The following is a 71,758-nucleotide window of genomic DNA, read 5'->3' on the forward strand; positions in this document are numbered from 1 at the left end:
GCTGGGAGTCAGAAGAAAACATAAGCCTTCTTGGGCCATGCGGTTTCCAGCTGCCTAACACTGGATTTTATCAGTGTTCCTGCTGGTGATCCTGCCTGCTTCAGAGCTGCCTGAGACTGGATTTCATCAGCGTTCTTGCTGGCGATCTTGCCTGCTTCAGAGGTGGGACAGGACGTACACACACTGATTCCTGCTGGTTTTTGCTGGGTGTCAGAAGGGCGCAGAAGCCATCTTGGGCCATGGTGTTTCCAGCCGCCTGATATTGGATTTCATCAGCGTTCCTGCTGGTGATCCTGCCTGCTACAGAGGTGGGTCCAGACGTACACACACTGATTCCTGTTGGTTATTGCTGAGAGTCAGAAGGGCGCAGAAGCCATCTTGGGCCATGCATTTTCCAGCGACTGAGGCTGGATTTCATTAGCATTCCTGCCGGTGATCCTGCCTGTTACAGAGAGCTCTTGGCTGGCTCCGCCCTCCTGCTGTGCCTTGGATGACCCTGAGGACTTGAAGGGAACTCTATGCTTTGCTTGTCTGTCTTTCCTGAATACTTGAAGCTCTCCTCAGAGGCCTAGGAAGTGCACCCCCCAAAAAAACTGTCAGCTAGAGGCCTCAGAAAAGTGCACCAATCTGCTTTGCTTTGTGGCCACGCACTCTTTCTAACCAATGAATCCCACCACAACACGCAGAAAAAATCACACTACAGTCGTGACAATGGGGAAACCTCACAGGCAAACACCATGCACAGAGAATGAAGACGATAGCTCGGACGACCCCAAAAATTCCAACCATCTGATTAACCTCTCAGATAAGGAGTTTAGAATAGAAATATGGAAGGTGTTTGTAGAACTCAAAGAAAGCATAGATTGATCTGAACAGAACACAAAGACAGAAATCAGAAAACTCCTAACTGAAATAACAGATCTGAAAAACACGGTAGCTCAACTGAAAAACTCAGTGGATAGCCTCTCCAGCAGGCTAACAGCTGCTGAGGACAGAATCAATGTGCTGGAAGATGAGGTGCAAAAAAAAACTAAACACAACAGAAGAAATTGGAAAAGAAACTTAAGACAAATGATCAGGCAATGGAAAAAGTACTCAAGGAATGCGAACAGATGAAAATAGAAATCTTTGATAAACTCAACAGAAACAACATAAGAATCATTGGAGTTCCAGAGGCCCAGGTAGGAGATCCCCAGGAAGAATCAACTGTCAAAGACATCATTAAAGAGATACTCCCAGAGTTAAAGACTACATGCAATCAAATCCTGCATGCCTAAAGAGTACCAGCTAAAAGAGACCCGAAGAAAAACACCCCAACACACATCTTCATTACAATGACAAATCCCACAGATAGAGATAGAATACTGAAAGCAGCAAGATCAAAAAGGAAAATTACATTCAAAGGAGTATCCTTAAGTCTTACAGCAGACATGTCACAAGAAACTCTCAAGGCCAGAAGACAGTGGTGGGATATTGTGACAAGACTGAATGAAATGAATGCCTCACCAAGAATACTGCACCCAACCTGACTCACGTTCAGGTTTGAAGGAAGGATACATAGCTTCATGGATAAACAACAGCTCAGAAACTTCACAGATGAAAAATCAGCCTTAAAGGAAAAACTGAAAGGTCTACTTTAAGACAAGAGAAACCAACAAACACAGCAAACTTATCTACAAAGATGACATTAAATCCTATGACAATCATCTCCCTCAATGTCAATGGACTAAATTCACCAATTAAAAGATACAGAGTGGCAAAATGGGTTAAAACCATGAATCCAACCTTCTGCTGCCTACAAGAAACACACCTGAATAATCAGAACAAACATAGACTTGAAATCAAAGGCTGGAGGAAAATCATCCAAGCAAACAGCACCCTTAAAAAAGCTGGGGTGGCCATATTAATATCTGATGACACCAACTTTAGACTCAGAAAAGTTGTAAGGGACAAAGATGAACACTTTGTACTAATCAAGGGATATGTGCAACAGGAAGAAATCAATGACTTTTAAACATATATTCACCCAATGAGAGACCAGCAAATTATCTAATACAATTATTGACAAATCTCAAAGAAGACATCAATAGTTGCAACTTTCATGGGAGTCCCCCGACCCGCGGGGGTGTGGAGATGAAAGTTGCTAGTTATTAGTGGGTTCACTCGAGCAGAACCGACCTGTAAAGAAGAACTAGAGAGATTAGTAAAAGAAGCCTTCAAGACAACACATGCTGTTCAAAAAGGGGAAGTTTATTGTTGGGGGATCAGCTTTTAAGGGCTGAAACACGTCAGGGGTGTTACAAATTTTACACCAATCACAGTTACAAGCATTCATTAGCATAAATTGGGGCAGGTAGTAGGGAGGGGCAGAGGTAGACCTGAGCACGTTTTACTAAAAGGCATAAGATTCAAATAAAGTTTTTAATAATGTTTGCTAACACAAAGGCAAACTCTATATTTTTCTTTCTGGCTGGATATATTGGGCTGCTCTGAATTACTTTATTTTTGTCTATTTCCTTTGTTCTCAAGGCATGGGCCTTTTGGTCACGTGGGTGGCCAGATTAGGAATTACTGAGGTGTCCTATGTCCCAGGTTTCATCAGCTAGGCTCCCCACAGTTCCCCCTTTACTGTAATAATAAAAGAAGAAGAGCAAAGTGGGTGGAGTCACCTGTCTTAGGTTATTTGGTGGGCTTCCAGTTCTGGACATGGCAACAAGAGACCAAATTAAAAGTTTTTGCGCGCAAAATATTAGGAATGCCATGTTTGCACCCAGACACTGGCACCAAACTATTCCCCGTCATGGGCATCTCCACAGCCAGGAGCAGAGCAAGCAGGGGCGTTTAGCCAGATACTCAAAACTCCTTAAAGCTCAGAGGTATATCCAAGGCTTCAAGTTCTTCGGGGTGCATTTAGGAGAGCCACTGATATTGGACCTATACTGAACATTAGGGCAATCTCAGTAACCGGATTTTTAACAAACTTGTGAGGCGACAGAATGCCTTGGGGCCAAAGGAAAAATTAGCAAAAAGCCAATGAAAGGACCGAATTAGGTAGCAGCTTAGACAGCCAGGATGAGGTAGAGGACCAATTTTTATATCAGGACTCATCATAATCCCTCTGTCTATTTCTATCCTCTAGACTTTCCTCCACAAGTCCAATGCTATCTCTAGCTAAGCCAAGTTTATTTTAAAAAGCAACATTTTATTCTAAGGATGACACAAATTTCCCCCTCCCTCAAAAAAGGTTAATTTTAAACCACGGCAGTTTTTCTGCTGTAATACTGCTAGGGATTGAACAGTTAAGTAGTGTAAACTTTTTTTAAGTTTGTAAACATTTTTAACAACAGTTATGAGGCATTAACAGATTTTAGAGTATGAACCAATGAATAGATTTTTGTGCTTACACCAGTAACACCCAGGCCTTTCAATAAGGCTGGGGTGGAGGCAATGTTTTTATACTGCAGCGGGAGAGAGACAAAGTTATATTTAAGAGGTAATAAGGCAATTTTTGATTTAACAGTTAATTTTGGCATTAAAACAACCAAAACACAGTAGTTCTAGGACTAAAGAAACAAATGTAAAACAATGGGGGAGATAAACCAGTGAAACAGGCAAAAAACGTTGAATTGGGGGCAATTATGAACTGAAAGGAGAAATCAACGACAAGAATTTGATTACAATTTTCAATAGGGGGAATCATATTGGGTACCAAGGGGCAAAGTTCAAGTCCCACCACTAGTTTTAAAGTTAAGCCACGTTCTTGAAGCTTCATACCGCATCGCAGAAGGTTGGTGTCATTGGTGAAGTAAGGCAGGTTAAGGCAGCAATTTAGGCCGGTGAGGTGGGTGAATAGCAGGTACCGAAGGCGTCTGGGCGGAGGCGTTGATTATGACAAGGATGAGCTGAGAAGAGGAGGGGGGTCCGGAGGACAGCATGGGCTGGAAGGGTGGGGAAGCAGGCAGAGTTCTGAAGAGCTTCGGCGCCATAAAAGGGGAAGGGAAGGAACCAGAGGTGTTGTCAACGTCTTGCAAGGGAGAGTCAAGTGTAGCAAACAAATTAATGAAGCCTTGGTGCGAAGGGGGTGGTTGGCGGCAGTGGGCATTAAGGACAGCCAGGCAGAGTACCAAATTTAGCATTGTCAAAGGTGGAGTTAGTCAGAAACAGGTCCGCAGGAATTGCAGCTAGCAGGTGGGGTGGCAGGCTTTTTTGAAGTGAATGAGGACAGGACTGCAGGAAGCTGTAGGAGGTCTATAAGAAAACAACTTGGCAGGAGGTAAAATGATTATTTTTGAATGCCACAGGAATGCCTTCTGACTTTTGCCAGACTTTAGCCTTAAAAAATTTTATAATTAATGATAGCCAATTGTTCAAAAACTTTTAACCTGAACTTAAATGATTTTTTTTAAACTTATTAGTTATATTTTAAAGCTAGATGCTATTTTTTTTTTGCTACAAATTTATATTTATTAGGCCTTAAATTACACATAGCAGGAAAGTTGGGGATTGTAAAGTTCAGAAATTTTTCAGGGAAAAGTTATCCCGGATGGCCATTGAAAAATTTTGGATTTTACCATCCCCCACACTTTCTGCCATGCTGTTAGGACAAAGCTAGCTTAGCACAGGATTTTTTAGCAGGATTTTACAGTTAGTTAGATGACCAGACTAAGCCAGATAAAAAAATTAATTGAAATTTTAAAAATGGATAAGACTTTAAAAATTGTATTATTATGAAATGCAAAAATAACAAATAGACAAAACAAACAACACGAAACACAACATTGTGGCCACTTTCACACATAACACACACACATGAACAGACAAGAGGATTTATTTAAAACTTGCATTAGAAAAATTGACAAGCGCTTTTAAATATTTAGCCGGCATGTTTGTAAAAAAATTCTTTTAATGTAGCTGGAGTGGAACTTTGCTGAAAATAAATTTTAAGGTTTAGCTTTAACACAAAACATTTTTAAAACAATTCTAATTTGAAATTTAAAACATGAAGTAAAATGTTAGCAATTAAAAAAAATTTTGTTAAGTGAAATGGTTAGGGGAGCACTGAAGAAGGAGTTTCCACTGTGAAGTATGATATTATTTGCTGAAAATGAACAGGTTTGTTATAAATTGGTTTCACAGTAGAATAGTAAGACAGCTGTAATAAAGTGTTAAAATTTTTATGATTAAACACGAGAGCATGAACTATGATTATTAAAGGTATAAAAAACTGACTTTAAAAAATAACTGTTTTTACTTTGAAGACTTTAAGTGAATAATTTGTAAAAAATATTAGATACCAAATTAACAAAATGTTTAGACATTATAAAATATAGTTAAAGACATTTGATGCATTTTTACACCTAGAACTTAAGACCAAAATTATATTTGATACTAGTTAATTTGCTTTTATAATATTACTTATAAAATTAAATATATATATATTTATTAATACTAGATTTTTTTACTTTGACACAAATGTACAGATTTGTATAATGTGCTGACCTTTTGAATACACTTAAAAGGATAGTTGTTGTAATGCAAAGGTAAAGAACAATTTCTTTAGCACAAAATTAAAACTAAGGGTATTATGAAGCACACCTGGGTGTTAACTGCAATAAAATTAACTATATTATTTAAAAAGGTTAACCACATTATTTTTAACATTTTTTTTAAATACCTTAAGAATTAAAATAAATTTTCTAATAGAAATATAAAAAGACTCAGATTTTAATACCTGTGTGTACATTTAAATTTTTAAAACACCAAAAGGTTTTATGAATGGGGCGCTCTGGGGAGCTTTGGATCTGGGGCTGCTGCCTCGACATTCTCAGCCGGAGGGGCTGTGGGAGCTCCAGCAGCGAGCTAGAGCTAGCGGGGGGAGGGGTGTCCGCCCTGCTAGCTGATTGCTAAAACGGCAGCTGGCCAGGAAGGCAGGGGGGGAGAGCAAGGTTGTTGCCGAGTCTGCCTCCGGGGAGCTGAGGCGACAGCTCGAAGGGAGGGGTAAACGCTGGTAGAGAGAGAGCACATTTCTTTGAGTTTCCTTTGGAGAGATTGGGAGCCGGCACTGGAGGCCATTATTAAGTTTTCCCGAGCATTTTTCACAATCTGCAAGCTCTTAGGGTTAAGATTTGAGTTAACAATAATGCTTTTGAGCAGATCCAAAAATTTTAACAAGTTTCTTTAACTTTTAACCTTCCTACTTCTTAGTTCCTCTTGTATATAATAATTTTCGCCCCTTTACTCGGGCTGGTCCCCATCTTTACTCTGGGACTGTAATGGGGTGGCGGTTTTTACCTAGGCATTAGACTAACTAAATTACGTTGCTTTAATTTATTTTACCTGACGTAATTCAGCTCCGGACTCGTCGCACTCTGCCACCCGATCAGATTCTGTAACTCGAGCCCCACGTTGGGCGCCACTCTGCAACTTTCATGGGAGTCCCCCGACCCGCGGGGGTGTGGAGATGAAAGTTGCTAGTTATTAGTGGGTTCACTCGAGCAGAACCGACCTGTAAAGAAGAACTAGAGAGATTAGTAAAAGAAGCCTTCAAGACAACACATGCTGTTCAAAAAGGGGAAGTTTATTGTTGGGGGATCAGCTTTTAAGGGCTGAAACACGTCAGGGGTGTTACAAATTTTACACCAATCACAGTTACAAGCATTCATTAGCATAAATTGGGGCAGGTAGTAGGGAGGGGCAGAGGTAGACCTGAGCACGTTTTACTAAAAGGCATAAGATTCAAATAAAGTTTTTAATAATGTTTGCTAACACAAAGGCAAACTCTATATTTTTCTTTCTGGCTGGATATATTGGGCTGCTCTGAATTACTTTATTTTTGTCTATTTCCTTTGTTCTCAAGGCATGGGCCTTTTGGTCACGTGGGTGGCCAGATTAGGAATTACTGAGGTGTCCTATGTCCCAGGTTTCATCAGCTAGGCTCCCCACAAATAGTAACACAATAATTGTGGGAGACCTCAACATGACACTGTCAACACTTGATAGGTCAACCAGACTGAAACACAACAAAAACATGCTAGCCCTGAAAAGAGAAATGGAAGAAAAAGGACTAGTAGACATATATAGGAAAGACATTACACCCCAGAAAACCTGGATACACATTCTTCTCCAATGTACATAGGTCATTCTCCAGGATAGACCACATGCTGACACATAAAACATAACTCCATAAATTCAAGAGGATAGAAATTTTGCAGGCTACCTTTGCTGACCACAAGGCTCTGAAATTAGATGTGAACTACAAAGGGACACAGAAGAAAAACTTTAACAATTGGAAATTAAACAGCCTGCTACTGAAACACCAGTGGGTCCAAGGTGAAATCAAAGTGAAAATCATAATGTTCCTAAAAACAAATGATAATGAACACACAAACTGCCAGAATCTATGGGACACAGCATAAGTGGTCCTAAGAGGAAAATTTATAGCTTTCAAGCACACATCAGGAAGGAAGAAGGGGCATACCTGAATAACTTAATGACGTAGCTCACAAAATTAGAAAATGATCAACAAAAGGAACCAAAATTAGGGAGACAGAAGAAAATAACAAAACTGGAAGGAGAAATAAATAAAGTGGAAACCCAAAAAACAATCCAAAAGATCAACAAAAGCAAAAATTGGTTCTTTGAAAAAATAAACAAGATTGATAGACCATTGGCAAAATTCACAAAGAAAGAGAGAGAAACTTGATAACCCATATTAGAAATGAAAAGGGTGAGATCACAACAGATAATGCAGAGATCCAAAGGGTAATCAGAGACTACTTTGAGAAATATGCTACTAAACATGAGAACCTAGAAGAAATGGATAAATTCCTGGACACTTAAAATCTTCCACGGTTAGGTAAGGAGGATGTAGCATATATAAACACCCCCATCACTATGGAGGAAATTGAAACTGTAATCAAACATCTGCCTAAAGAGAAAAGCCCAGGCCCAGATGAATTTACTAATAAATTCTTTCAAACCTTTCAAGAGGAGCTACTACCAATTCTAGCCAGGCTCTTCCATTAAATTGAAAAAACAGGAACACTCCCAAACAGCTTTTATGAAGCCAACATCACCTTGATAACAAAACCAGACAGAGATGCTGCCAAAAAAAGAAAATTACAGATCAATATCCCTGATGAATGCAGATGCAAAGATCTTCAACAAAATCCTGGCAAATAGGATCCAATGCATCATCAAGATCATACAATATGACCAAGTAGATTTCATCCCAGGAATGCAATGATAGTTTAAAATCCGTAAATCTATCAAGATAATACAAAACATCAACAACAAGAAAAATAAAAATCACATGATCATATCAATAGACACAGAGAAAGCATTTTATAAGGTCCAACACCCTTTCTTGATCAAAACTTTCAGCAAGATGGGAATGAAAGGAACCTTTCTCAATCTAGTTGAAGCCATCTACCACAAATCAATGGCAAATATTATCCTCAATGGAGAAAAACTAAAAGCCTTTCTTCTAAATTCTGGTACAAGACAAGGCTGTCCGCTCTCCCCACTCCTCTTCAACATAGTACTGGAAGTACTTGCTATAGTGATCAGGCAAAAAAAAAAAGATATCAAGGGAATCCAGATAGGAAAGGAAGAAGTCAATCTCTCACTGTTTGCAGATGACATAATACTCTACTTAGAAAACTCTAAAGACTCTACCAAAAAGCTTCTATAAACAACAGATGCATATAATAATGTGGCAGGCTACAAAATTAACAACAGAAATCAATGGCCTTTTTATACGCCAATAGTGATAGGGAAGAGATGGACGTTAAGAAGGCAATCCCCCGCCCCCCAAAAAAAGAAGGCAATCCCATTCACATTAGTGCCTCACAAACTCAAATATCTTGGAGTCAACCTCACCAAAGACGTGAAGGACCTATACAAAGAAAACTATAAAGCCCTGCTCCAAGAAATAAGGGAGGACACATGGAAATGGAAACACATACCCTGCTCATGGATTGGCAGGATTAACATAATTAAAATGGCAATACTCCCCAAAGCATTATACAGATTTAATGCGATCCCTCTAAAGACACCCATGACATTCTTCAAAGAAGTGGATCAAACACTTATGAAGTTCATCTGGAACTATAAATACACTCGAATAGCTAAAGCACTCCTAGGAAAGAGGAATATGTGAGGCATTACTTTCCCCAACTTTAAACTGTACTACAAAACAATAGTTATCAAAACAGCATGGTATTGGAATAAAGACAGACCCTCAGATCAGTGGACTAGGCTTGAGTTCTCAGAGAATGTTCCCCAGACATACAAGCACCTAATTTTGACAAAGGAGCAAGAAATCCTAAGTGGAGCAGGAAAAATCTCTTTAACAAGTGGTGCTGGCAAAACTGGTTAGCCACTTGCAAAAGAGTGAACATAGACCCCCAGTTAACATCATGTATAAAGGTAAAATTCAAATGGATTAAAGACCTTAATATAAGACCTGATACCATAAGGTATATAGAACAACACATAGGTAAAACACTCCATGACATTGAGACAAAAGGCATCTTCAAGGAGGAAACTGCACTTTCCAAACAAGTGGAAGCAGAGATAAACAGATGGGAATACATTAAGCTGAGAAGCTTCTGCACCTCAAAAGGAATAGTGCCCAGGGCCCGGAGAGATAGCACAATGGCGTTTGCCTTGCAAGCAGCCGATCCAGAACCAAAGGTGGTTGGTTCAAATCCCAGTGTCCCATATGGTCCCCTGTGCCTGCCAGAGCTATTTCTGAGCAGACAGCCAGAAGTGACCCCTGAGCACCGCAGGATGTGGCCCAAAAACCAAAAAAGAAAAAAGAAAAGAAAAGAAATAGTGCCCAGGATACAAGAGCCACCCACTGAGTGGGAGAAACTATTCACGCAATACCCACCAGATAGGGGGCTAATCTCCAAAATATACAGGGCACTGACAGAACTTTACAAAAAAAAAAATAACTAATCCCATCAAAAAATGGGGAGAAGAAATGAACAGACACTTTGACAAAGAAGAAATACAAATGGCCAAAAGGCACTTGAAAAAATGTTCCTCATCACTAAGCATCAGGGAGATGCAAATCAAAACAATGATGAGATACCATCTCACACCACAGAGATTGGCACACATCACAAAGAACAAGAACAAAAAGTACTATAGAATCATCTTGATCTTGGGCCTTGGTGTGATTTTAGGTCTTCTATATGTTGTTTAATAATATGAATAAATATGTGTAATAAATTCTTTTTTGATTAGTAAAAAAAATAAAATAAAATAAAATTTGAAAAATGGGGCACAGCAGGTAGGATGCTTGCAGGTCTTGTAGGTGGCCAACCTGGGTTAGATCCCCAGCATCCTATATGGTCCTCAAGTCTGCCAGGAGTGATTTCTGAGTGCAGAGCCAGGAGGAACCCAGAGCACCACTGTGTGTGACCCCAAAACAAACAAACAACAACTTCCATTTGGTGAAAGTTTCACTCTCCTACCCTCTAGTCCAACACATCAGAAGTTCTGTTGAGGGGCTGGAGCAGTGATGCAGCAGTAGGGCATTTGCCTTACACGTGCTAACTTAGGTCAGACCTCGGTTTGATTCTCCGGTATCCCAAAAGGTCCCCCAAGCCAGGGGCAATTTCTGAGCACATAGCCAGGAGTAACCCCTGAGCATCACTGGGTGTGACCAAAACACCAAAAATAAAAAATAAGTTCTGTCGACTCTACTTTCACGACAGAGTCAGACTTTGATCCTGCAGGCCATCTCAGTACTATCCTTCTAAGTTTGGATCCTGCCCTCAGCTAGTTTCCCTGCTGCTGCCCAGCCTTATCTCTCAGTGGAGTACTGAGAATCGCCTTCCCAAAGCTAGCAAATCCCAAAGTAACAGATCTTCTTTGTTTTCTACATAGCCCTGGGACTCCTCCCAAGGCCACACAGAATTCACTTTGGGGAAAAAAATTAAATTACTTTTGTAAATGTTTGAAAATCAGTCCTTGGCCATAAAAGTTGCTATAAATAAGTTTGGGTTCTGTCAGAGCCCAGCTTTGGACAATGGCAGGCTCCCACCTGGCCCATAGGCCTGAATTATGATCCGCAAACACAACTGATCCAAGGGCTCTAGGCAGGCCCAAGAGACCCAGTTCTGAGGTGGCCTCCTCTCAATGGCTGAGTCTTGTGTCTTTCCATGCCTGGATCCAGGTCCAAGCTGACCCCAAAACACAACACCAAGGAGTAACACCTGAGCTGCTAGTTGTGACCCCACCTTCCAAAAAGGATCTGTGAGTTCTAGCCCAGTGCTCGCTCTCCCTTCTCTTTCTTCTCTTTTTTTCTCTCTCCTCTCTCTCTCACCTCTCTCTCCTCACTCTCCTCTTCCTCTTCTCTCTTTCTCTCTTTTTCCTCTCTCCTCTCTCTTTCTTTCCACCAAGTCGTGTTCTGAGGAAAAAGGTTCCTCCACCTATTTGGAACTGGCCCCTTTGCCGTCTAGCCTGCTCTGAGACTCCCTCAGCATGGCAATGCACCCTCACAATGCAAGTAGTGTTCTCCCGTAGGGTGCTGGGTGCTGACCAGAGATCCATGATGTTAAGAAAATGGCCAGTCAGTATCACCATCAATCATGGGCACAACAGCTGAAGGGGTCTCGTCAAGACACACACACAAAAAAAACCCTTGCTGCCTTGGCTTTTCACCGGCCACCACTTTGAGCTCTCTCCTTCTAGTACAGGACTTCTGGCTCCCAGGCCCCAAATAGAGCCTGCTGAGAACGGTCCAACCTTTCACCTTCACTGCAAAAACATCAAGGCTGTGGGGAAGCCCAGAGGGGAGCACCATCACTTGGAAGAAGCCCATCTGGTTGGGCTGACTCAGGTCGGGGCCTCTCCAACCTGGGCTAAGCTGGATTTTTCTGAGAGAATGAAGCCCAGCTGCCCAGGGTGAGAAGTGTGTTCTGAACTCTGCTCTCCTCCCCACCATGATTTGCTATAGGAACCAGTTGCTGTGACACCGTTCAACCCTAACTTTGTCCCACACCAGATGGAACTCAGCTCTTCATTTCTCCCAGGCCACATGGCCCTGAAACCCAGTCAAGCTCTAGTGGTTCTCCCAAGATGACAGTTTCTGTGTCTATCCTCCGGTGTGAACTGACAGGGGTCAAAGCATGTCCCCAATGCGTGCTTGGAGTCTCCCTGATGCCCCCCTCCCTGCACACCTTGTCATGGATCTCTTTAGGGGTCTTTTGTGTGGCGCTGGGAACAGTCAGGAGTGAGAATGACAAGCCCTCTGGAACCTCAAACTCTTCAGACTTGCCTCATTCGATGGATGCTCTCATGTGATCACATCCAGGCACACACACAATTTTATGTGGGCACACATATACGTGTATGTTTGCATGTACAGGTGTGTACACAGTACCTGGGGAGAGCTGATAAAGCCCAAAATGGCACCACTAGCTGACCTGTGGATTGAGGTCTTTGTGTCACTATTTTCCCCTTCCATCAACAGCACCTACCTCCTCTGTCTCTCCTGTCCAGCCCCTTCTCTCCTTCTCTCCTTCTCCTACCACCCCAGGAAGAGCTCTATCTGTCTAAAACACACAATGCATTTGCTACCAGCACAATCCATATGAATAAAGCCTCCACATTATTATCCTAGGATTATTGGAGCAGAAACTTCCAGAAGACCTTGGAGTTTTTGAGAAAGACACTGAGTGATGCTGGTCTCCCCAGTCAGCCAGAAAATGATTACAGGCTGCAGAGATTGTACGATGTATATAGCAACCCAGCTGGGTTTGATCCCCAGCATCACATATAGACCCTGGCACCACCAAGAGGGATCCCTGAGCACAGAGGCAGGAGTCAGTCCGGAGTGCAACTATGGATGATTTCAATTCCCACCAAAACAAGTTAGGGGGCTGAAGCCATAGCACATTTGGGAGGCCATGTTTGCTTTGCATGGGGCCCACCAGGGTTCCATCTTCAGCATCCCACCCAAGCAGCACCAGGAGTAATTTCTGTGCCCAGAGCCAGGAGTAACCCCTGAACACCACCATGTGTGGCCCCAAAACAAAACAAAATGCAGGCCAGTACCCTTAGGCATGTCTTGCATGCCACATGGCCCTGCTGAGCTGGGACAGCGTTAACCTGAACAGTTTCTCATCAGTGTAAAACTATCCCCTTGCCACATGATGTGGCCCAAAGGCCAGGAGTAGCATGTATGGATTCCAGGCAGTAGGACCAGATCAGGCAGCAGCCATCTATGCGCCTCTGCTCTCCATCGCACAGACTTTGGGGGTTGGGGAGTTCCGGTTGCTTGTCGGGCTGCTGGGACAGACACAGTGGCCAGCATGGGTGTCTGCTCTAGACAGGGCCGCTTTGTGCACAGCTGACATGGCTCCAAGCCCGGCTCAGCTGCGAGGGAGGATTTAGGTCAAAAGGAAAGCGAATTGGGGAGAGTGAGGGGATGTGTGCCTGTGGCAGCCTTGATTCTTTCTTGGCACAGGTATAGGGACCAGTTTCTCTCTTCTTAGGGTTCCCCTGTCTCTGCCCTCTGGGGAAGGGGGTCAGAACACCTGTGTGAGGAGACCAGGTCACTACTCTGTACTGAGAGTGGAAGAACTTCTTGGAGAATTTCTGGTCCTGAGGAGATGCCCCAGCCCCTTGCCTCTTCCCAGTCAACTCTAGTCTGCAAAGCCAGACTTCCTGTCCACGTCCAGTGTGCAGTGCATCAGACTGAGGCAGGCAGGCCAGCTGCCCCCAGAACCCAGCCATAGCACTGCACATGATTCCCAGAGTGTCTGGGCTTCCAAAGACCCCACAAGGCTGAGTCCTGATTGCACAGAGTGAAGGTGACGCAGACTGAGGGTCAGGCAGAGTGAGGGCTGAACCTACATCCTAGGAAGTTCACAGGTGCTGCTCAGAAAAGGGAGATGCAGGGGCGGGGGGATGAGAAGCAGTTCCTTTGCAAGCTGTTATCACACTTTCCCTTGAAGCCCCTTTTCCCCAAAGGATCTGCCTCTCAATCTGGATTTTGTTTTGGGGCCACACTGGGAGGAGCTCAGAGGTTACTCTAAGCTCTGAAATGAAAATGATCAGACTTGAATACGAAATCCAAAGTCAACGACAACAGAAATGATACCCAATTTACATCCCCCCTGTACACGGGGGGGGGGGGGGGAACAGTTGCACTAGCATTACAAGGGGGGAGAGAAGGGGGAAGGGGGATGCATGCTGGGAACAGGAGTGGAGGGAGGACAACACTGGTGGTGGGAATGCCCCTCATTCATTATTACTATGTGCCTTAAATATTACTGTGAAAAATTTGTAATTCACTTTGCCCACAATAAAAAAAAATGAAATAAAATAAAAATATTTTGCAAAAAAAAAAAAAACCCCACAATTTTCAAAACACACAAAAAAATTATTGCTGGGATTGAACCCAGGTCTGCTGCGTGCAAGACAAACGACCTCCATGCTATTAGTATTCCTCCATCCCCGTGTGTATTTTTATATCACTCACGTGAACTTCTAAGGGAAGCAACCAAGCTTCAGGGTCCCCTGTGAGAAATCTCCTCTACCTGCACCCTCTGTGACTTTCCTGCTGGCTTCGTCTCCCCCCTTCTGGACACAGATGGTACTGCAGCTGCAGCTTCTAATTTTTAGACTCTAAAGCAAATTCGAAAACGAGTTTGGGAGAAAGACCCAGGAAAGAAAAGACTCCGGAAGGCCGAGGGACTGGCCATGGATCTCACTTCTTCCACGCACTCTTAGATCCAGGCAAGGAGTGGGGAGAGGATGGAAAGAGTTAGCAATTGCTTGTCATGCAGGTTCGATCCCCCAGCATGGCATGTTTCAGTACTCCCAGATGAGACCCAATCACAATAGCAAAAAATTAAAAATCTTTATGCATACAAACCTTCTCTTTATAAGTTAGTTTATGTGGATGAAACCAGAGGATGGAATAAATCAGAGGGATAAAGACAAATAGCAGATTATGTCGCTCCTCTCTGGTGCTGAGAGAACCCAGCAAGGCACTGGACAATGGTGAGAGAAACAAGCCTGAGTCTGCCACTAACTGAGGTTACCTGAGAAGGGAAGGATGAGAAAGGTAAGAAGTGACAGGCCAGTGGTGGATGGGCTTCAGGCATCTTGGTGTTGGTGCCTTACTTTGTACACTTCAAGCATCAATGTGTGCATTAGTAAACTGTTATCTCAACCATTACTTTAAGTTGACAACAATTGGAAGGGGATTTGAGCCAAGCCCAGAGTGCTAAGGACTAATTCCTGGCTTCATGCTCAGGGGTCACTCCTGATGGCGCTCAGGGAATCATACAGGGTGCTGGGGGTCAAAGTATGGCTGGTCTTAGGCAAGGTAAATACCTTAACCGTGTACTATCTCTCTCTAGCTCACCAAATTAAAAACATTTAAATTAAACAATAAGCAAAAATAAGATATCTTTTGTTAAGAGAGAGTGAGAGAGCAGGACACAGCTCATTGGTAAGAATATGGCTTTCGGGGCCGGAGAGATAGCATGAAGGTAAGGCGTTTGCCTTTCATGCAGAAGGTCATCGGTTCGAATCCCGGCGTCCCATATGGTCACCTGTGCTTGCCAGGAGCAATTTCTGAGCATGGAGCCAGGAATAACCCCTGAGCACTGCCGGGTGAGACCCAAACCCCCCCCCCAAAAAAAAAAAAAGAATATGGCTTGCATATTTGAGACCCAAACTTCCATCCCTGGCACTGTAGTAAGTTAATGAGGCCCTTTGTTTCGTTTGGGGCCACACTCAGCAATGTTCAGCTTCTGCCACACTCCCTGCAATAAGGCAGGTGTGTTCCAAGAGAATTAAACTGGCAATTGCCTGCCTAGAAGTGGTTATCAGTCCTTTAACGCCTGGTGCTGAAGCTTTACCTACATGCTTGCAATTCTGAACTTTGCCCCTAGAGGGAATTAAGGAACCATTCCCAACCGGAAGAGGCATCTTGCCATGTGTTGTGATGGTCCTTCCCTACTTCTACCCTGCAAAGCTGCAAGCTTGTCCTGGCCTCCCAGGCTACCCACCAAGGTGACCACACTTGAGGGGCAAAGAGGAAAAGCTCAAAGAATGGACTTTCTCAATTGGCTGCTTTGTACACACTGTGGTACAGTGAGGCACTAATTAGTTTTCCAAGATAACATTATTAAACTTGGTTGAAAAAACTTTTTTTTTGCTTTTTTTGGGTCACACCCGGTGATGCTCAGGAGTTACTCCTGGCTATGCTCGCAGAAATCGCTCCTGGCTTGGGGAGCAAATGGGACGCTGGGAGATCAAACCGCGGTCTGTCCTAGGCTAGAGCGTGCAAAACTTGATTGAAATTTTAACATTTCTCCAGCCTTTTGCAATTATAAACAATGTTGTAACAAACATCTAAGCATCTATGTACAGACCAGCCTCTCTTATTGGGGGTTATTTGGGCCACACCTAGAGGTGCTCAAGGCTTTCTCCAGGTACTGCACTCAGGAATCACTCCTGGAGATGTTTAGGGGATGACACAGTGGTCCTCAAACTACTGACTGTCGGCCACATATTGTATTTGTTCCCGTTTTGTTTCTTCACTTCAAAATAAGATATATGCAGGGGCCAGAGCAGTAGCACAATTGGTAAGGCGTCTGCCTTGTGTGCACTAGCCTAGGACAGAAGGTGGTTTGATCCCCCAGCATCCCATATGGCCCAAGCCAGGAGCAATTTCTGAGTGCATAGCCAGGAGTTACCCCTGAACTTCACAGGATGTGGCCCCAAAACCAAACCAAATAAATAAATAAAATAAGATATATGCAGTTTGCATAGGAATTTGTTCATAGGTTTTGTTTTTACTATAGTTCATCTGGCCCTCCAATGGTCTAAGGGACAGTGAATTGTTTAAAATTTGAGGACCACTGTAATGAAACTCAGGCTGACTGCAGGCAAGACAAGTGCCTTCTATCAGGCAGGGCACTGTCTCCAGTCCCCTGTACCAACTTTTTGAGGTAGAAAATCTCCTTACCCTTCACAGTTGTAGCTCAAAAGATCATCCATGTGGTCTTGTCTAAAAGCAGGGGAGAGAGAAACAGGAAACTTCCCAGTCTTTGTTTAGCCACTCAGGCTCAGAACGAGAGAACGAGAGAGAGAGAGAGAGAGAGAGAGAGAGAGAGAGAGAGAGAGAGAGAGAGAGAGAGAGAGAGAGAGATCCTGAGAGAGAGAGAGATCCTGAGAGACATAGAGCAAACACAAAGAAACTTAGGTGCTGAGCAAACACACCAATCTACTCCATTCATTTGCAAATTCAGGGCCCAGGAAGCATTTTAGAGGGCTAGGTTTAGGCTTTACAAGCTGGTGCTGTAGGTTCCATCCTCAGTACCCTGGTTCCCCGATTATTACCTGGAAAGATTCCAAAGCACTGAGTATCACCGTGTATAATTGAAACACACACACACACACACACACACACACACACACACACACACACACACACACACACACTCCAAAGATCTACAATTGATATTGTAAAGCAATTCCAAATCAACTTAATCTTTGAAAAACCTACAGTCTAGCCAAAGTAATGGTACTGCAAGGATGGCATTTGCCTCATAGGCTGCTGACTTGGGTTTGATTTTAGGTTTCCCATATAGTCCCCCACGCCCTGCCAGGACTAATGTCTAAGTGTAGAGTCAATAGTATGACCTGAGCACTGTTGGGTACGGCCTCAAAACAGAAGCCTACCATTAATATGCTGTTCTGTATGGGTTTCTATAAGTTCTCAACATGCTGCATAATGCACCCCATATTCCTAAGAGATTAACCCTTCCTACATCTGTGCACAAAATTCCTGAGACTGCAAACTAGGGTTGCAGTATGTAGGGACATAGTATATATGCTCTTAGGCTCCACATTTTTCTACTTCCCAACTGCTGAGTAAACTGCACAGATACTTCCCAATCCACTGGCTACTCCGTGGCCAGGAAGAAAACCTCTGACTTACTAGACAAAAACTAGGTCATTTGGGTTCATGCCCTCACAAAAGCCTCCAAAAAGTGATCAAGGCTAAGAAGACATTCAGGAGGACAGAGACAAACTGTGTGACAGGGACTGTTAGCAACTGAAGTTGTGAGAACTGAACTGAAGAGGAAGCAGAACCTCTGAGCACATTGAGGAAAAGCAGCCAGAAAGGGTGTTGGCAAGAAGTAGGAAGAGAAAGTAATAGAAACATAAGAGAAGTGATGACATTATATTGTGCATGTCATTTTATACTAGACTTCATTGAAGCATCTGAATATGTACCAGTTTCCAACCCAGCAAGGAGGTGTTTCCTTTTGCTTTGGGAATCTTAATATGCTGCTTTGGAATATCTGGTTTTGTTTGCAATGTTAATGCAGTTTCAAGGTAAGACTCCTAGGACCAGGGCAGGGTAGAAAAGAGAGGAATAACAGAAAAGAAGCAAATAGCTAACATTATCAACTCTTTTTTTTTAAATTATCTTTAAACACCGTGATTACAAATATGATTGTAGTTGTATGATTACAGTCATGTAAAGAACACCCCCCTTCACCAGTGCAGGATTCCCACCACCAATTTCCCAGATCTCCCTCCTCCCCACCCCACCCACACCTGTACTCAAGACAGGCTTTCTATTTCCCTCATTCATTCACATTTTTATGATAGCTTTCAGTGTAGTTATTTCTCTAACTGCAATCATCACTCTATGTGGTGAGCTTCATGTCATAGGCTACACTTACACGGGTAGATGGGGGGAAATAAGGGTTGGGACTAAGGCAGTAAAAGATTATAAATGAGCTTTTAGGGCAGTATCAAGGTCACAATACAAGATGGATGTTATGCATATATAAACTACATGCATACAATACTATCAATAGGACACCAAGGAGAAAAAATTTCCAGTGACTATCCCAACATAAACCAGTGCGAATGGCCCGCCCTCCTCCCAAAGCACATTCCCATTAGTGTAGGGAGAGAAAGGGGGAAAGCCTGATGACCCCTATAGAGTCCACCTGGACTGGCACCCAGGGAAGGCCTGGAGTCCAGGGGAGAAAGAGGGGGATGGCTGGGGGCTGCCAAGCATCCCAGCAATCTCCAGGCTAGGGAGAAGGCCTCTGACATGGGGACTCCCTAGATCCCATACCTGGCAAGAGCTGGACTTCAGAATAAAAGGGGAAACTGGAAGCCAGATATCTGCCCGCCCTCCTCCCCATGCACTTCCCCCATAGGGTACGGAGGGAGGGGGAAGCCTGAGGACCCCAAGGGTCCACCTGAACCACCACTTCTGGCCATCTGAGCTGGCACCCAGGAAAGGCCTGAAGTCAGGGGGGAAAGACAGGAATGGCTGGGGGCCTGACAAGCCTCCCAGCACTCCCCCACGCTAGGGATAAGGCCTCCGGCATGGGGCCTCCCCAAAACCCATACCTGGCAAGAGCTGGCCTCCAGAATCAAAGAGGAAACCAGAACCAGTTGTCTGCCCGCCCTCCTCCTCATGCAACTCCCCCCTGGAGTAAGGGAGGAGGGGGGAAGCCTGAGGACCCCTAAGTGTCCACATGAACCCACTTCTGGCCATCTGAGCCGGCACCCAGGGAGGGCCTGGAGTCCAGGGTAGAAAAGGGGGGGACTGCTGGGGGCCTGCCAAGTCTCCCAGCACTCCCTAGGCTAGGGAGAAAGCCTCCAGCATGGGGTTTCCCCAAACCTCATGCCTGGCAAGAGTTGCATAAACTCAGTTTTTAGACCTGTTATTTCAGTGTGAAATTTTCTAATTTCAGTTGTCAAATCCTCTTGATGCTTAATTGTGCTCCAGTCAAGTCTATTGATGCTTTTTTTGAGCTCCCTGAACATCTCCCATAATTCTACTCTAAACCTCTTATTTTAGAAGATACCAAGCTGTTTCCTACTTTTTAGATTATCAGAGCAGCCACCTTGATTTCTTTAAACATGGGGGTGTACTGCAAAATTTCTCCATTGGTAAGGCTGTAGATTGCTTCTTACAATGTGAAGAAATGGAATTCAGGGGTTGAAAGATAAGTGTGGCCGCGGAGCATGGGTGTGGGTCCTGGAGAGATTATGGTCCTTGGTGTCTCTAGGCTGGCCTCAGCAGAAAAAAAGGCAGAGAGCATGGCCACCGTCCTTTTTAAGTCTCTGGGTGCCCAATCACATGGCAGGAATCGGCCCCACATTCATTGGGTGGGGACATCTTACCAGGTGTGGGTCCTGGGGAGATTATGGTCCTTAGATTCTCTAGGCTGGCTCAGCAGAAAAAAAGGCCTCTTTTTTTTTTTTTTTTTTTTTTGACCAGGGACATTTCCCCTATTTTTTTTAAATAAATTATAAATACATCTTTCACATTTGTAAAAGTACATCAAAGAACTCCCAGGCTTATTCATTTTTCTTCATTCTTCAGGAATTAGTCAGTCAAAGAAGACCACCATTTCATATCTTAAATCCCAGGGCTCTCATGCATTTCTTGTGGGCCTCAATTAGATGTCCACAGTATTCTCCTTTCTCAATGATACACGCATCTCGAGCCTTCTTAGTCTTGGGGCAGGTGCAGCAAGGCTTCAGCGGCTTCTTTTCCTGTGACTCAGTCTGGCCCGGGCTTGCAGCTGCCAGACACGGCATTTTTTTGGCTCCCGAAGCAAAAGGCGAAGAAGACACCTTGATCCCTCAACGCATGCGGACCGGAATTCTCTCATTATCAACTCTTAAAGAGATTCGCTCATGCTGGCAGGCTCTTCCCTGCTCCCCACATTTCACTCATTTGCCCTTCATATTATCTCTACCATACACCTGAGTCCAGCCTGCTACAGTTACTCCAGCCAATTTAGCATCAACCTTCTTGACTGATGTTGTCTTTGGGACCCTCCTCTTCATCTTTTAAATGTCTTCATCTTCATCTTTTCCAGGCCTTTCTCCCAGTATCTTCATTATTCTTACCTCTGAGGGCCAATACAGATTCTCCCATCCTTTGGGTTTGGCCAAGTGGCCATCTTACACTGTGAAAGTTGGTGAGATGAAATAAAAATTATTCCAGTTCTGAGGTCTAATAATGCTTCTATCAGCCCGTGAAAAACATTTTCATTTCTAAAAAAACATTGTCCCCTAATAAAGAATAAGGTACAAATAAATTATAGCTGTGGTGGTAAGATCAGCCAACTCTTCAATGTCTGAGTTAAAGCAATGTTGAGTGTTACAGATAGCTGAGAGGCAATAGTTGTTGACCATGCAACTGACTGAATGACTGAACTACCAGTTAAATTGCATTTTCAGCACTTGGTGATATTTAATATCTTCTTAACTGACCAAACATAAATATTTCTTTGGACAATTGAAATTAAGCAAATAAAACTCCAGATTCCTCTAAATTTGAATTTCAGATAAGCAAGGAATAATGGTGTTCATGTAAGTTATCCCATACCATTTTAGAGCAGATTTATACTGAAAAGTATTTCTCTAAAATTCTAATTGGGCACTCTGCATTTATCTGGCAAATCTCTTTCAGAGCTTATCTGAGGCAATAGACCATCTTCCACAATGTTTGTGAGAGTCTTACAGGTCGCCCTCACAATGCTGGGACAGAAGAGGCAAGAGTAGGTCACAAATTTGCAAGTAAACCTTGAGCTAAGGTTTACGTTCTGATTCAGAGTGCCAAGCTAAGCCTTATGACAATGACGCAGGTCATGGCAAATACACAGATTTATTTCCATAGTACTGTTATCATGTATAGCAGTGGCTGAATCCTCATCTCCATTGAGTGTATGGAACATCACACAGGACATCATTCTCTTGGATGTACACCTAAGGAGAGTAGCAATGCTGGAAGTTAAAGTGCAACTTGTTCTCTTTGTATACTTAAATCCTACCTCCAGCTAGCAAGAGTGTTCATTGTCATCTTGAAAAAGACAGGAAAGCAAGTATGTTCCCAGCCTTCCTTCTTTTTGTGGGTTGCCCTTTATGTGGCATATAAATTATGGAAGTTGTATCAGTTTCCTGGGGCTGCTCTAAAAGAGTCCCCCAGTCTAAATGGCTTTAAAAAAAAGAAATATATTGTTTCCAAGTTCTTGGAGTTACATCTCTAAGATTAGTAGGGTTCCATCTAAACCTTTGAAGAAAGGACATTTCTCAGACCTATGATGATTAATTTTAGTGTTAACTTGACAGGATCATAAACCATCTTAATGTCTGGTTAAACATTACTTCAGAATATGTATTCCCAGGTGTCTTCAGAAGAGATTATTGGAATTGGTGGACCAGATAGAACTTTCTTAAGTTCTGAAAGAAACATAAATGCATAGAGAGAAAGAACAGGCGTTCTCTGCCTGATCCTTGAACTTGGCCTTATTTTGACCTTGGGCTGGGTTTAGGTCACCAGAATTCCCAGTCATGAGGCCCTTGGATTCTCTTAGAATCACACAACTGACTTCCTTGGGTTTCCAGTTTACACATGGCCATTTTTGAGCCTCTAGCATTTGTGCAAGCCAATTCCTTATAACCAACCTCATGCTTATCTTCAGCTGACTTTGCTTCTGGACAACTCTTTGTTGTTGTTGTTGTTGTTGTTGTTGTTGTTGTTGTTGTTTGAGTCACACTCAGAAGTGCTCAGTGGTTACTCCTGATTTTACACTCAGAAATCGCTCCTGGCAGGCTTGGGGGACCATATGGGATGCCAGGATTCCAACCACTGACCCTCTGCATGCAAGGCAAATGCTGTACCTCCATGCTATCTCTCTGGCCCTGCTTCTGGACAACTCTTGAATGAAAGCATTCATTTTCCTTCTACTCAGTACTGTATCCAAATTTCATCTTCTTGCAAGGGATTAGTCACATTGGATGGACCCATCTTAGTCAACTCACTAATTTAATGACCTCTGTAAAACCTATCTCTCTAACAAGGTCATCTTCTGTAGTGCTATGAAAATCAACATATGCTTCTAGAACTGTAAAGACTCTATCCTAGACTTTGTCCTATGACCTGTGCAAATACCAAGATCTCTAGCTACAGAGGCCTAATTTTATCATCCACAACTGAGCAAAGTTTCCTGGAAGGATAAAAAGACCTTGGGGCATGGGAACGAGCATGTACAGAGCCAGTAGTTGTTCCGATGACAGAATGCTTCAAGGGCAGAGAAACCCTGAATCTCTTAGGCCAAGGGAATTTCCCCAATACTTACTGTGTCTATGCAAAAAAAAAAAAAAAGGAGGGGGCACAAAACCTTGCCACACCAGCACTCCTTTTGTTTTTGTGTTTTTTTTTAACCTTTTCTCTTTTTTACATTCTTTTCTTTTCTTTCTTTTTGTTTTGTTTTGTTTTTGCTGCTGGGTGCTTTTTTTGATAGTGACTATTTTTTTAAACTGTTGGGGGGGATGGGACCAGAGAGGTGGCACTAGAGGTAAGGTGTCTGCCTTGCAAGCGCTAGCCAAGGAAGGACCACGGCTCGATCCCCCAGCGTCCCATATGGTCCCCCCAAGCCAGGGGCAATTTCTGAGCGCTTAGTCAGGAGTAACCCCTGAGCATCAAATGGGTGTAGCCCAAAAAAACAAAGAAAAAAAACTGGGGGGTTTTGTTGTTCTTGTTATGGGGTTTTTTGTTTTTGTTTTGGTCTTCTTCCAGCAGAACCTCGCAACTTGAAACATTTTGTTCTGCCTCATGAATTGAGGGGGAAATTAAAAATGAATGGTACCAGGAAAAAAACAGCCATATGAACCTTGAGTAGAAATAAAAAATGATCAGACTTAAACACCAAACCCAAAGTCAACAACAACAGAATCGATACCCTATCTACAACAAACCATACACAGAGCGAAACAGTTACACTAGCACTCCGGGAGCAAAGAAGGAAGATATGGGACACATGCTGGGAAAGGGGTGGAGGGAGGACAACCCTGGTGAAGGGAATGACCCTGATTCATTGTCACTATGTACCTTCAATATTACTGTGAAAGATTTGTTATTCACTTTTTGGTCACAATAAAATTATTATTTAAAAAAGTATCAACATATGGTTGTGTTTCTTTTTCCTTTGGTGCAAGGAGATACAATTTAGCCCATAGTTGGGTTTAGGGACTCGAATCACCACACAGTTGCCTCGGAAGAGGAAGCCAAAGGATTAGATTTCAAGATACAGACTCCTGGATTTCAGGTGTCCGAATTCTAGTTTTCAAAGCAGTTCCACCGAGTGGCACGTTCTCAATAAAGGCTTAAAGGCACTGCAAGCTGTAACAGAGGAGTCCCAGTAACAGTAGAATGTGGGTAATTATGAGGACAGGGGATTGTGATGGTGCCAGGCTGTAGAACGTAGGGGTCCCAATGTTTGTGCTTCTAAAGATGCCCCTTGGCCTTGGCTGGCAGCACCGTGGTTTTTCTCAATGGCCACGGAGGAGCGAGAGATGATGGGAACCAGGGGTGCTGGGGAGAGCTGCCCCGCCTTCACCAAGATGCTGCCTGAGGACCTCAAGTCGGAAGGGAGGCCAAGGTTGCCTCTGGTAAGAGGTTGTCTTCCTTCACCTTTGCTCTGGGACAAGATGGGAGCTGAGAAGAGGGGTGCCTGGAGGGCTCTGTAGGTCCGCCCTCCTCTGTGGACCGGACAAGCTCCCCTCCACAGCTCTGCTTGGCCCTGTGCTCAGATTCTCTCTTTACAACTGGGGGCTTCTCCCCAGCCCAGCCCCAAAGCACTGGACGGTTTCCAGTGGTAGGGAATAGGGAAGCACAGGGTCGCCATTGAGTGCAGAGGTGTTGTTCTGTCTGTGTTTGACCCTTCACTGCTCTTGGAGATCATGGTCCAGCGCCCTGGAGAGGCCAAAGGGAGCTGTGGGTGCAGTGGGGAGTGATAGGACCCGACAGGGTACATACAGCGGGGTGTTGGGGGAGCCAAGTGCAGCAGGGGTGAGGTAAGGGTGTTGATGGAAGACTGGGGGTGTAGCAGTGGAGTGGGACAGGGCTATGGAGAGGTACCAGGGGTGCGGTAGGATGTGGTAGGGGTGTTGCGGGATGCAAGAGATTGCAGCAAGGGTGCAGCAGAGTGTGGAGGACTGAAGTGTGTGCAGGATGCGGGTGTGAAAGCAGCAGGAGTGCAGTGAGCGAGGCAGGGGTGTAGGAGAAGGCAGTGACTTGGGAGGCGGTGGGTGCCAGTGTCCAGACAGACCCTCCTGCCCTCTGCACCAGGAGGCCGAGTCCTGCGACCACCAGGAGGAGATGGATGCCAGCGAGGACGGGATCTGCCCAGAGCCCCCCAAGGCGCTGCCTCCCAAGGCCGACCCCACCACCAAGGGCCAGGCGGGCGACGGACCGGAGCCAGCCGAGTCACCCCCTTGCACCGCGGGGCTCCCTGAGATGGAGCTGGAAAAGGTGCGCATGGAGTTCGAGCTGACCCGCCTGCGCTATGTGCATGAGGAAAACGAGCGGCAGCGGCAGCACGAGGAGGTGATGGAGCAGCTGCAGCAGCAGGCACCACCCCGCCTGGTAGGGTGCAGGGCCAGGACCCCCATCCCTAGGACAAATGGCCAGGGACTCTGCCCCGCCTGGTAGGGGCGCAGAGCCGGGGACCCCAACCTGCCTGGTAGGACACAGGGCTGAAGGGTGATGGGCAGGGCTGGGGCTGTCAGGACCTTCCAATCCCGCCTGGTAGGTGGTGGACAGGACCTGTCAGTGATGAGAACCCCCCCCCACCCCACTTTCCCAGTGCTCCTCCCTGCTCCTCCCTGCTCCTATCCCTCCTCTCCTTGTGGTATGTGTTTAATGTGAGACTGGATTCATAGTACACACAGCCAACCCTGCTTCATCCTCTTGTACCCCATAAGGGCCCCCAAGCACCTCAAAAGTGACCACTGAGCACAGATCCAGGAGAAACTCTGAGGATTGCAGTGCATGACCCCTTGTGTTTTTGTTTGTTTGTGTTTTTTAACAGAAGTGACCCAGAATCCCCCACTAGGGTCTGGCCTGTGACACATCTTTTAAAAAATGGAGAAAAAAAGAAGCCCAATATAAAATATTCTTGAACTCAGATATAATTCTTTTAATTTGGGGGGTCCACATCCGGCAGCACTCAGGGGTCACTCCTGGCAGGTACAGGGACCATATGGGATGCCGGAATTTGTTTGAATCGACTGCATGCAAGGCAAACACCCTACTGTGTAATTGTAAATTCTTAGTGTCCTCATTCTCATAGTGATGTGGTGAAAAAAAATTACTTTTGGGGGGCCACACCCAGCAGCACTCAGGGGTTAATCCTGGTTCTTGGCAAACTGGGGGGAACATAAGATGCCAGGGATCAAACCCAGATTGGCCATGTGCAAGGCAAGCACCCTACCCACTGTGCTATTGTTTTACCCCTGGCATGTGACTTCTAAAAGCATTCCCAGGTGCTGATGAGGGCCGCCTAGGCCCTGTGACATCCCTCGGCCTTGCTGCCCACTGCCATATCCTTAGGCAAGAGATGAGCCTTTGCCCACTCATGTTGGCTAAGCAGAGCGTGGAAGCTCTGCTTGCCAGCTGAGTGAAAGGAAGTGGACCCTGGAGCCCAACAGATGCTGTATAGAGTGAAGTGATGTTATCTAGACTATCAAAATCACACACCAGCATTTAACTTAGGACCTCTACTGAGGAAACATTGGTGGGGGGGGGCAGTTTGAAGCCCCATTAGCTGTTCCTGGAGAGGCGAGCCAGTCAGGCACTTCCTATGGAGCTGGCACTTTAGGTAAGCTCAGAAACAATGCTGGCTTTGGCCAGTCTTAGGCACTCAGGCAACACACTCCTTGACCCAAAGTCTATTGCTAACATTCCTCACTTTTCCATTTCGTCAGAGTGGAATGCACAACTGATGTTTTCCAGCGCTGAGTCATGCCTGATTCTGAGAAATTGGGCTTCAGTCTTTACTGAGTAATGTCATCATCATTGAGAAGAAGAGGACAAAAGACAACCCTACCAGGCCAGCTCCCTCCAGGCTCCCCAGTTTCCCATTCATCAGCACCTTTAAATTATATTTTACCCAGCTCACATTTCTCTATCTCTTCCAAAAACCAGCCTGACAACACTGCCAAGTGATTTCTCAGAATTAAGATACAGACTGGTCTTTTCTTTTCTTTTTTTTTTTTTAAGAGCATGGTATTGATTTGACATGATTTGTTCTCAATGAACACTGCTGGCTTAACAAGCATCATTCATTTTTTTGCCTGCAAAAATAAATATAAATTATATATTAATGGTTTTGCTAAGTTGAGTCAACTATATTCAACTGGGATTTTCAGAATGCACCCCCTCCCTTTAATAATTGGGAAATATTTGCCTGTCTTTATGATTCTGGCACATTTCTAAGTTCTTGCAGTGGAGTTTCATTTCCAACCATGTGGGGTTTTGTTTCTTGATTTGCTAAGATTGCATTCTCCCAGGGCTTGAACAGGAAGCATTTTAAAGCAGATATTATTAAAATCTTCCCAACTGTATTTTCCTTTTGAAGCTTGCTAAGTCTTTATCCTTGCTGGGTGAGATGGAAGCCCTTGTCATATAATCCTCTCTGCTTAAAATATGAACCATTAAAAATGTTTGAGAAAGATGGGGGCCAGAGCAGTGGCAGAACTGTAGGGCATTTGCCTTGTATGCGGCTGAACCAGGACTGACCTCGGTTCAATCCCCCCAGCATTCCATATGGTCTCCCAAGCCAGGAGTGATTTCTGAGCACACAGCCAAGAGTAACCCCTGAGCGTCACTAGGTGTGGCCCAAAAACCAAAAAAATAAAAATTAAAAATTAGAAAATGGGTTTTTTTTTGGGGGGGGTTTGGGTCACATCCGGCAGCGCTCAGGGTTTACTCCTGGCTCTATGCTCAGAAACCATCCCTGGCAGGCTCAGGGGACCATATGGGATGCCAGGATTTGAACCACCAACCTTCTGCATGCCTTACCTCCTATCTGTCCGGCCCAAAAAAATTAAAAAAAATGTTTGGGAAAGGTGAAAAGCCTTTGAAAATGTGTATCTAATTAAAATATAAGGAGCTGGAGTGGTAATACATAAGGATAAGCCATTTGCCTTGAGCACAGCCAACCTAAGTTTGATTCCCAGCATCCTATATTGTCCCCCAGAGCTCCCAGGAGGGATCACTGAGCACAGAGCCAGGAGTAACCCCTGAGCACTGCCAAAAGCCAAAATCAAACAATAAAAAAAATTTGGGGAAAAGCCAATGTTGAAAACATCAACATTCTAAGTATTTCAGACTGAAAATATGATGGGAAGTCCCTCCCTTGCTATTCAGATGAGAGATAGACATCAGAGGGGTCATCTATGCTTCCTGGTTTTATCTAGCTGACTTCATATTTTATGTGATTATTTTAACAATGGTATGCCCACAACTTTTAGCTTTGTTGACAGTTTACGAAAGTAATTTAACTTTTATGCATTCACTAAAAGTTGTAAAATTGACTCAATTTTTCTTTTACTGGATAGAAGGATACATAGATATTGTCTAAAAATAGAAATCTCTATGTGGAGCCAGAGATATAGTTAGAAGGGTAAAGGCATTTGCTTTGCTAAACACAGCCAGTTATGACCAAAGACAAAAACAAAAAAATACCTTTATTTCTAGCTGATGTGGAATCTCACAGTTCTGTCACATGATTGTTTATAAAACAAGAGGCACAATTTTTCCAAACAACAAACATAGGTGACACTTCTGAACTACAGTTCTAATTAGTTCTATTGGCCTCACTATCTGCTAATGTTTTCTACCCTTCAAGTGTGTTTGTTGTTCTTGGGCCTCTGTCATATAAACTCTGGAAAACTATCTGCAAGCAGAGTCGGGCCAACAGCACATGCTGTCCTTCCAGTACCAAATCTTCTGTAGGTGACAGGGAAGGCCCTGTCACCATCTCTCAATACGTGTCCCCAGGAGACCCCAGATCCTGAGTGGGAAAGACCAAGAACTGAGCCCCTGTGACCAAGAGAGTGGGAAAGTGCCCAGGCATTTCCTCTCTTGTGACAGTCCAAAAAATAAGGCAAACCAGTCAGAGAATAGGCCCCAGTGACTGGATCTGGGATTCTGATGGTCAAAGGAGAAATTTTCCCAGACAAGTCAAAGGGGCAGCCCTTAGCTGTAAAAAGGGGTCTGGAGATATAAGACAGTCTCAAAACGTTTCTCTCCACAGTCCCAGTGACCTGGCCAGGAATCCTGGAATTCTGGTCTCAATCTTCTCCCCCCATAATTGTGTGAGGGGGGGGCCCTCTCTCTCCTGAGGTGAGAATGATGTCATGCCCAGGGTCACCTCCAGGAAGGGGTGAAAGCAGGATAGAAACCCAGAGCCCCAGTTCTTCCAACTGCCTGTCTTCTTTCCCCCACAGTTCTCAGGAGGCCTTCAGGACCTCCTGCTGCCCCAGAACCAGTTTGCCATGTTCCTGTACTGCTTTATCTTCATCCACATAATCTACGTCACCAAGGAGATGATCTTCTTTCTCTTCTCCAAGCACTACCTGTTCTGCATTGCCGCCATATTGCTCTGTCTGATTAAAACACTCTGGTCCTATTTCCAAGTGCTTTACTTGCCCACTGCCAGGGAGCCCCAGAGCTGCAGGGTCAGTCAGCCCCTTCCTTCCCTGCCCCACATGACTTCCTTCTCCTGGGAATCCCTCTGGGTAGTCAGGAATTGTTGAGCTGCTAGTCTTGTCCAGCTTAATGTGAAGAGACAAGCCCAGACCTTGTCCAGGCCTGAGTTGCCTTGTAGATGAAAAAATGTCTTGTTCCTTAAGAAAAGGGTTTCAGAAACTTCTGGATTAGGGGGAAGGTATCTATAGAGATAAGGGGCTGAAGAAAGCTTCTACAGGGACCAGAGAGATAGTGCAGTGGGTTCACTTGCCTTGTACAAGTTTGACCTGGGCTCTATCTTGTGCTTTCCATATGGTCTTTTGAGTACAGCTAGGACTAATTCCTTAGTTTCAGAGCCAGGACTAAACTTTCAGCCCCTCTAAGAAAGGGAAAGGGAGGAAATAGGAGTGGATGGAGACAGAACAGACCTTTCCCCCAGAGTCTCAGAAATCACCCATAACCAGAGCTGGGACCCACAAGTCACTCATATTCATAGATCTCTGAGGAGAGAAATATTGAAATAGTCTTGGTGGTAAGACACCTCCCAACTCCACCAAGTTGCCTGTTCCCCAATCTGCAGATTCTGTGAGTATGTTACCAGCTGTGGTTAAAGAGACTTAGAACCAGGACTAAATCTTGAGTGTGAGAATGAAGAGAAATCCCTGGGCTCTGCGAGCGGGGCACTGGTGCTAGGGGGCAGGAGGGTAGAGGCTAAGCGAGAGCAGAGGAAGAGGTGAGAGTTCAGGGCACTGCAATGTGGGACATGATGAACCAGACAGACTCCAGACACGGAAAAGGGTTTGAGATGGATGGATTCTTCTGAGAGCTTTCAAGCAGAGCACAGCCCTGCAATACCATTTGGATCTTTCAGAGAGAATCAGAGTTGCTGGTGCCACTAACTTTGTAGTCAGTTGATGGTTGTTTCAAGTAGCAGCTGCGGGTAACTCAAACAGGAGCCAGACCTGCAAGGAGCTTTTTGCAGCTTGACACTCACCTCGGATTCCGTTTTGTGCTGAGTCTGAAAAGGGAGGTTCAGGTGTGCCAGGCAGGCTTGGGACCTGTCCGCAGATGTTTGCTTGTTCAGGCAAAATGTTCAGGGCAAAGACACAGGTCCAATGAGCCCAGCATGGGCCCAGCAGAATCCGATGGGCCGAGAGACCTTGGCACTGGAGCAGAGCTTGCCAGGGTAAGCCAGGTGGGAAAGTTTGGGCATAATCCTGAAAACATGGAGGAGGAGGAATAAAGTGCCTGATCCTGCTCAGACAATGTGGCTCTAAGGGAGAAAAGGAGGAGGAGGCTCAGTCCCAGCCCTCAGACTAACATGCAAGCAAGTGTATGCACACACAGACAATAAATATACTCACAGAGACACACACATGACATGCATGCACCCTGTATACACAGAGCATAAACAGCTGCCCATAGTAGAGGACACACACCGGTCCCACCACTGCCTGCCACCTCTCACATGAGCCTGCAGACATGAAAGCACCACACTGAACGCTAGAGGGCCCTGTTTCCCAGGCACCAGATGAAGCTGCTATGTGTGGAACGAGGACAAGTGCTCTCTCTCTCTCTCTCTCTCTCTCTCTCTCTCTCTCTCTCTCTCTCTCTCTCTCTCTCTCTCTCTCTCTCGCTCTCTCGCTCTCTCTCTCGCTCTCTCGCTCTCTCTCTCGCTCTCTCTTTCTTTCTCTCTCTCTCTCTCTCTCGCTCTCTCGCTCTCTCTCGCTCTCTCTTTCTTTCTCTCTCTCTCTCTCTCTCTCTCTCTCACACACACACACACACACACACACACACACACACATACACACACAGCGGGACATAGGAATGTTTCTACTCTGAGTGATGTTTAGTGCAGAAAGACCTGTGGTTTCTGTGACATGTATGTTAATTATCCTGCATTTTCTATCTGTGGCAACTCACATTTTCCCACCAGGTCATGCAGCCTCAGAGCCATCAGAGGCAGCAATAAAACCAACTGTTATGTCCCGGGCCAGAGAAATAGTAGACGGCGTAAGGCACTTTGCCTTGTTCATGGCAGACCCGGGTTCACTGCCCGGCACCATACATAGTCCTCTGAGCACAGCCAGGAGTGATCCCAGAGCAGCCAGGAGTCAGCCCTGAGCACTACCGAGTGAGGTGGGGACTCCACATCCATCCCCCAGAAGAATTTTTTTTTTTTTTTTTTTTTTGGTTTTTGGGCCACACCCAGTGACGCTCAGGGGTTACTCCTGGCTATGCGCTCAGAAGTCTCAGAAGTCGCTCCTGGCTTGGGGGACCATATGGGACGCCGGGGGATCGAACCTTGGTCCATCCAAGGCTAGTGCAGGCAAGGCAGGCACCTTACCTCTTGCGCCACCGCCCGGCCCCCAGAAGAATTATTAAAGACTCTTTTCTCCTTATACTTTTAGTGACTGCACTTGTGGCTCTTGGCCATTTCTCACCTTCATCTCATTTGAACTGGATTTAGGGAGTAGTGGTATGAGGAGAGAGACTGTGCTCACAGATTAAGACTCCGATGATTCAACCATGAGAGCAGACATGCATGGGGCTTGGGATTTTATCCCCAACACTGCAAAACAAATGGTACCCAAGTCCATTTGGGTCGGCATCTCTTGCCAGGTAAAATTGGATGTGAAAACATCTGTCTCTCAGCAGCATTGATACCCTCAGGCAGGGCTCATGTCTCCCCCTTAACTACAGGTATCAAAACACCTCCCTCTGGCTTCTGTGTTGAAGATACACCAGTCTCCTAGAGCCTGAAAAATATAAGGACAGATCACAGTTATCTTGGTATGAGCCTGGTTCAAATGTGAAGTAGAAAAATACAGTAGGTATACAGTAGATATTAGAGTAGATAGTACAGTGTGCACTGGGTTAGGAAGAACTCGGGCTTTACTCTAGGAATAGGGTTCATTTGGGGCTATATTCAAAGCTACACATCAGGGCCGGGCGGTGGCGCTGAAGGTAAGGTGCCTGCCTTGCCTGCGTTAGCCTTGGACGGACCACGGTTCGATCCCCCGGTGTCCCATATGGTCCCCCAAGCCAGGAGCAACTTCTGAGCACATAGCCAGGAGTAACCCCTGAGCGTTACTGGGTGTGGCCCAAAAACCAAAAAAAAAAAAAAAAAAAAAAAAAGCTACACATCAATGTTCTTTTAGAAATCCCTTGCTAAATTTAGTCTAAATGGTAGGGTTAGGCCTATCCTTGATAGAATAAGGTTAATATAGGTTAAGGTTATTGCTATAAAATTAGTTTAGGTTTAGCTGGTTTCAAGGTTAAAAGTCAATGTTATTTATTGGATGATTGTTCAATTTAAACTAATTGTTAGTTTTAGCCTTAGGTAAGGGTATGAATAATATAGGGTTAGGCTCAAGTTAGAATTGGAGTTAGTATTGGGTTTTGCACTATAATTGGGATTTAGATTTGGCTCTGTTGAAAATTAATAATTAATGTTATTTATTGAGCAATTCTTAACTTTATGATCATTAGCAGATAATAATTAATTTTAACTTAGGCTAGAGTCAAGTTAATATAGGATTAGAGTTTGCATTGGCATAGCGTTATATTTCAGATTTTTTTAAAGGACTTGAAAGTTTGACTGTGTTAAAAGATTAAGATTTCTTCATCTTAAACCACAACCCAAACTCAAATTATATTAGCAATAATATTGCCTGTGATTAAATCAAATAATTATCTTTTTTCTTTTCTTTACTTTTTTTTGTTTGTTTGTTTGTTTTGCTTTTGTTTTTGGGCCTCACCCGGTGACTCTCAGGGGTTACTCCTGGCTATGCACTCAGAAATCGCTCTTGGCTTGGGGGACCATATGGGACGCCAGGGGATTGAACTATGGCCCATCCTAGGCTAGCGCCTTACCGCTTGTGCCACCGCTTTGGCCCCTCAAATAATTAAATTAAGCCATCATCTTCTGAATATTGATTTTTAACTTTGAACATGGCCATACCTAAACCCTAAATGTATCGAAAACCTAACATGAATCCTAATCCCAATATTCAATGCTAAACTGAACCCTAATTCTCTAGTTATCAAACCCTAGACTAGGCATACACCTACCAATTAGCCTACATTTAATCATCATTCTATAAATCACACTAATTTGTACCTTTGAAACCCAATTCCTATTGGAGAACCCCACTCTGGACAAGTCTAAGCAATAAGACAGCGGTGATGAGACAGTTAACTTTAGGCTACTTGTTAGTTTAGGTCTGGGCAATCAGAAGGTTAGGATAGGGTCATGGTTAGGGTTATCATTGGGATAAGAGATAAGCTTAGGTTTTAATTTTTCAATATGATTATGGTTTAGAATTAACTGTGCTCAAAATTAAAAATTAATGTTATTTATTGCATGATTGTTAAATTTGAGTTTACAGTTAGAGTTTTGCTATAAAGCTATGTTTTAGATTTTTGTTTTGTTTTGTTTTTGGGCCACACCCGGCCTTGTTCAGGGGTTACTCCTGGCTGTCTGCTCAGAAATAGCTCATGGCAGGCACGGGGGACCAAATGGGACACCGGGATTCAAACCAACCACCTTTGGTCCTGGATCTGCTGCTTGCAAGGCAAACACCGCTGTGCTATCTCTCCGGGCCCCTAGATATTTTTTTAATTATTCTTTTTCAGAGATCATTAGATCTCAGCTAATTGCTAGAGCATGGTTGATAAAGGGTTAGGATGAGAGTTAGGTTCTGCTATAGGATTAGGAATTTGGCTTGGCAATTTATCCCAGTTAAAAGTCAATGTTGGAGTGGAGGGAGGACATCACTAGTGGTGGGAATGCCCCTGATTTATTGTCACTATGTACCTTAAATATTACTGTGAAATATTTGTAATTCACTTCGGCCACAATAAAAATTAAAGAAAGAAAAGTCAATGTTGCTTTTTTTTGTGTCTAACATCTTTGGGGGGCTGTTGCAGTAGCTGCTGTCCTCCAAGCTTCACGATGCCTCCCAAGGACAACAAGAAAAAAGTCGGCGAAGAATGACAAGGACCCAGTGAACAAGTTAGGGGGCAAGAAAAAGAAGTGGTCCAAAGGCAAAGTTTGGGACAAGCTCAACAACCTAGTGTTGTTTGACAAAGCCACCTATGACAAGCTCTGCAAGGAAGTCCCCAACTATAAACTCATAACTCCTGCTTTTCTCTAAGAGGCTGAAGATTTGAGGGTCTCGAGCCAGGGCACCCAGCCCTTCAGGAGCTCCTGAGTAAAGGGCTTCTTAAACTGTGTCAAAGCACAGAGATCAAGTGATTTACACCAGAAACACAAAGGGCAGAGATGCCCCAACTGCTGGAGAAGATGCATGAACAGGTCCCAACTGTACATTTTGAAAAAAAAACTTTATTAAGTCAAAAATGTCAAAGTTACTTATAGAGTAATTGTTAAATTCAGTCTAATTGGTAGTTTTAGGCTTAGGGTAAGGCAAACTTAATAAGGGTTTATTGTTGGTGTTTAGGGTTTTGTGTAAGATTGGGGTTTAAGTTTGACATGTTCAAAGTTACAGATCAATGCTATTCATAGGGTTTTGTTAAATTTAGGTTATTGGTAGGCCTTATGCTAGGGTAATATTAATATAGCATCTTCGTTTAAGATTAGAGTTAGTATTGTGTTTAGGGTGTGGTTAGATTTTGCAATAGAATTAGGGTTTAGGATTGACTGTTTTCAAAATGTTATCATTTTTATTTAAGATTGTTACATTAAGGTTAATTAGTGGGGGAACCTGTGATTGTTATATAGGGTTAGGGTTAGCATTGAGCTGGGGTGGGCTTAGGTTCTAGGATAAAGATTAGGGTCTAGGTTTTTCTGCTCCAGGGTTAACATCAGTGTTATTTATAAGCAGTTGTTGATTTAAATTAACTGATAGGCTTTGAACTATGCTGTGGTAAATATAATATAAAGTTAGGGTCGGTCAGCATTGGGGTTAAGGTTAGACTTAGTGTTTTAATATGATTAGGGATTAACTTTGGTTGTTTCCAAAATTAATGTTATTTATAGGGCAATTGTTAACTTTAAGCTAATTTGTGTTTTGAGGAGGGTAAGGCTTATATAGTATTAGCATCAAATTGGAGATAGGGTAAGAGTTAGGTTTTGCAGTAGCATTAGGGCTTAGGTTTGACTTGTTAAAGCATAAAAATAGTGTTGTTTTATATGGTGATTACAGAAATAAATGAAGGTTGATTGGTTAGCTTAGACCTAGGATAGGGTATGTTAAGGTAGGGGTAGGGATAGGGCTAGCATTGGGGTTAGGGTTAGGGTTAGAGGTTGGGTTAAAGATTGGGTTAGGGGTCAGATTTGGGGTTAGCGGTTGTTAGGGGTTGAAGTTGAAATTGGGGTTAGGTTAGGGTTAGGGCTAGGGTTAGAGTTATGGCTAAAAGTAAAAAAAAATATTTATAGGATTGTTAAATTTTGTCTAATTGGTTTAGAATAAAGTGAATGAAGAGTTTCAAAAGAAAAATAAAAGGGATTTTTTTGCTGCTGTTGTTATTGTTATTTGTTTCATGTTTGGTTTTGGGGGCCACACCCGGCAATGCTCAAGACTTACTCCAGGGGCCGGGAGAGATAGCATGGAGGTAAGGTGTTTGCCTTTCATGCAGAAGGTCATTGGTTCGAATCCCGGCATCCCATCCCATATGGTCCCCCGAATCTGCCAGGAGCGATTTCTGAGCATGGAGCCAGGAGTAACCCCTGAGCACTGCCGGGTGTGACCCCCCCCCAAAAAAAACACCAAACAAACAAACAAACAGACTTACTCCAGGCTCTGCACTTAGAAATCACTCCTGGCAGGCTTGGGGGAGCCATATAGGATGCCGAGAATCAAACTCTACAACTCCCTCAAGTTTGTTTTAGGGTGATTGTTAAATTTAAGCTAGATTGTAAGTTTAGGTCTAGGCTAGGCTTAGGTTAAATGTGGGGTAAGCATTGGGTTTTAAGGTTAAGTCTGGGTTACAGAGGTCTCAAACTCGTGGCCCGTGGGCCACAAACAGCCCTCCGTACAACATTTTTGTGGCCCTGCCCTAGAGGAATCTTTTTTTGTTTTGTTTTGTTTTAGTTGTTTGGGTCACACCCCCCAATGTTCAAGGCTTACTACTGACTTTGCACTCAAGGATCACCCCGACTTTGCCTCCTGCGGCCTGCAGGTAAATTGAGTTTGAGACCCCTGTAGGATTAGTGCTTAGGTCTGGCTTGTGTTCCACTGAGGAGCTACTCGGAGGGTGGCCAAACAGAGACCCAAGCAGAGGCCAAGCTGAAAGGAGAAAAGCATGGGAGGGGCCCCTGTCAATGCCTGGGACCGCTCAATAGGGTGCTGGCCCCTCCCTTTGTTCTTTCTCACAATCTTTGCTCGAAGGGTTGGGGGGGTGTGGGCTGCAAATTACATCACTGGCCTCTCCAGGATTTATTAGAAGCTCCCTAATCTCTTCAGGCCTGCCTCTGTCTCTTTTCTGATCTGGCTCCAAAGCATGGCACTTTGGAGTAATGTTGCTTTCTCCTCAATCATTATTGAAAGGTCATCTCTCTCTTCCCAGGAAGGCAAAATACCTGGGAGAGAAGGGCAGAGAGGAAGAGGCAGGGCACCCAAACTTTTCAGCGGGCCCAGCCAAGCCTGATTGCAAGATTTAGTGACAGTGACATTGTTCAATTTAATTAGCCCAAAGAGTAGCAGCTGCCAGTTCATTAGTTGGTACTGATGAAGCCCTCGTGGAGGTCAGAGATGGGAGTGGCATTTCCCACCCACAAGAGGAGGGGACTGCAGAGGGTACCAGGAGAGTAGCTTTGGGGCTCATTAAGGAGAGTAGAGGGGTAAGAGAGCTTGGCCACCCGTTTGGAGAACTGGGAGAAAGATTGATGGGAACCCAGGTTTTATGGGAACTAATGTGTAGGGAAATGCAAGGTCCTCGGGTCAAAGCTAAGGAAGAATTTTCCATGGGCCCCTAGTGAGCCTGAAACCTAGGTGAGACTGAGCATGGCCGTTGTCCTGAGACAGACAAGGGTAGTATCACAGAGGTCAACCATGGAGGGCACTAGGGAGACCAGCTAGCTAAGGGCTGCTGGGAGGCCTTCCAACCCAGATTGCCCCCCCCTACCTGGAGGATGGGGAGCGGTTCTGTGTGCTGGGGGGCACACCTAGAGCAGTTCAGGGGTGGGAGTGCTGAGTCTGGGAGTGTTGGAGCACATGAACACCCTTTCTGTTGTGCCCTGTCAGTCAGGCTGAGGGAAGGCCCTTGTCAGAGTAGCTCCCAGCCACACAGGGGCCTACAGGAGCCTGGAACATGCCAGCTCCCCATCATTTCTTCCAGTCAGTTCAGTTGACCCTTCTACTCCATACTAGAAAACCCCCAACTAGGAGAATAAAGCTCCAGGATGCGGGTTTTGTTTTTCTCCTGAGGCTTGAATGACTCAGTGGCTTCGCTCCCAACCTTTTCTCAAAGGCTCCTTTATCAAGAACTGGGGTTGAAGGGGCCTCTGGCAGCAGCAGTGCAGCGGCAGAAAGTGCTGAGCAAGGATAGGATGAAGGAGGGGCAGTTGGAGTTACTGCAGTGGCCCCTCTCACGCTCAGGGTCCCTCCAGGAGCTGCCCCCGGGTCAGTGTGCAGGAAGCAAAGAATAGTGAGCAAAATACCACAGGGAACTCCAGAACTTTATTTCCGTGAACTTCACTTCCCTGCAGCCGCCCTGGAGCTGGACAACATACAGGTCTGGGCCTGCTCCACGCCCAGTCTGCTGAGGGGAGGGGCAGACTCTTTAGTCTCTCCCAGGGGGCCCTCAGTCCTCTTGGCAGATGGGTACATAGAGAGGTTTCGGGGTGCCAGAACTCACCTAGGGGAAGGGGTTGGAGGGGCCAAGGGAGAGGGAGCTCAGAGGCTTAGAGGGAGGGAGCACGGAGACCAAGGGAGGAGGGAGCTCAGAGGCTTAGAGAAAGGGAGCACGGAGACCAAGGGAGGAGGGAGCACAGAGTCACAAGTTGACTTCAAGGAAGAGAACAGTTTCTTCTTTGGGTTTGCAGACGGAAACCTGGCACTGTTGACCTGACATGGGCATAGCTCCTGTGGCACTCTCACTGTTCTCTGGCTCCAGAGTCCTTGTGCCTTTTCTTTAGGGCAGGCAGTTGGCTCCAGACTTCCTTATGCTTCTCTGTGTTCTGGCCCCCTGGCCCCCAAGGCCATGCTGGGAAATGCTCTGAAGAGGGAAAGGGACGGCCACAGACCTGCCCACTGGCTGGACCTCACTACACAACCCCAGTTCTTGAGCCCTGCTTGGGTAACACACTAGGACTTGGCAGTGTTCCTGGAACCCCCTGGTCAGTCCCTGAGTCTGGCCAAGCTTATGCGTGGCCCTGCTGTCTTGCTGAGCAACACATGGCAGATGGTTCTCACCTGTTAGGCTCTGAGGGAAACAAGGTGCCAAGAGGGGCAGGTGGGTGCAGTAAAAGAAGGGAGAAGCCTGCTGGAAGTTTCCAATCTCACAGGAAAAGAAGCACCAAAGAGAAGTGGAAGACCAAAGTTCCCTCCCCCGGCCATTGTCATGAGATCACAGATGGACTCTATGCATCTCACAGGCCCTTGTTCAACTGCAGGAACCCAGACTTTTGTTTTTATTTTCTTGCTTTGATTTGGGGCCCTGCTCAGTGGTAGGCACTCATGCAGTGTTCCCTTGTGATGCTCTTGGGCCAGATGGATTACTGTAGTAAAACAGATGAATTATGGAGTGCTGGATAGAGGTGAATGATTGTGAGATGGATGGAGGGTGAGGCCTTCCTCCTCCAGCCCGGGCCACACGCCTCCAACCCCCTTCAGCTGGCGGATCTGAGGGTTCAAGGTAGTGGGGAGAAAAAGACGCACAGCAATCAGGTTTCAGGAGACATCAGTTTTATTCAGGGCCCTAGCCAACGAGGTGTGGCTTCTATTATAACCTTTCAAGGCAAGCTCCCTATTAGCCCTGCATTGCAACACGTTCCTTCTCCCTCCATCCTGCCAGCTTTCGCTCTTCCTACTCTCTCCCTGGATCTCTCTCAATCTATCCTCCCAATCCTCTTCCTGTTCCCCGAGGTGATCCTGTTTCTAACCTTCCAGAGGACCCCTCCCAGAAATGGGCAGGTCTTACCATCAGGTAAGGTTACACTGGAAGAATGAGGGATGGGGTGACATCTGCCTCTTCTTAAAACAAATAAAAACAAGAGCATAGGTTATTCTTTGTTTTCCTGGCTTCCGCCTTTAGTCAAGGCAGAGGAACTTTAATATTCTCATAGCAACAAAGTTTAAAGTGTAAAATTAAATATCAGCACCTTTCCCATAAATATAACTTCTCTGCAAAATATACCTGTAACTTGAAATTTTCTTAATGCTTATTTTACCAAGCACTATCCTAGAACTTCCTAGTTCCTTTTCTTCTTAATGCTACTTAACCAAGCATTTTTTTCCTGGAACTTTCTTAAACCAGGGGTCAGGGGGCAAGACATCACCCCAGGAATACGAACTCTTTATGGGACTATTAATGAGAGAGAGAGAAAGAGAAAGAGAGAAAGAGAGAGAGAGAGAGAGAGGAGAGAGAGAGGAGAGGAGAGAGAGAGAGAGAGAGAGTTCAATAGGCCAATCACATGCTTGCATGCAGGAAAATGAGGGTTCAGTCCCTGATACTGCTTGTAGCACCGCTGGGACTAATCCTCAGGCACAATCAAAAGTATCCCTGTGCATTTCTAGGTATAATCCCCACCCTCAAAAAACACTATACAGAAACAAAAAAAATTTTTTATAAAATCTTTATATGGAGCCGGAGAGATAGCATAGCAGTAGGGCATTTGCCTTAGACGCAGAAGGACTGTGGTTCAAATCCCAGCATCCCATATGATCCCCCGAGCCTGCCAGGAGAGATTTCTGAGCGTAGAGTCAGGAGTAACCCCTGAGCACTGCTGGGTGTGACCAAAAAAAAAAAATCTTTGAGGCCAGAGAGATAGCATGGAAGTGGCCTTTCTTTGCCTTGCATGCAGAAGGATGGTGGTTTGAATTCCAGCATCCCATAGGGTCCCCCAAGCCTGCCAGGAGCAATTTCTGAGCATAAAGCCAGGAGTAACCCCTGAGCACTGCTGGATGTGACCCAAAACAAACAAACAAAATTCTTTATTTAAGCACCTTGATTACAAACATGATTGTAGTTGGGTTTCAGTCATAAACAGAACACCACCCTTCACCTAGCAACATTTCCACCACCATTGCCCCCATCCCTACTTCCCAGACCTCTGCCTGTATTCGAGACAGGCATTATACTTCTCACTCATTAAGATAGTCATTGATAGTTGTTAGTGTAGTTATTTCCCTAACTGCACTCACTACTCTTTGTGGTGAGCTTAATATTGTGAGCCCTCATCTCTATTGTCTCTGGGCATTATTACAATTATATCCTTAATTTTTCTTAAACCCCATAGATGAGTGAGACTATTCTGTGTCTATTTCTCTCCCTCTGATTTATATCACTCAGCATAATAGATTCCATGTACATCCACGCATAGGAAAATTTCATGACTTCATCTCTCCTGATAGCTGCATAATATTCCATTGTGTAGTATGTACCACAGTTTCTTTAGCCAATTCATCTGTTGAAGCATATCTTGGTTGTTGCCAGAGTCTGGCTATTGGTAAACAGCGCTGCAATGAATATAGGGTGAAAAAAGGGGTTTTTGAATTGTAATTTTTGTTGTGTCCTAGGGTATATCCCTAGGAGTGTTATAGCTGGATCATATGGTAGCTCAATTTCTAATGTTTTGAGAAATCTTCATATTGTTTTCAATAAAATCTGGACTAGACGGCATTCCCACCAGCAGTGAATGAGAGTTCCTTTCTCCCCACATCCCATACCAGCACTGATTATTCTTGTTCTTTGTGATGTGTGCCAGTCTCTGTGGTGTGAGATGATACGTCATTGTTGTTTTTATTTGCATCTCCCTGATGAGTAGTGATGTGGAGCATCATGCCATTTGGGCCATTTGTATTTCTTCTTTGAAGAAGTGTCTGTTCATTTCTTCTCTTTATTTTTTGATGGGATTAAATTTTTGTCTTGTTAAGTTCTGTCAGTACCTTTGTAAATTTTCGATATTAGCCCCTTGTCTGATTAATTAAGTGAATAGCAGAAGCAAATTTTAAAATGTAATGATTCCTGCTGCTTTTTTAGCTCTTAGTTCCACTAATATCTTTTTAAATGTGTTTTTTTTGTTTTGTTTTGTTTTTTATTGAGAGGGCGCACCTGGTGATGCTTGGGGGTTACTCCTGGCTATGTGCTCAGAATTATGGCTATCTTGGGGGCCCATATGGGACACCCGGGGATCAAACCATAGTCTGTCCTAGGTCAGCTGTGTGCAAGGCAAACGCCCTACCTCTGCGCCACTGCTCCAGCCCCTATCTTTTAAATTTTTTTAAGCCCCTCGACCCAAAAGTCTGAGAGTCCATCAGTTCCTAATCCCTGAAGTTGGTATATTTCTCCTGAGGAATTTGTCTGTTTCACTTGAAGAAATGGTGAGGGCTTCTTGCAGAGAAATCACTCCTACAGAAACCAAGCGGGATTCACTCTAGGCACTGAGCCCAAGCCCAGAAGCAGCAGTAAAAAAAGCCCTCCACCCCCTCACTATTGCTTCATCTTGAACTGCTCAAGCAGACAGACCTCTGAGCACCTCTCTATCAGCTTCAAGTGACTAAAGCTAAATTTCATACCATTTTTTAAGGGAGGACTAAACGAGAAGTGAGGAGGGGCAAGACAGGGCCTAGAAGCAGGGGAGTGAGAGACTGAGTTTTGGGATGAAGGATGAAAAAGGAGGGAATGTTGGGTGCCCCAGGCTAAGTGAAGCAGAGACTGAAGTGACAGGGTTTGGGGACCAGTGTGAGTTGAAGGGAAGCATCATTAGTTGTCATAACAACAATGGAATAGGGCAGTGGTCCCAAAACTGTGGTCTGTCAAGGACATGTATCCAGACCACTGGGTTGTTTTGCTACTGCTGCCTGTCCTGCTTAGCTGCCAACTCATTCCCAGCCCATAGTTTCACATGCCATGGAATGTGGTGCCGCACTCTCTGACTCCCCTCTTTCTGTCCTCTGGACTCCTCTTCTCAGTCTTAGACAGGGGTCCTCAAACTTTATGGCCACCAAAAGTAGGCCCATAGTTCCCATATGAAATACTGGTAAGTTTGTTGATTTAACTTACTTGTTCTTCACTTTAAATACTGTATTTGTTCCTATTTTGTTTTTTACTTTAAAATAAGATATGTGCTTGTGTGCACAGGAATTTGTTTATAGTTCTTTCTAAACTGTAGCTCATCCCTCCCTCCAATAATCTGAGGGACAGTGAACTTGTCTCCAGTTTTAAAAAGTTTTGGGGACCCCTAGAATAGGGAAAGAGGAGAAAGTGTATCTCAAGAAAATACTCTTTGTTTGCTGTTACCTGCACCCTACTACTTACCCTCTATACTCAAGCACCTTGTCTACTATAGGTAAGTATAGGTAAAAAACAAAAGTTTTTTCCCCTAACTTCCTTTTCCCTAATTTCTTTCTTTGAGATGTAAAAAACTCACTGGATACTTGCTTCAGTCTATGATTCCCTGGATAATCTTGACATTCTCTTTCACCCTCTCCCACAGACCCTCTAACTCTGCTCATTCTAGCACAGATAAATCATTGAAATTCTATCAAGGACATTTCACTCCTATACATGAGTTTAATGGTAAGTGGGATGGTGAGTTTCACTGTCCAGGTGATTCTCAGTTCCAAAAACTTCCTTAAATTCCAACTATTTTTCCCCCCACTGTCCTGCCACAAAATCTTACAACCTCAGGACATTATATATTAATATATATTTCATATATACATGATAGATAGATAGATAGATAGATAGATAGATAGATAGATAGATAGATAGATAGATAGATAGATAGATAGATAGATAGATAGATAGATAGATAGAGGAGGGAGAGAGAGGAGAGAGGAGATACCGGGGTTGTGACCCAAGATAGAGAGAGAGAGAGAGAGATAGATAGATAGATAGATAGATAGATAGATAGAAGACAGACAGGACAGACAGACAGACAGACAGACAGACAGACAGACAGACAGACAGACATTAGAGAGATACAACCTCAGGACATTTCTGGGATTCCAGATTTGCTCATGTTCCATTAACATCATTAGAAGGAGTAATATATTGCTACCAATTTCTAGCATCTCTCAAGGTATTTATTTATCACAACTAGTAACTTCCATCTAGCCATGTCTACTAGAAGAGTTCAGAAATATCTGAAGACATGGAGAATAAACTGAAAAAGTCTACCTAGAATGAGGTTCGTAAAATTGTTCTAAAGAGATCTCTGAAGGTCCCACATGGTCTTCCTTAAAGGTATACTTTCTTGGGGAGGATTAACCCTTGTTCATCAGTCTTAATGGGGTTAAGAATCAGGGTGCATTAGGGGTCCACTACCTAGACATACGCACTTAGGTCATCCTATCTCCTAGCTAAAGGGATTTCTTCTTTTTTGGTTCTGTTTTTCTTGTTTTTTTAGGGTCACACCCAGCAGCGCTCAGGGGTTACCCCTGGCTCTTATGCTCAGAAATCACTCTGGCAGACTCGGGAGACCATGTGGGATGCCGGGATTTGAACCACAATCCTTCTGCATGCAAGGCAAAATGCCCTGCCTCCATGCTATCTCTCTGGTCCCTAAAGGATTCCTTCTTGTATAGAGAAGGGACCCAAGATAGGTCATGAGTCTCCAACCTAGGATCTTTGTTGGAACTCTAGGTAAGATAAACCCTTTAGTAGTGAAAAGAGGTTTCCCAGCTTCTCCCGGTGATGCAGGGAGAATGTGTCCAGAGTTTCTGGTACCATCTTTATTCCATTTGGTCCAGGCTACTATTTGAGAATAAGGCTGATACCAGAGTAAAACAGAGCCACTAAAAGATGAGGAGATAAAGTCATGGAGAGGAAGAGAGAGTGAGAGTGGAGAGGAAAAGGAAATTAAGTCTCTGTTGGCATAATGATAGCTTTTCAATTTACCTGAATATAAAGATATCATTATACTTTTCACCAGTTACTTGCTTTCATTTGCATTGATTTCTGTCACTTGAAAAAAAAGTTCTAAAACATGCCCCACTTGCCTTGCCAATTTGATACCCATTTGCCTTGCCAATTTAATAACCATTTGGATTTTTCATTTGATGAAAAATAAAAGGATTCTATGAGTTGAAACGGCGCACAATAGTCAATGAGGAGCAATTGCAGCATCAACTACTAGCCTTGTCCCTCTGAGAAAAATATGGAGTTTGAACTGAAGAAACAACAGCTTGAAAGAACAGTTGAGAATTTCACAGCTTACAGAGGGAGTCCCTTTCTTTGCTTTTTTAAGGAAAAACACACCCTGTTTAGTAGGTGAGGACCTTGAGTCATGGATAGTAGTGCCAAGGGAAATGGTTGCAGGGACTAGCAGGGAGGATGCCTGGCAGAAAGCCCCAGAAATGCAAATTCTGAACAACCAATACAGAACTTCTGGTTATAGGAGGTTGAGGTGAAGAAAAATTATAAAAGGCGTGGAGGTGGAACAATGCAAGTAGGGTACTTGCCTTCCATGTGGCTGACCTGGGTTCAATTCCCTGGCACCCATGTGGTCCCCCAAACACGACCAGGATGTGAGTCCTGAGTTCAGAGCCATGAATAACCCCCTGAGAAAACACTGTCTGTGGGCCAAAAAAAATCCAACAAAAGATCATGAAAGGTCTGGGAGTAAGAGAATATACTGGGAACCAGAGGGAAAGGGGGATTTAGGTTAGATGGACCAACAAGGTAAAAGGATCAATGATATATTGATGGATAGAAACTAGATTTTAGGTAAAGATTATAAAATAACATATATACATATTAAACTGAAAACCTGCATGCCTGAAGTCTGTATAGTCTATCAAAATATATAGATGAATGTATATTCTATGCATCATTGTAGCTACAAAATGTGAAATATTTGTACACTGAGATATAATTTAGTAAAAAAAGGCATAAAGTATCAATTCATGCCATATAAAATGAATGAATCTTGAAAATAAGATGCTAAGTATAGGGAACCAATCACATAGGACCACCTGGTATGATTGTACCATACCAGTTACATGTATGGTTCCATTTAGAAAATGTGTCCAGGGGCCAGAGAGATAGCACAACGGCGTTTGCCTTGCAAGCAGCCGATCCATGACCTAAGGTGGTTGGCTCGAATCCTGGCATCCCATATGGTCCCCCGTGGCTGCCAGGAGTGATTTCTGAGCAGATAGCCAGGAGTAACCCCTGAGCACCGCCGGGTGTGGCCCAAAAAACAAACAAACAAACAAACAAAGAAAATGTAATGTATCCAGAATAGGCAAATCTACTGAGAAGCACAGGAAGTAGATTAGTGGCTAGTTTGGGGTAGGGGACTAAAGGAATAAAAGGAGAGTGACAGCCAAGGATGCTGGTTTTCCTTTGTGGTGATAAAATATTTTAAAATTGATTGTGGTCATGGTTGTACAAGTGGGCAATGGAAAAGTCAGTGAATTGTATATGTTGAATGGGTGAGTTTTATGAATTAAAGTAAAGCTTTACCCACCCACCCAACATCCTCTTAAGAATCAGACACCTAGCTAGTCCACCTAGCTAGTGATGGGATGAGACTGAGTGTGGGAGCACTGGAAGTTGTTACATAACTTCCTGTCTCAATAGCAGACAGAGAAAGAGGAGGGGAATTATTTTTTATTCAGAAAAAGAAAAGATTTAATGCCAGCAGGTAGGGTTCAGAGTTTCTCAGCTTTGACACAACTGGCATTTTGGTCCTGATGGGTCTTTGCTTGAAGACATATTGGGAACTGAGAGGAGAGTAAGAAGTGGTGAAGAGGAGGTAAGGGGGCAGCTGTCCCACTCATGTATAGCAATGGTGGAAAAGTAGGCTATAATGTATCCAATGCTGGGACAGGGGACTCAAACTACAGCAACCAGACTTGGAAATATGCCATCAAGGAGGCAGCTTGGGGGTGGGAAGGAACTGGAACATGGATGGAGGGAGGTTGACGCTGGTGGTGGGATGGATGCTAGGACAATGTATGCCTTAAAACTCAACTTTATAAATCATGGTGTCTTAGATAAATAGACAGGTAGAAGGATGGATGGATGGATGGATGGATTTACTGGTGGATGGGTGGATGAGTGAATGGTTAGATATAGAGAGAGAGATTGTTGGGTTACTGATCCTACCCTAATCAATAATTGTACTTCACCCTACGGTGCGATCTGGTGATAGTATATTGGATTATTCTTTACTTGGTGTTCTTCTCCCACCCTAGGGTAGTACCTGATTCTTGTCAATAAAAGCAGGGGTCTGAGGAAGACAGGGATCATTCTTCAGGCTTCTTCCACTGAGCTGTGCTCCTTCTTAGGAGCAGAAAGCTTGGGTGGTTTGAATTTCTTGCTTGAGCACTGGATTTCCTGAACCCATTCTTGTACCTTTTCACTGTATGAATTATTTCTTGAGGATCTTTACAACTGGAACTGTTCCCCCTTTCCTAATCAGACAGAAGAATGGGAACTGATATTCCTGTCTGAGAGCTCGGTGGGAATCAAACCTCGACCAATCTCCTAGAGAATGTGACCCTTCAAGAGACAATAGATAAGTAGATAATAAATGGATGATAGATAAATAGGTAAGTGGTAGATGGTAGATGATGGCTGGGTGATAAATAGATGATAGAGAGATAGATAATAGATGAAAGAGTGATAATAGAGAGATAGATGATAGATGATATAGATAGATATGGATATAGATCTATAGAATAGCTATCAATAGATGATATAGATAGATAATATAGAGGTGATAGATAGATAGATAGATAGATAGATAGATAGATAGATAGATAGATAGATAGATAGATAGATAGATAGATAGATAGATAGATAGATAGGTGGGTGGATAAGCTAAGTCCTGGATTACATTCTGAGAAAGAAAGGACTTATGACAGGCCCAGTAATCAGCTTCTGATTCTCTACTTTTATCCCAGGAAAGAAGAATCTATTAGTTGTCAAATGCCAAGTTTCAACAAAATCTACCCATAAGATCTACATGTCATTCAAAGTAGGCAGCACTATTGTAACCCTTTCCACTGCTTCTCACTAGCTATGTGAAAAGGTTTCTATAGATGCTTTTGCATCTATATGAAAAACACAGAAAAGGATTGAATGTAGAACTCCAGGTTTCCCTCAAAATAGTTGATCTAAGGAAGGACAGATCAGCTAATTAGGATGGAAAGAAAGACTCACCTTCTTACTGGGTGCATTTTCAATTAAACTATTTTTATGCTTTCTTGGTACCTATTTAAAATGTCATTCTGATTAATAATGTGCTGTTTATCATAGTACAAACCCAGACAAAGAGTTCTTAGAGTCTACACTCATGAAAAACTTCAAAAAGAATATAACTCATGGTTGGAGAGAAGTGTAATAGGATAAGGCACAAAAGATATTTAACTATTTTTTTAACTAGGACAGAAATTGGTAGAATAACAAACAAAATATCAACTCCAAAAAGGAAAACAAAATGATGACATTTTCTTTGCTGTTAGGGAAGAATTTCTGTCCTTTTTAAAAAGGGTGATGTTGAAGATCTAATTCCTATGCTTTCAGGGCATTTTCAGGCTACTATAACAGTTCTACTTTAAAAATATCAATATTGGGGCCAAATCAGTGGTGCAGCAGTAGGGTGTTTGCCTTGCATGCAGCTGACCTAGGACGGACAGCGGTTTGATTCCCCAGTGTCCCATATGGTCCCAAGCCAGGAGCAATTTCTGAGCACTTAGCCAGGAGTAACCCCTGAGCATCACCGGGTGTGGCCCAAAAACAAAACAAAAAAGCAATTAAAATATCAATATTTGAATACACCAGTAAGAGCACCTTACATAGTGAACCTATTTTAAAAAATTGTTAAAGGTTGACTTCTAAAACTGCACAGAGGGTACCAGATTTTCAGCAGAAAGCCCAGCTGGTTTGGCAGAGCATGAGGACAATCTCTAGATTATAGGGGGCTGGGGTATCAGATCCCCTGCAAACTGGGACTGACTGCCTCTGTCCTGGCCAGTCTGGGGGTCCCTAGAAAAGGGCACAGAACGCACTAGGCTGGGCTTGTATGAAACTGGCCAGGGTCTACCCTGCACTCTAAAATATCTTCCAGTCTTCTGTGCATCTGTGTATTTACTTTTAAGCATTTTATTTTAGGGGTGTGAGTTTTAGAGGGAGTGGACCTTGCCCCTCAGTGTTCAGTCTTTACTCCTACTCTGCACTAAGGGATCACACTCCTTACAGTGCTTACTTATCATTCCTTACAGGGAGCATCTAAGGTGCGGAAGATAGAACTGGAGCTCAGGTGCTATTTCTCCAGCCCAAACACAACACTCTCCATTCTGAGCCCCATCTGGTCAGTGGGAGCTCTGCCCTGATTGTCCATCCTGACCACACATTCCTCTCCCCCCTACCTCCCGGGCTTCCTGTGCTGGCAGCTAATGCCCAGCACCTGCCTTGTGCCCTTGTGCAAAGCCCACTGTTGGCTGCAGTTTCTGTTGCCTTGGGCTAGTCCCAGCTGCTCTCATCTGTGCCTCTAGTGTCTCTTTGCTGGGCAGTAAGATGTGGAGCTTGAGAAAGACATTTGTGCAGCCAGGAGGGAGCCCCTAGTTGCCGGCAGCAAGCTGTCTGCAGAGCCTGGTGCAGTTCAGCTCAGGGGGATCTGCTACCGGGGGGGGGGGGGGGGCGGGGGGGGGGCTTTTTCTCGGAGGTCCTTATTTCACCCTATCAATACATCAAATCCCAGGTCTCCTTTAGGTAACTTGGCAACTTAGACTGATGCAAATTCCCTCTGTGCTGGAGGAGAAAGAAGAGGAAGAGGGGAGGAGGAAAAAAGAGAAGGAGGAGGGAGAAGAGGAGAATCCAGAGCTATGAGGTCATGCTGGGCTCACCACGTGACATCTCCGTATCTGTCAACCGTGGTGATCACTAGGACAGTTGGAGCTGGTGGCTTCCAAACCAGCTCTCCTGCCCGACCCCCCCCCCACCTCCTTTCAAACCTAGGGACCATCTCAAAAGTCTAAAACCTTGAAGACTTTGTTTGGCTCCCAGTGCTGAGGAAAGGAGAGAAATGAGTCCAGGACTGTTCTTTGCAGCTGTAGTTTGAAAGCCACACTTCCCTCCTCCCCCACTTGAAAATATCTTCTGCCAAAGCACTTAGCTTGTGTATTAAAGGAGACTGGAAACAAACAGACAAACTATCCTACTCTGAAACCCAATATGCCAGTTCTAGAATACTTGCTCACAGACTACTTTCTAACAGGGACATCTAACAAACAGCTTTAGGTACACAAGATCTACTATATTTATTAAACTGAAGTTAGTTAACTTTCACCCTAGGGACTGAAGTTATTAATACTTATCAACTGAAGTTAATGGCTAAAATTAGCAAATATGGGCACCGATGAATTATAGTTGGAAGCTGAATGTATTTCAGTTTAAAACAATTCCTTTTGGTAGATATTTAAATGGTGATTGCCAAGGTTTTTCATGGAATGACAAGAAGAAGTATTTGCTGAGCACTTACTATGTGCTAGACAAACTGCTAAGTACTATAGATAGATAGATAGATAGATAAATAGATAGATAGATAGATAGATAGATAGATAGATAGATAGATAGATAGATAGATAGATAGATAGATAGATAGATAGATAGGTAGGTAGGTAGGTAGGTAGGTAGAGATAGATAGATAGATAGATAGATAGATAGATAGATAGATAGATAGATAGATAGATAGATAGATAGATATGATAGATAGATGACTGATATAGATAGATAGATGATAGATAGATAGATAGATAGATAGATAGATAGATAGATAGATAGATAGATAGATAGATAGATAGATAGATAGATAGATAGATAGATATGTGTGGATTGATTTTTTTGTTGTTTTGGTTTGGTTTGGAAGTTGTGATTGTTTGGTTTTAGGACCATATTGAAATTGCTCGGAGGGGCCATTCCCAGCTCAGTGTTCAGTGCTCACAGTGCCCATTGAGAGACCCTCACCAGCTGATTGATTCATTCATTCTTCGGAGAGTGACACTACTATGATCCTTCTAAAAATGATGGCTAGTGAAGAAACTTGCCTAAGGTTGACCTTGCTAACGTTCCAAACAATAATTGACATTTAACCTACTGAACAATGAACAAGTTTTCATTATAATTGTGTACCAAATCATTGTAATCAAACGTAATCACCATATGGAATTTATTTATTTATTTATTTGGTTTTGGGGCCATAGCTAATGGCATTACTCCTGACCCTACATTTAGAAATTACTCCTGACAGATGGGATGCCGGAGATTGAACTGGTGGGCCACAAGCAAAGCAAATGCTTCACCTGCTGTACTATCAGTCAGGCTCAGCACATGGTATTTTAGTGGACTCTGTCTATCTATAGCATTTCTTATCTCCTTGTTAAATCACCACACACATTAAAGAACAATTTAAGGATTCATAACAGTATAAAGGAAATTTGGGGGGCTGGAGTGATAGGACAGTTGGTTGTGCTTGCTTGGCCTGCCATTTCCCATGTGTTTGATCCTCAGCATCTCATAAAGATCCCCATGCCTGCCAGGAGTGATCCCTGAGCACAGAGCTAGGAGTTAGCCCTAAATATCATTGGCTATAACCTAAAACCCAAAAGAAAAAATAATTTCCCTCCTTCGTACCACTGAGCAATGTCTTAGTGAAAACAAGGACAAGCATCCTTCTGTGTTTTTTGTATGTATAATGTATTCTATTCATATGTATGAATGTATACATATATATGTAAAGTATTTATTATGTCTGCTATTCATAGTCATACTATCCATGACTGGACCCATTTCACACTGAGTTAAACATATTGGTTATTATTGTGGAAGACAGGTGTGGGTGGGGGTTTAAGAGGCATTAATTATCATAATAAAAACTTAAAAGTAGCTCAAATGTTACTTATCATTGGAGAAGTTACATGACTTTTAAAACCTAGTAGGCATGTAAATTCATAGGCATTCTAAATGCAGATTACAAAGCACAAGTGATATGATGGTATTCAAAATGGTTGGCATCAAATGCTTAATAATTTGAGGCTATCACTGTGGGATTTTCAAAAATTGACAGCTATTATCAGGACAGTAAAATTTATATATATATATATATATGTTGTGTGTGTGTGTGTGTGTGTGTGTAAAAATGTCTGAACTTCTATTGTGCTTTCTAATGTATTTTGACTGAGTTAAAGTTTAGTGCCTGGGGCCAGAGAGATAGCATGGAGGTGGGGCATTTGCCTTGCATGCAGAAGGATGGTGGTTCGAATCCCAGCATCCCATATGATCCCCTGAGCCTGCCAGGAGCGATTTCTGAACATAGAGCCAGGAGTAACTCCTGAGTGCTGTCGGGTGTGACCCAAAAACAAACAACAACAACAATAAAATTTTAGTGCCCACATTAGTATCATGGTAATATTTTTCTTTGACTCAGGGAATATAGTAACATCTGTGCAGTGTTCAGCAGGGCCATAGCTGTGGTGCTGGAGAATGAGCCCAGCGCCTAGGACATGGACTCAACACTTGAAATCTCTGGGCTCTTAACTTTCTGTTGTATCTCATTTCATTGTTAAAGTATTCCAATGAGTACTAGAGAAATAGTACAAGACATTCTCTTTGCATGTAGCTGATTCTAGTTCAATCCTGAGACCACACAGTCCTCTGAGCACCATCAGGGATAATCCCAAACACAGAGCAAGGGGGAGTAGTTTCTGAACATTTCCAATGTGGTCCACCAACATCCTCCCCACCCAAAAAAAAATTAGTCCAGTGTAATAGAAGTTTTAATCTCTCATATTGTCAGTAAGAAAAGCTGCACGAGCCAACTAACTAATAAATGGGCTAAAATTCACCCCACAGTCTCCTATCCCAGGCCTTGGGCCTGGTTCCTTTTTGGAAAGCTCTGCCAGGCTTGGCCTGGAGAATTCAAACTACTATTATGAAACCCCCAACTCTGAGACCAATTGTGGCTTCTCTCCAATGGGTGGGGTCTAAGAGGCAGGAAGCGAATCCTAATTATGTTCTTTGTTTCCTGAGGCCCACCTCCTTCCAGAACCCTCCACCCACTCATGATCTCTCTGTGGGTACACACATACACACACAGCCACCATTGTCCCAAAAAACAGGCTTGCCCTTGGGTGGGTACAGAGCCCCGGGAGATTAGAGTTTAGTGGAGGAGCAGCAGGAGGTGTTAGAGACCATGTGGAAAGGTCTGTGTGTGCCATCTGTGGCCACATACCTAAAAGGAGAAATCAGAGGAGGTCTGTGTCAGTGTTGATGGTGGAACCCACAGAACTGGGGGATTGTCCAGTTCAAAACACCCCAGGGAAGGTGGTGACCTGGTTTCTTAAGATTCAGCAGCAGAGAGCTTCAGTCAGCACAATCCCCAAACCAAATCCATCAGCCAAAGGCCAAGCTACCACACTCCAGGCTTCACCTGTTCCTCAGACACACCCACCCCTGCTTGTCAGAATTTCCTGTTCGGTGGAGCCAAAGGTCAGTGAGTACCATGTCCTCAATTTCACCTGTGAGCCCATAATTCAAGATAGGTAGAATCTAGGAAGTCACAAACAAGGAGGCAGCTTTCTTTCCAGGACAACTCCACCAGTCCAAAAAATACTCATCCTGGGGTTCCTATCCTCAGGATGGCTAGTCTAAGATTCTCAGAATTGGGCAGGAGCCATAGCACAGATGTAGGGAGTTTGCCTGGACAGACACAGCCCACCAAGGTTTGATTCCCAGCATCCCATATGTTCCCCCAAGCCTGCCAGGAGTGATTTCTAAGTGAAGAATTAGGAGTAACTTCTGAGGCACTGCCAGGTGTGGCCCCCAAATCAATTAATCAATCAATCAATAACTTTTTAAAAAAAAAAAAGACTCTCAGGGTCCAGTGAGAAGGATCTAGAAGAGACTCAAGTTTTGCATGGTCCACGAAGATGGACATGCTGTCGGAAGCTTGGAGAAAACTGGAGGGTTTCCTGAATCTGGTAAAAGGCACCCGAAGTTCAAGCAGAAGCTGCACCCAGCTTTAATCCTTAAGAGTGGTAGGGTCACCAAGCTGAAGGAGGGAGGGGTGTATTTGGAATTGCACAGCTGTCATTGTTGCCATCTTTGAAGAAGAAAGGGGGACTGCACAGTGGCAGCTTCTGGGACTGAGGACAAAACTAGCATCAATGGTATTTTCTGTAGATCCACTGACCTGACAACTCTTCACCGCATAGAACACCTGCCTATTGGTTGAATTGGCCAGGGCCTACGGAATTGAGTCAGTAGGAGTCGAGGAATTGGAATCGAAGGAAATTTTGGGTACCTGGAGTCAGAGTCAAAGTTGGAGTCAGGAAGTACAAAAAACTGAGGAATCAGTCAGAGGAAATTTTGGGTACCTGGAATTGGGAGTTGGAAGTACAAAAAAAACTGAAAAGGTCAGAGTCAGAGCATTTATCTGCCGACTGCACAGCCCAGGAATTGGCTGATGACCGGGTACTATTTTATGAAAATTGGGGGAGATTTTTTTCTTCTTCTTTTTTGAGGGGTGAGGTATTCCTAATAGTAACTCAGAGGCTACTTCTGGCAATGCTCAAGGGATCCGGTATTGTCAAGGTTCAAACCCAGGCCTGCCAAAACATGCACACTGGCCATTTGAGCTATCTTCTCAGCTCAGGTAAATTTAATTGTGCAAATAAGTTGGTCTAGTGGGAACTTAACCAAAAATGGGGCACACAGCGAAGGGGTGAGGAGGGCATGTCTCTCTCCAGGTTTGAAAAGCCCTCAATGGTATCATCTTATACTTAGACAAAGTCCAATTCTAACATGCCACCCACAAGATCCTGGTTTGGCCACCCCCTTTTCCCCATTTCGCTTCCCTTTCACTTCTTACCTTAGGTGCATGGGCCTCGTTTGAGGGAGTCACAGCAGAGTTTTGGCTACCCAGAATCTTTACTTCTCCACAGTCCCTAACTCAGTCACCTTTCCTCTACCTGTCTAGAGAGTGTCCATTTCTCTGGAAGAAGTGGCCTCCCTGCTTGGCAGAGTGCTGACAGCTGGTAGTCATGTCGATAAATATTTGAGGAAGGCATGAATGATTAAGAGGTGTGCAGACTGGAAGTTAGCTGAAAGGAAAACCTAGGGCACTGAAGGATTAACAAGTGAAAGGAGACACCTGATCCTTGGAAATCCTTCTTTTTCTCTGATCCAGGGCCATGGGAAAGGGGGCAGATGGTTGGCAATGACAGCATGCAGGAAAGTGGCCTGACACACAGCACCTACTTCAGAGTGGCACAGTGCAGCTAAAGGTTCTCTGTGCCCAGAGATGGGAAGAGATGGAAAGAGATGGAGAGTTGGTTGCTCTGGGGATCTGTTGGAGAAAAGAGAGTAAAAACTCTTTTTTCAGGGCCGGTGAGGTGGCGCTAGAGGTAAGGTGTCTGCCTTGCAAGCGCTAGCCAAGGAAGGACCGTGGTTTGATCCCCCAGCATCCCATATGGTCCCCCCCAAGCCAGGGACAATTTCTGAGCACTTTAGCCAGGAGTAACCCCTGAGCATCAAATGGGATGAGGCCAAAAAACAAAAACAAAACAAAAAAACACAAAAGAATAAAACTCTTTTTTCACTTGTTTATCCTTCGGTGTCCTTGGTTTTCTACATAAGTAGACTTATTTGTCTAATTGGACCCAAATTCTAGATTACAAGTCTTGTCAAATTAAGGACAATTTGATCCTCACTTTGTTTCTTCGGGACAACATCTGAGTCCAGAAGTAAGCAAGGCTTACTTCTGGTTCTGTGCTTTGAATCACTCCTAACAGGTCTCATGGACAGGACTATGAGATAAGAGGGATTAAACCCTGGTTGACCATGTGCAAGGCAAATACCCTGCCTATGTGTGTTGTGATAGCTGTGCTATAGCTTGGGCCCATGTTTTTGTTTCTTAAGTCTTAGGAGTCCTATTGGGTTTATGACCTTGTATATGCCACTCCCTTATTTCCTCTGAGCTTCACAAGTGAGTGAATGTTTGGTTCTAAAGGTCCCTTTGAAAATAGTGCCTAGGATACAAAAGCCACCACAGAATAGGGCGTATTCACTCCCAATACTTGTCAGACAAGGGGCTAATATCTAAGAATATACAAGTTATTGACAAAACTTAAAAAAAATAATCTAGCCCCATCAAAAAAATGGGGAGAAGAAATCAACAATTTCTCAAAGAAGAAATACAATGGCCAAAAGGCACATGAAAAAAAAACCTCCACATCACTAATCATCAGGGAGATGCAAATCAAAACAACAGCGAGGTACCATCTCACACCACAGAGACTGGCACACATCACAAAGAACAAGAATAATAAGTGCTGGCGGGGATGTGGGGAGAAAGGAACTCTCATTTACTACTGGTGGGAATGCTGTCTAGTCCATGGAAAACAATATGAAAATTCCTCAGAAAACTGGAAATTGAGCTCCCATATGATCCAGCTCTATTACTCCTAGGGATATACTCTAGGAACACAAAAATTCACTATAAAAATCCTTCCTGGGTCAGAGCAGTGACTCAAAGAGTAAGGCATTGCCCTTCCGCTAGCCTAGGATGAACTTCAGTTTCAATTCCCTGTGACCCATATGGTCCCCCAAGCCAGGAGAGATTTCTGAGTGCATAGCTAGGAGTAACCCTGGAGCATCAATGGGTGTGGCCCAAAAAGCCAAAAAAAAAAAAATCCCTTCTTCACACCTATATCATCGTAGCACTATTTACAATAGCCAGACTCTGGAAACAACCAAGATGCCCTACAACAGAGGAATGGTTAAAGAAACTATGGTACATATACACAATGCAATAGTTAAGCAGCTATCAGGAGAGATAAAGTCATGAAATTTTCCTATACATCGATGGACATGGAAACTTTTATGCTGAGTGAAATAAATTTGTCAGAGGGAGAGAGAGAAACACAGAATAGTCTTGCTATCTATGGATTTTAAGAAAAATTAAAGACATTATTGTGATAATGCCTAGAGAGTGAGGGGCCGAAAGGACTGGCTCATGATATTGAAACTCACCTCAAAGAGGGTTTGAGTGCAGTTAGACAATATTAATGAATGTGAGAAGCAGAATGCCTGTTTTGAATACAGGCAGGGGGTGTGGGAGGAGGAAGATGGGGGTATTGGTGGTGGAAATGTTGTACTGGTGAAGTGGAGGTGTTCTTGTGGTGACTGAAGCTCAACTACAGTCCTGTTTGTAATCACGGTGTTTAAATAAAATTTAAAAAATAAAAATAAAATAAACAAAAATAAAAATAAAAGTTCCTTTGAGCTTCAAACCTTCTGTAGCCCTCAGATCTCGAAGGCACAGGATCAGTCAGAAAGCATGTGTTCATCTCTTCTTCCATGAGAGTTTTGGAGAAAGAAGGGCAGTAGTCCAGTGTTGTATATGAAAATATTTCCATATTATTATTTGCCTATTGGCCCACCTTGACCTTCCAGGTGGGGGCGCTGTTGAGAGCCAAATAAATAGTTTGGGAGCGAGGTTTTCGGGGTCTTTTGCCAGAGTTGGCTGGCTGGCCCCAGGTGTATTTTGGAGCTAGCAGCAGGTTGACAAAGGACTCTCTTTCGCCCAACCTTTTACCCCTTAACCCTCCTGTCTGTGAGGATTGTTTGCTGCGGATAAATATTACCAAGATCTCCCCCAAAAAGGGGACAAGAGGATGGGAAATTAATTTCTCATTCTGGGAGCTCTTTGCGGATTCACAAACAATCAACAAAGGAGTAAACGGGACCCAACAAATGGGGCAACAGTCCAGGCTGACCCCTCCGTCTCTCCCCTTTCCCTTGGCTCTGGCACCCTGTTTGGCTGCATATGCAGAAAGCAGAGAGAAAGCCTTCCTGGATGAAAGCAAAAATGAGCCGCTGAGATGTTAGGGTTCACAGCAGGAGACTTGGGGGGCTGCAAAAGGAAGGGCTTAGCGGGGTATCTAGGGAGAACTTGAAGGTGGAAGTGGGAAGAGAGACTGGCTGCTTCTGGGGGGATTCCAGAAGAATCTGCAGGACTCCAGAGCAGACAGGATGCATGAGAGGGTGGAGGGAAGGACACAGAAAAAGTGGCAGGACAGAGCAGGACAAGGGTGAGAGCAATTCACCCCACTCTACGCCCCCCGCAGGGGCTATAGTCACGCCCAGATGTGTGGGCAGTCAGGTGCAGCCAGTGTAGACCTATTGATTTTCTTCTGGGGGGGGAGGCTGGTGCCCCTGAAACAGAGTAGACCCCACAACATGTTCCACTGAGTACCATCCTTCCACATCTGACCCACAGGCGGCCCAGAGCTGTAGCAAACCTGCCCTCAGCTCCCACCGAGTCATAAGCCCCCCCGGCCCCCCAAAATCCAAGACTACCCATTGTGGCCCTAGGAGCTCATGGGCCCTGGCCCAGAGAGGAGGAGGCTGCAGGAGCGGCTTCCAGGAGCTCAGCCTCAGTCTGCACCAGCAAACAGCTTCCCTGGCACCTCGGAGGAAGTGCTAATGAGGAGAGGCCGCCAGGGAAGGTGGCTCCTGTGCGGGAGCCTGGAGCACTGAGGCTGGTGTTCATGTGGGAGGGAAAATGCTTTGATGGGGGACCCGCTATGCTACTTCATGCAGTCAGCTCTGAGTCCGCGGTCCATGCAAGGGGCCTCCTGTCTGCCCTCAGCATTGATGAGGAGGCTACATGGGTCCTGAAAAGGAGGACCAGGACAGGAAACCTAGGGAGTGATGGTCCCTTCTCTCATGCTGAAGCTCCAAGGGAAACCCCAAACCCTTCACAGCCCTAACTTTGCTCCTGAAACAAAGAACTTGTCCTGGATTTTTGGTGAGAGGAGGGATGCACTATTCCACCAGACAATGCAGACACTCACACCACTCACACCACCACAGTCACACTTATGTACATGCAAGCCCACATGCATAAACATACACTTACACAATGAACACACACACACACACACACACACACACACAGCAGCAGCAGCAGCAGGAATCTGAAGGCCACAGGCTTCTTGGCTCAAGCTCAAGCCTTGTCCATCTGCAGCTGCTCTCCCCCTCCCCCATCCTGGACACAGAGGATTTTTTCTGTCCACCCTGATTTGATCTGGGAGCTCCCAGGGCCCTTTTCACTTTCCCACAGTCTTGCCCCTTCCTACACCAACACTAATGTGTTGTTTTATTATAAAATATAAAGTCTAAAGTCCTAGTAGATGAGACCTTCCTCTGCCTGACAGCGCCTCGCGGCCTTTGAAGATGCAGGATAGAGCAGAGAAATAATCACAAGTAGTCAGTTAAAATTTCATCAGAGACAGCTGGGTTTATTCTATGGCCCCTATCAGCCATTTTCTCACATGGCTTCTATGCTCAGCTTAATTCCAAGCAGCTTCTTCTAAACTGCTTCTCCTCTGGCTCTCTGCCTCTGTCTCCCCGCCCCTCTCCAGCCAAAATCTATTCTTCTTTATTCAAAATACTCCCCCCATCCCAGGTGTGGGTGTGTCTGACCATCTAAAGAAAGCTTAGGGCATTGTGGGTAAGAAACCTTACACTACTGGGTGGAAGAGGCTTTGCTCCAGAAACCAGAGCCAGGCAGAGGACCAGTAAAGTTCCAACCATAAATCTCATTTCACAAGTACCCCCACTTCTTGCAAGTGCATAACAAGGCAGCAAGCAAGACAGAGAGCAAATGACCACTCCCCTCCACCCCACCCATCCACCCCCAAACTCTGTCTAAAGGGGAGAGACAAGGAAAGAAACTAAGCCAGGCAGGGAGCTCAGGCACCATCTTTCCCGGGAACCCCAGGGCTTGAGAGGCTGAGGACAAAGAAATAGTATCTGTCATTTCTGGAGAGAGAAATGTTTGGGGAAGACAGATACTCAAATGAAACTTAGAGAATGTTTATCCTGCAGGTACTACGTAAAACTCCTCAGTTTCTCCCCAAAACATCTACTTAACTGTCACCATTTCAGGAGATGAATTTGAATTGATGTCAGAGCCCCGATAATTAATTGATGTTGGCTTCGAGAGCCAGAGCTGCATGGGGCCAAGGGCTGGGTGTTCTAGAACATATGTTGGGTGTGAGCCCTAGGAGCAGAAGCCATGGGAGCCAGGCCGGCTGAGATGGGAATGCTGATCCAGTCTGGGATTAGTTAGAAATGCTGCGAGATGATGGAAACTGCAGGAAAGATGGAAGTCTGGCATCCTCAACAAATAAGAGGAAAGTTGGGGAGCGAAAAGAAGTAGTGGACAGGAAGTAGGTTATAGTCTAATCTCTCCCAACATGAATGCATTTGACCTAAAGCTCAGAAGAGCATGTAAATTATTTATTATGTCACTTGGGCTAATAAATAGCCACAGTCAAAACTCCTCCTTCCTAGCCTCCTCCCTCCAAAGGGCTCCCCTCTTGCAATGACACGAGAAGAATCTTTGAGAAGTCTGACTTTCCTGGTTCACATTTCTTTCAACTGGTATTTTCCATCCTCTCTGGACCCGATCTTGCCCTCCCCTCTCAGGCCCAATGATGTTTCTTCTAACACAAGCATATCCATCACTCAGGGCTTCCCACACACTGCTCTCCACCCCGCTTTCCCAGCTTTGTTTCCAACAACTGAAAAGCTCTCTGACTCTCTCGTCCTGTGTCAACTTCCACAGAGCCTGGTATCCTGCAATGGGCTGGCTGGCTCTCCCTGGTGCAGTTCCCACAATGCCCATCTGTTGCTGCACCAATGTTCAGTTGAATGCACAGAACCAGACTGGACTCTGCAATGCAGCCCCCAGCACAGGGCCCCCGCTCATGGCTGGCATTCAGCAATGTTTGCTGAAGGAATGAAATCCACCCACTCTCAAGGGCCCACAGAAAGATACCCTTTGGCAAGTCTGTCCAGCTAACAAAGACCCCCCTTTTCTCTGAGTGCCGGCCCTAGGCACTGACTGGCCCAGAGATGGACATTGACCTGAATTAGGGCAAATGAATTTGAAGGGGAAGCAAATTGAAAGAGGGGATACATGTTTGTTTCTGGAGCTACAACATGAAAACATTGGCAGCTAATTTTCTAGACCAACTTTAACTCTGTCATAAAAACTGAACAATGGCTTTTCTGCTGGAGTTGTGGATAAGAGACTTTTGCTGGGCCCCTTAAGCTTGGCAGACATTTTGGGGCTTCCCTGGGCTTGCATCAACCTGGGAACTTTGATCTTCTCTGGCATTCATCCCTTGATGGCTTGCCTCGCTGAGGTGAGTGTTTTGGGGGGCCGGAGTTGCAGATAAAGCTGACTCTGCTGGCCCCCTTAAGCCCGCCTATAAGGGGGTAGAAGCAGAGGAGCACACGGCCGCTCCGCTTCGCAGCCTCGCACTCCACCTAGCCAATGAGTACCACCACAACACATAGAAAAACCCACAGCATAAGTGTGACATGGGGAGACTACGCAGGACCAACTTCAACCATAGAGAATGAAAGAAGAAATCACTCTCCTAAACATATACGCACCCAATGAGGGACCAGCAAAGTATTTAATACAATTGTTGACAAATCTGAAGAAGGATATCAATAATAACACAATAATTGTGGGAGACCTCAACACAGGCTTGTCAACACGTGATAGGTCAACCAAATGGAAACCCAGCAAAAATATACTAGACCTGAAAAGAGAAATGGAAGAAAGAGGCCTAGTAGAGATATATATATATATATATATATATATATATATATATATATATATATATATATATATATATATAAGGCACTTCATCCTCAGAAACCTGGATACACATTCTTTTCCAATGTACATGGATCATTCTCCAGGATAGATCACATGCTGGCACATAAAACATACCTCCATAAAATAAAAAAGATAGACATTTTGCAGGCTACCTTTGCTGACCACAAGGCTCTGAAGTTAGATGTGAACTGCAAAGGGACACAGAAGAAAAAATTTAACACTGGAAAGCTAAACAGCCTCATACTGAATAACCAGTGGGTCCGAGATGAAATCAAGGAGGAAATCAAAAGGTTCCTGGAAACAAATGACAATAAAGACACAAACTATCAGAACTTATGGGACACAGCAAAAGCAGTACTGAGAGGAAAATTTATAGCTTTGCAAGCACACATCAGGAAGGAAAGAAGGAGCTTAACCTGAGTAGCTTAATGACACAGCTAATAGAACTAGAAAGTGCTCAACAAAAAGGACCCAAAAATAGGGAGACAGAGGAATAACAAAGCTGAGAGCGGGGGTTGGGCGGTGGCGCTAGAGGTAAGGTGCCTGCCTTGCCTGCGCTAGCCTTGGACGGACCGCGGTTCGATCCCCCGGCATCCCATATGGTCCCCCAAGCCAGGAGCGACTTCTGAGTGCATAGCCAGAAGTAAGCCCCTGAGCATCACCGGCTCAAAAACAAAAACAAAAACAAAAAACAAAAAAAAAAGCTGAGAGCAGAAATCAACGAAGTGGAAAACCCAAAAAACAATCCGAAGATCAACAAAAGCAGAAGTTGGTTCTTTGAAAAAATAAACAAGATTGATAGACCATTGGCAAAACTCACAAATCAAAAGAGAGAGAGAAACTTTATAACGCGTATTAGAAATGAAAAGGGGGAGATCCCTACAGATACTGCAGAGATTCAAAGGGTATTCAGAGAATACTTTGAGAAACTCTATGCCACTAAATATGAGAACCTGGAAGAAATGGATAAATTTCTGAACTCATATAACCTTCCACGGTTGAATAAAGAAGATGTAGCATATCTAAACACCCCCATCACTATTGAGGAAATTAAAACTGTAAATCAAAAATTTGCCCAAAAACAAAAGCCCAGGCCCTGATGGATTCACGAATGAATTCTTTCAAACCTTTCAAAAAGTTCTCAGGGGTCAGAGCAATAGCACATCAAGTAAGGCATTTGCCTTACACGCAGCCAACCCAAGTTTGATGTCCAGCATCCTGTATGGTCCCCGAGCCTACCAGGAATGATTTCTGAGAACAGAGCCAGGAGTAAGCCAGGAGCGTTTGTGCTGGGTGTGACCTCCAAACAAAACAAAACATCTTTTTTTTGGGGGGTGCCCACACCCGGCAGTGCTCAGGGGTTACTCCTGGCCGTCCGCTCAGAAATAGCTCCTGGCAGGCACGGGGGACCAAATGGAACACCGGTGATTCGAACCAACCACCTTTGGTCTTGGATCGGCTGCTTGCAAGGCAAACACCGCTGTGCTATCTCTCCGGGCCCACAAAACATCTTTTTAAAGTCCTTCAATGTAGGGGCCAGATGACCATTCTTAGCATGTGGGATCAGGTCACTGATAGTCCCTAGAGGCAATCAGAGACTCTGAAGCCTGAGTATCTTCAGCACCACAAGGTCTGAGCAAATTTCCATCCTTCACCCCTCACTGAACTGATGCCCTGAAAATCACCTGTGGCCTTCTGAGCAACTGCTGGGAGTCATTAAATTTATACCAAAATCACACTCCATTATAGACTTCAGTGTGGAAACAGCTAATAGCAGGGTCCTATACAGATGAAAATGTGGGATCTATTTTCTAAAAGCAGCTGCCAAAATAGCCCTAAAATATTAACTTGTTTCCTTTTTATTCTCTTTTGACCTACTGTGGTGTATAGTTGCCATTTCATGTCTAAGTTAACCCTAAGAGGAGCGCTTAGCTCATTCACCCTGATTTTCTCAGTTCTTTTTTTTGTTTGTTTGTGTGTGTGTTTTGTTTTGTTTTTTTTGGAACACACCCTTTTGACGCTCAGGAGTTACTCCTGGCTATGCGCTCAGAAATTGCTCCTGGCTTGTGGGGACCATATGGGGCGCTGGGGGATTGAACCGTGGTCTGTCCTAGGCTAGTGCTTGCAAGGCAGCACTTACCTCTAGCACCACCGCTCCAGCCCCAATTTTCTCAGTTCTCTTTCTGTTGTGCAATGTCTGGGTGCAGATGCATCAGAATTGCACAATTTGTCCTTCTTGGCTTCGCTCGGAAGTGCCTCTAAACTGGCCAGAGGAGATGAGCTTGTTCCTGCAGGCACAGAATTGTGTGACCAACACACAGCTTGTTGTAACTGAACCCATCAGGCAGAGATGCTGTCCAACAAGTACAGAACTTGACAAGTCCCAAGAGTCTTGCAGAAGCGCCGACCCAGCAAAGTATGGCTGGCCCTTCTCCCTTCTCTGGGCTTCGCCATGGCTGATGTCAGGGAAATCTGCTCAGAGTTGGCAGATTGACACAACAACCCGGCAACCTCACGATCTTTGAACTATACTCAATGGGCAACAGCTACATATTTTCTGATAGAGCTGCTGGTTTAGATCAGGCCTGGCCACCAGCATCTTCCGGGTAAGAGGGGGATCTGAGAGTAAGTGGCCAAGCTTCCCATCACATGGAACAAGGTAGGCTATGGGGGGAGTTGATACCATCTTTAAACCAAGGCGTTGAGTCCCTGACCTTTCCTTATAAACACCCTACATTCAAGTGTCAATTTAGGAATCTCAGGGCATTGGCTATGGATCATTAAATCCCACCTGCCACGTTCTTCTAAGCATGGAGCCTCCCCAAACACACACACCCCACCACAGAAGTTGGCTCTGAGTGCAGGAGGAAGGTGTCTATTCCTCATTAACATAAGTACAGGAAGCTGAAACAGCCCAAAACCACACTTCTTAGAAGGAAGTGTAAAGCACTCAGTCAGCCCCACAGGCCAAGAATGACCATTCACAGTTCCCCCAGGGGCTGAGCTAAAGAGCGGACATCACTACCCTCCCCCCACCTCCATCCGGCCTACAGTACAGCAGAAGTTGTGGGAGGTGTGAATGAACTGGAAGCAGATTTCTAAGTGTCAAAGCAAGCTTTATTACAAAGCATCATGCTTCAGCTCTTGAAAGGATATTTCATGACATGACAAAATACTATCAGTGCAACGAAGTGGAGGGACCAGGACTCATTCCCTTTGCCCTTGATATGTCTCAGCTACAACTTCAGTTGTGTGTATGTGGGGTGAGGAGGGGTTATACAAAGAACTTTCTGTTGGGATTAGCTCCAAACAAGGCCTCCCGGATCTCGGGCATCTTGTGCTGGGCGACGAGAGCCAGGCGACTCTCTAAGGTAACAGAAACTTTGATTTTCTGGTCGCTGACTGTAGATGTCCCACACCACCGATTGCATTGGGTGCCAGGTACGTCTCTTCATCCACCTGGACTTGCACCAGCCTTTTGGACATGGCTTTGTACTCCGGCAGTAATGCTTGCACTGCTGCCTTCACCAAAGCAAATCTTCCGGCCTGCAGTCGAACGATTGCCACAGGCTCCAGTAACCAGAGCAGACCTTGGAGCACAAGTTTGTTCAGCAGCTTCTGGTAGGTATCTGTATCCTCCACAATCCTGCTGAATCTCTGCTTTGCAGTATCCAGCAGCTCAGTGATGAGGTCATTCTGGGCTCTCAGGACTGTCAGTCTTGCCTGGTTCCTGATGGTATTCATATAGACTTTTTCTGCTGCTCTAGCTGTTTCTCCTTCTTCTCATAATACTCCATAATTCTTCAGGCCGTTGGGTTTGCTCAATGTACCCTTTCTCAAGGGTGAACTCTTCCTCGGCCTTGGTATCTATTTCTTCTACCTTCTCATTGGCTTTCCTGCTCAATGAAAGCCATTATCTGCTTGATCTGCTTCTGCACATCAGTGTCACTGAGGGCCATTGTGGTGCCTAAAAAGGGAGTGGAGGGATAACTGGTAGACCTTCTGGCTCTTTCGATTTAGGGGAAAGGTCTCTGGAGTTCCACTTCTGTGGCTGTGAAATTCATCAAAAGAAGAAGAGAGTCAGAATACTGAGAGAAGGTCAATGGAGACCATTTCTGATCACTTATTAGGAGGCCCAGAGAAGCCTCCTAGAAGAACAGAATAATTAAAATTATTTTATTTATTTATTTATTTTTGTTTTGGGGTCACACTCAGCAGTGCTCATGTGTTACTTCTGGCTCTATGCTCAGAAATCGCTCCTGGCAGGCTCAGAGGACCATATGGGATGCCAGGTTTAAACCACTGCCCTTCTGTATGCAAGGCAAACACCCTACCTATATGCTATCTCTCCTGCCCCATAATTAAAAATTCTTAACCCTAAGTTTCATAGCTTTCCATTCTTACTACTTTTGCCAACTTTGTTGTCATTAACTAGTGAGATCATTGGGAAAGTCCTAGTCCCAAAGTTTTATAGCTATCGATGGTTCAATACACAGATAGGAAATTGAGAGAAAATGCCAAACATGCAGAAGACTGTGGTTCGAATCCCGACATCCCATATGGTCCCCCACCCACCCCACTCCCCAGCCTGCCAGGAGCGATTTCTGAGCATAGAACCAGAAGTAACTGCTGAGCACTGCTGGGTGTGACACACACCCCCAAAAACAAAAAAACCAATAAAAGAAAACTTACAATTAAGCAAGATTATAGTCCTGGGCAGGTTGGCTGGAGGCGAAGTTTCAAGAGTCCTCACATATAAAGAGGACAAAATATGGGCAGGAAGATGCCAAAGTAGTGCAAATACCAATTAGTGGGAATAGTAGAAGGTGTTCTTCTCACAGGAAGTGAAATGGAATAGAAATCTGTATCATGTGAAAATTCTTCAGAGATACAAACTCTCAGGGACTCTGCTAGACCACTGAATTCAGTAACTTGGCTTCCACATCTAGGAATAATCCAATCCTAAAAACGTTCTTGGTATGTGCATAAAACTGAGGAAAGTGGCAGATGACAAGAGAATCTACTACAGAGAGGATTGTGCAGGGGTAAGGCAAGTGTCTTGCACTCAACTAACCTTAGTCAATCATGAGAACTTTATAAGGTCCTCCAAGCATTGCCAGGCATGATTTCTGAGGATCCGAACCAGGAAATAAGTCCTGAGTACAGTGTGCCCACCACCACAAAAGATTAGCAAGAAATAAGAAATATTAAAAGAGAACCAATCATTGTTTGGCTAAAGAATATAATCACAAAATTACAAAATTCACAGGGAAAGCAGAAATTATGAAGAAGTCAGGATCGGCTAACTAAACACAGGTCATTTGAAACTATCTGATCAGGAAAAGCCAATTTTAAAAGGAAGATGAAAGGGGAAAGGGAAAGGAACAGAAAGTTTATTTAAGAATTATTGGCTATTATTTGTATGCAAAAAAAAATAATGGGTCTTCCTCTACATTAGGTAGATTAAATAACCTGAAAAGTACTGAAGACTTAAACCCCTGAAGCATAAAACTTTAGAAGGAAACACACTCATGCCAATGACCTCTTTGCTGGAACACCAAAAGCCCAGCACAGAAAGGAAAGAATAAGCAAAGTTACTGCCTCCATCTCGAAATTTGCAGGACAAAGGAAACCATCCATGTAGTGCCATAGACAACCTATGGGGTGGGAGATAATATTTGTGACCATACATCTGATAAAGGGTTAATATCTAAAGTAGGTAAGAAAATTTTACAACTCAATATCAAAAATAAAAGCTCAAAAAGAAAGAGAAAAAAAGAATTGGGCAATGGATTAGATAATTATCCAAAAGATGGCCTACAAATGGCTTAAAAGATATAAAAATACATTCAATAGCAGTAAATAAAAAAACAACATCATCTTGTACCTCTTCAGATGTAAAATAACTGTTGGTGAGTGTTGTGTATGTAAATATTTTAGGGGATTACTATGTTACTCACCCTAAAACTGATTGGTGATTGTGCCCTACCCTAGGATGTGACCTGGCATTCTGCCCTCCACCCTAGGGTAGTACCTGATTCTGCTTCCACCATTGGGTGGTATCTGATCCCACCATTGGGTGGTACCTGATTCTGGTGGATAAAAACAAGAGTCTGTGGAAGGCCAGGGCTTTTTGGCTGGAACTGAAGCTAGAGTCTTTGGGACTTCAGTCTTGTCCACCGAATAAAACCGAATATTTCCACGAGGCCTGACTGTCCTGCGAGCTGTTTACCGGCCGTTTCACCTCAGAACCGTCAGCTAGGACGGGTGGCAGACGCGTGCTCCGAGCTAGAGGGGAAAAGACCTCATCCTCCATCCCTCCATCAGTCAACCTCTTCAGGGGCTGACTTGCAACAGAAAGGAGCCTGAACAGGGTTAAGTCTACTTTGAAAATCATTGATTTCTAAGTTTTATTTTGGGGGGCATTCCTTAGTTATTAAAATTTACTTGCTTTTAATTCAAAGTGATTCAAACTAAAGTCCAGTCCGAATATTTTAAAGTCGAAATCCAAATTCAAGCTGAAGTCATTCTCAGAAAATCAGTCGGCTTTCAATCCAGTCTTTTTCTTGTCCGTTTCCATTTCTTGTCCGTTTCCCATCTAGGCTTTCATCAGTCTCTGAGGAGGCTGAGGTTTCTGTTTCTTGTACAAAGTCTCAGGCCTGGGCCTGGGATAGGGGCGATCCAAGCTTCCACCTCCCATGTTTCATTTGCCCTTCTGCCCCCAGAAGGGGTGCTGGCCATATTTGAAAATGGCTTCACATGGTAGCCCAAGGTTTTGGGCTGACTGCAACTGAAAAGAGCCAAAATCAAACTCAAAAGCAGGACTCTCACCAGAGTTCAGATCCATGTTCAGGGCGCCATTATGTAGCAAGTCGGCCCCTGAGGAGGTTGACTGATGGTGGGGTGGAGGATGAGGTCTTTCCCCTCTAGCTCGGAGCACGCGTCTGCACCCCGTCTAGCGGACGGTTCTGAGGTGAAACGGCCGGTAAAACAGCTCGCAGACAGTCAGGCTCGTGGAAATATTCGTTTTATTCGGTGGACAAGACTGAAGTCCAAAGACTCAGCTTCAGTTCCAACCAAAAAGCCCTGGCCTTCCACAAACCCTTGTTTTTTATCCCCCGAAATCAGGTACCACCCAATGTGGAAGCAGAATCAGGTACTACACCTAGGGTGGGGGGCAGAATGCCAGGTCACATCCTAGGGTAGGGCACAATCACCAATCAGTTTAGGGTGAGTTACATAGTAATCCCCTAAAATATTTACATACACAACAGGTTAGAATGTGACGAGACTGAAATGCTCTGTGGAAATGAAACATGGAGTAGCTGCTGTTGTTAAAAATGTGTGAAATTACTCAAAAATCTAAACAGAGCTGTTATGGATTCATAAATACCACATTTGAGGATATACTAAAAAGACTCTAAAACAGCTCTCAAGAAGATATTTACACTTTCAAGTTCAATGTAGCATCATACAAAGTAACCAGCCAAGAAACAACCTAAGTATTCTTAGGCCATTGAATGGACAAAGGAAAACATTGTATAGGGTTGGTTGGAGAGACTATAGAGGGGTTAGGGCTGCTTGATCCTCAGCTCCATATATATGTTTCCCAACTCTCCAAGAGTGATTTCTGAGCATAAAGGCATAAAGGAGTGAGCCCTGGACACCAACGAGTATGATCCAAAGAGAAAAAAAGAAAATAAAAAGTGAAATTGCTGTGTAGACATACAATGGAATTGATATTTTGCTTTAAAAAAAATCTTGGACATCAGCTATAAAATGGATGAATCCTGAGGATATTATGCTAATGAAATCAGCCACAAATTCTGCATGATTACACCAACAGGGGTGTCTTAAGTAGTCAAAAGTCAGAGGAAGCAAAGGCAAAGTTGAGGGAGGGTTGCCAAAGACGAGAGTAAAAGGGATTTGGGAGTACAGCTATGCAACATGGAAGCACTCACACACAGCTAATATTGTGAGTCTCCATTTGAGTATCAGTGAGTCTTCTAGGATGTGCCTTTACCAATTTTTGTTTTCAGGAAATTTCTTTTTTGGGGGGGAGGTCACACCCGTGCAGCACTCATGGGTTACTCCTGGCTCTATAGGCTCAGAATCGCTCCTGGCAGGCTCGAGGGACCATATGGTGATGAGTCGGGATTCAAAACCACCGTCCATCTGCATGCAAGGGCAAACACCCTACCCCTCCATGCTATCTCTCTGCTCCCCACCTTTTTTTTGTTTTCAGAAATTTCTGAGGTGGGAGTTTGGGCAAGAGAGAGAGAGAGAACTCCTGGTTCAAACGCTGGGCTAGATGTGACCTCACTGACAAAGTGCTCAAAGTGCAGTTTTAGCTCCTTAAAAAGGGGAGTGTACTTGGGGCCTGAGAGATAGCATGGAGGGTAGGGCGTTTGCCTCGCATGCAGGAGGACGGTGGTTCATATCCCGGCATCCCATATGGGTCCCCCGAGCTTGCCAGGAGTAACCCCTGAGTGCTGCTGGGTGTGACCCAAAAAACCAAAAACCAAAAACCAAAAAAAAAAAAAAAAAAAGAGGGGGAGTGCACTAACTAGACAGCTCTGATTATTCTAAAAGTGCTCAACCACAGGAAGGAAGGCAAGTCTCTAGGAATGAGACCAGATAAACCATTTACTTGACAGGCACAATATTATCCTGGCTTGGGTGCGGAAAACAACCGATTGTTTATAACAAAGACTGAGACTTTGGGATCACTTTTACCAACTGTAACTCAAAATTAGCTACTAATTAGAGCCCTCCAGTTCCCCGTTATTTTTAGGATGTTATTGTTTTCTTAAGACCCATTTTCTAAATAGAGCAAGACAATGTCTGCTCCAAAATAAGACAAGTCCAATTTCATTGTTTGTTCGAAGGGGTTCCCTGGGCAACACTGCTAAGACTAGTCACGGAGGGCCTGTCTGTGGACACTGAGGGGCTGTGATCCTGAACCCCAGGCTGTCTCTTCAAAGGAAAACCATGTTTATTGATCTCTCCACCAGTCACCACCGAGGATCAGCCACTGGAGGCTGGTCACAGAATGTGGAACTTGGAACTGGGCTCTAGAACTGTTGCACTATTGCTTCCTTCTGCCTGCTGACATCCCTTGAGGCCTGCCCCCTCCTCCCCTGGGCTGGCATCCAAAGACCCAGATTGTCACTGAGAAAAGACTGGCCAAGTCCATCAGGAAAAGCCAAGAGGGATTTCCTTGGCACAGGGGACAAATGACCGGGGCTACCCTGAATGCTTGGCATCACCATGAAGTGAGCTTTGGCTCCAGGTGAGTTTACCTTCACCAGACCTGGGTGGGAAGTATGTGGACTGAGGGAACACTTCTTTCCTTAGGATGGAAAATGCATCTATTGTGGTGGCAGGTCATTGCCTTCTGCACCTGAAATTGAGGTTGCATGGAAAGCCAAGTTCCAAAATGGTTTCCTGAGGGACCAGAACAAGTACAATTTGCCATGTGTTTTTGAAAGGCACCCTGCCCAGCGCCAGTGCCTGCCCAGCTTAACAAGATGAGGACTTCCTCTCCATTCCAGACAGGGCTTAAAGTGGCCAGCATTGGCTTCCCTGTGTGAGCTGTGCTGTCTAACTGCTGGTGTTGGGATCCCACTTCTTCATTTAATATTTGCATGACTCCCACAAAGCAGTTTACTCTGCCCACCCCCACCTGAACCCTCAATTTCCTCCTCTTTCTAAAGAGAACCAGTAGCATCCACACCAGGGCATGATGTGAGACGAAATGAGAGAAGGGAACGTTTTGTGGTGAATCTTCATGCTTGGTCATCATTACTGCCATTACTCCTTCTTCTGTTATGCATAGTTCTTTGGTTTAGGTTTCTCCATGACCCAGTCCTGCTTTGCATGTACAAAAAAACTATGACGGCCTGGAATTTCCACTCCCTGAAGTACTCTCGAAGCTTTTCTCTTCCTAGTAAACTTAGCAGCCCTCAGAAAGTGCAGGGATTAAGGTCTTTTCCTTGCATGTGGCTGATCATGTTTCCATCCCTGGCACCACAGGTGGTCCCTAGAGGACTACCAAGAGGACCCCTAAGCACAGAGCCAGAAGTAACTTCTAAGGACTGCTGGGTGTGACCCACTCCTCCAACCCCCACCCAAAAAAAAAAAATAAAAGGGAAAGATAAACATAGCAGTCCGGCCTGATATTTAGGGTAACTGCTTTTTAATCTTTGACTATTTTTCTTTAGTTAGTTTTTATTTAATCATTGCCTTTCCCTTATTGCTGTGGTTGTGATGCCCGAGGTAGCTCACACTTAGCTGTAGTGCCTGTTTAGGGGATCCCACCTCTAATTGTGATGCCCCTACAGGTACTCCCTGGG

General features: G+C 44.4%; 3 protein-coding genes and 1 pseudogene across 3 annotated transcripts; 2 read left to right on the top strand and 2 right to left on the bottom strand.

Moving 5' to 3' along the window:
* Positions 1-20,382: 20,382 nt before the first annotated feature.
* Positions 20,383-20,675, bottom strand: LOC126023961 (cytochrome c oxidase copper chaperone-like). The gene has a single exon (XM_049784387.1). The coding sequence runs from the start codon at positions 20,614-20,616 to the stop codon at positions 20,428-20,430; it is 189 nt and encodes a 62-aa protein (XP_049640344.1). The 5' UTR covers positions 20,617-20,675; the 3' UTR covers positions 20,383-20,427.
* Positions 20,676-24,360: 3,685 nt separating this feature from the next.
* Positions 24,361-30,750, top strand: TMEM247 (transmembrane protein 247). The gene is made up of 5 exons (XM_049785033.1): positions 24,361-24,477; positions 25,157-25,453; positions 29,320-29,550; positions 30,141-30,145; positions 30,645-30,750. Exons 1-5 carry the CDS (start codon positions 24,361-24,363, stop codon positions 30,748-30,750), a joined length of 756 nt encoding a protein of 251 aa, XP_049640990.1.
* A 3,767-nt stretch (positions 30,751-34,517) lies between these two features.
* Positions 34,518-34,876, top strand: LOC126023955 (40S ribosomal protein S25-like; annotated as a pseudogene).
* A 29,801-nt stretch (positions 34,877-64,677) lies between these two features.
* ATP6V1E2 (ATPase H+ transporting V1 subunit E2) lies at positions 64,678-65,362 on the bottom strand. Its single transcript, XM_049784373.1, is given in 5 exon segments — positions 64,678-64,803; positions 64,806-65,152; positions 65,155-65,206; positions 65,209-65,295; positions 65,297-65,362. Coding segments are annotated over 5 exon segments (678 nt in total).
* Between the last annotated feature and the right edge of the window lie 6,396 nt (positions 65,363-71,758).

This window comes from Suncus etruscus, chromosome 12, assembly GCF_024139225.1.
Source record: "Suncus etruscus isolate mSunEtr1 chromosome 12, mSunEtr1.pri.cur, whole genome shotgun sequence".
Taxonomy (NCBI): Eukaryota; Metazoa; Chordata; class Mammalia; order Eulipotyphla; family Soricidae; genus Suncus; species Suncus etruscus.

Coding starts and splice junctions, on each gene's coding strand:
- TMEM247 (XM_049785033.1), top strand. CDS start 24,361: ATGGCCACGGAGGAGCGAGAGATGATGGGAACCAGGGGTGCTGGGGAG. Junction 24,478..25,156: donor GGAGGCCAAGGTTGCCTCTG/GTAAGAGGTTGT, acceptor CCTCTGCACCAG/GAGGCCGAGTCCTGCGACCA. Junction 25,454..29,319: donor AGCAGGCACCACCCCGCCTG/GTAGGGTGCAGG, acceptor TTTCCCCCACAG/TTCTCAGGAGGCCTTCAGGA.
- LOC126023961 (XM_049784387.1), bottom strand. CDS start 20,616: ATGCCGTGTCTGGCAGCTGCAAGCCCGGGCCAGACTGAGTCACAGGAA.